This window comes from Sturnira hondurensis, unplaced genomic scaffold (genome assembly GCF_014824575.4).
Source record: "Sturnira hondurensis isolate 20B ecotype Veracruz unplaced genomic scaffold, ASM1482457v3 Scaffold0021354, whole genome shotgun sequence".
NCBI classification, from domain to species: Eukaryota; Metazoa; Chordata; class Mammalia; order Chiroptera; family Phyllostomidae; genus Sturnira; species Sturnira hondurensis.
Genome location: NW_028093985.1, coordinates 25,149,721 through 25,221,809, shown reverse-complemented (window position 1 = coordinate 25,221,809; position 72,089 = coordinate 25,149,721). Strand labels below are relative to the sequence as shown.

At 39.8% G+C, this 72,089-nt stretch overlaps 1 protein-coding gene across 3 annotated transcripts; it reads right to left on the bottom strand.

Moving 5' to 3' along the window:
* Positions 1-34,744: 34,744 nt before the first annotated feature.
* Positions 34,745-50,847, bottom strand: MACIR (macrophage immunometabolism regulator). 3 transcript variants are annotated; one of them, XM_037032136.1, is made up of 3 exons: positions 50,656-50,846; positions 45,287-45,376; positions 34,745-37,612 (listed from the first exon to the last, which is right to left on the bottom strand). In XM_037032136.1, the coding sequence occupies exon 3, from the start codon at positions 37,587-37,589 to the stop codon at positions 36,966-36,968; it is 624 nt and encodes a 207-aa protein (XP_036888031.1). In that variant the 5' UTR covers positions 37,590-37,612; positions 45,287-45,376; positions 50,656-50,846; the 3' UTR covers positions 34,745-36,965. The 3 variants fall into 3 exon arrangements, with proteins under 3 accessions (XP_036888031.1, XP_036888032.1, XP_036888033.1); XM_037032137.1 differs by lacking the exon at positions 50,656-50,846 and adding an exon at positions 49,434-49,850; XM_037032138.1 differs by lacking the exon at positions 45,287-45,376 and having other exon boundaries at positions 50,656-50,847.
* Positions 50,848-72,089: the final 21,242 nt, after the last annotated feature.

Here is a 72,089-nt window from a genome sequence, read left to right as displayed (position 1 = left end):
TATCCAGGTCTTCAGTTATCAACCATAAGCCAAGAACTCCCAAATTTACCTTCTCCAGGCCATTTCTTCATTTTATAAATATACATAGTTTAAAATCCTCACCAGAGGATAAGTTTATTGATTTTAGAGAGAAAGAAAGAGAGAGAAACATCAATGTGAGAGATAAAGGCTTGCTACATGAGTGAATGAATGAATGAGTGAGTGAGAAAACAAAAGAAACATCTATCAGTTGCCTCCCATATGCCCCCTGATCAGGGATTGAACCCACACCCGAGGTATGTGCTCTGACTGGGGATCAAACCTGCAACCTTTTGGTGTATGGGATGATGCTCCAACCAACTGAGCTATCTGGCCAGAGCTCTATAAATATTTACCTAACGCCTACAGTATGCCAACCTCTAAGAAAAAAAAGAGTGAATGAATTGACTTTTCTAAGTTTAAGACCCATATATCCAACTGTCTACTATTTACTCCACCTGAATGTCTCAAAGCCACCTCATTTTAACGTGTCTTAAGCCAAACACATAATCTCCCTTCAAGTCTGACCTTCTTCCCAAGTACCTGACTCAGTGACTGGCACTATCTTCCAACCAGCTGCTCAAGCTAGAAACATAGGAGTCCTCTTCAGTTTTCCTTAATCCTTCACCTCCATATATATATAACCCATCATCAAGCCCACTTCATTGCTGCCTCCTCAATATATATTGATAGTATCCAATGGGCTTTCTGTCTCCACCTTTGTCTCCTTAACCCAATCTACCATCATCACTTTCTTGTATTATTGTGACAGTCTCCCAACTGGTTCCCTGATTCTGCTTCTCCTTTTTCACACTAAAGAAGAGGTGAAATTTTAAAAACACAGATCTTAGATTATGTTTCCTAACTCCTCTTGCCCCACCCCCATACTTGTCTCCCTTTCAGTTAAACATACCATACCTCATCCTAACACAGGGACTCCACAGTGCTGTTTCTCTGCAGAGGAATGCTTTTCCAATCTTCCTCCCCCATGCACCTGGCAAAATCTCCTGCCTACACCTCAAGTTTTAGAACACTTGTCAGTTCTCCAGTGAACTAAACCACACATTATGCTAGGTTCCCTATTATATGCCCTATAGTTGCCTTTCTTCTTATCATTTTTCATAGTTGTAATTTTACATTCGTTTGGTTTTTTTTAAATTAGCATGTGCTCTCTATAATGATGACAAGAGCTACTTTTTTTTTGCTGACCATTGATTGTACAGCTCTGCTATAGTGCCTATCAAGTGTTAGGTTGCTCTATAAAGAATTGCTACATGAATGAATGAATGAATGAATGAATGAATGAATGAGAAAACAAATTACTCAAAATCCTATTGCCCCCAAATGGACAATCATATTTTTATGCATTTTCTTCCAATAATTTTGATGCAATAATTGTCAAACATTTTGACAACTTTTACAATTTGGACACATACTGTATAAAAAATGTAATTATAATCTTTATATCAAACCCTAAGAATTTTCTTAAATTGTTAACTATTCTTTAAAAACTCCATTTTAAATGGCTGCATAATATTTCAACTTATGAGTCTAGTTTAATGTATGAAAGTGATTTTCTATTATTATATACTTAGGAGTTTTTAAATAATTTTACTGTTATAGATAATGTTAACCACAACCACTTTTGCCCATTTTATGCAACTAAATTTGTGACTACTACCATGAGACAAATCATAAACTGGGGTAAATTCCAAGGCTAGGATATATAGATTTTTTTAAAGACTTGGAAATACCTGAACACTAATATAAGAGTGATGAATGAACAGAAGAGCAAAGGATTGACACTGTAGCATTTATGTGCAGCCATGTTGAATCAAATCCTCAGACTTAGAGTGCAGAGCCAGGACAGACTCCTCAGTTTACTGTAAGCATTTACTCAATGCTGAAAACTATACCTTTTCATAGGTTACTTCAGGGCAAGGCTGAGGAAATATTTTGCAGGATGGACTTACTTTTAAACACTCTGCCTTAGTGTCCTGAAAAGAACCCTTTTAAGGAAATGCTTTCATAATCTTGGTCTTTTATTTTTTTTCTCCTACTTTACAAATCTGGTAACACTATTGATAGTTCAACAGGGCTCTTCACAATATGTTCCAGGAGTACGGAGTTATTTGGAGCTTTATAAAATTAACATAATGCGTTCCAAAGATTCTGCCAAATGTATATGCTTAAAAGTTGGTCCAATTTTTTTGATAAGTTAATTGAGGTCCAGTGTCCTGGGATAGCATAAGAAATCAATTAAAGCATTAGGGGCTAGGTCTTCAAGCAGGTGAAATTATCTAGCGTGCAGTGCACTCCCTCCCTGCTTTCACCAATTACAGGGTTTCCCTCTTGGAGGTGGCCACACAAGAGTCTCAATTAGAAGAGTCTAATAACAAAAACAAAGCCTTCTAGACAAGTGTTTTTTTTTTTTTTGCAAGGATATTCCCTTCGAAACAACCACAGCAAGACTTTCAATAAATGTTTATAATATTTCTGACACTTAAAATAAATGTCAGAATCATCCATTTTTCATTCTGAGGATTTAATTCTCAATCTACTATGTAAGCACACATCAAGCCAGGAAAAGAAATCTATGCACAGCATGACCTACTTTTGATGTACTGAATTTTTTCTCAAAAAGAATTAAAAACTATCATTAAAAATCCAGACAGCACAGCATTATTACAGTGAATGTAAAAGCACATTTCAACATAAGTAAGAATGAGTTGTATTTTTCATTAGGTTTTACAACCAATAATCTTAGATATCTTTTGCTATTATATATATTCATATAACCTCTCATTTCTTCAAATATTTAAATTCATACCCATGCCCTCAGTTGCTTGTTTTGGTGCATAATTCTTTTTATAAAGGAAAAACCTTTATTAAGGTAGCTTAAATTTTGATACTACAACTATTTATATTTTTACCATACTATTATGTTTTTTGCTTAGACATGCACAGAGATACCCTTGCTTCTATATTAGAATTTTATTTCTATTACCAAATTCTTCTGATTTTGTTATATAATGCAGTATAAGTTTTTTTTAATTTTCTAACATTCACAAGAACTATATGACACATGCTTATATGCCCATTTTATAGAAGAGAATATTGAGGCTTATAACTATTAAAGAACCTGCCTGAGTTCAGTAAGTGGAAAGGGGTAGAGGCAGGATTTGAACCCAGTGTTTTTCACTCTACACTTTTGCTCTTTCCACTACATCAGGTAACAAACCACATGTGCTACATGTAGTAGTAAGCATCTGAGATTAGATCATTTTTGGCCTACTGTTGGCATTCAGTAAATGACACCAACTCATTGTCATGATCATTTTTTATAGTGTCACTTAGCTATGAGAATTCCTTTGCCAGAGAAACATCCAATAACATCATTTCAACCAAAGCATATGGTTTCCTTGCCTCTACCTCCTATCTCTTACCCTACATAACTCACTGCATGATTGAAATATTCCTCATTTTCTCCTCCACATACACAAGTTCAGGGTAGTAGGTAGTTCAGTAAAAAGGACATTGACTTTTGAGTCAGCTAGATCTGCATTTGACTCCCAATATTACCATTTAACAGCTAAGTAACTGTGGGCAAGTTACTTGACTTCTCTGCAATGAAGATCCTTTCATCTGTAATGGGAATCAGTGATGCCTATTTTACAGGTTTGTAGATTGGAAATAATGCATGCACATAGACGGTGCTCAGTAGACAGTTTCTCTCATTATCATTTTCATCATTGTACCCTATGCTTCAGTTAGATAAAACCACATACCGCCCCCATACTGTCTGTGCTTTGCCACACCATTGTTCTTAATTCTCTCACCATAGCACTGTCATCCGACTCATGTTTCAATCTTGGTTCAGAAGTCACTCCCAACAGGCTTTCCCACGTCCTACTAACAAGAAGAGACCTCTCCATTAGGGGAACTGCTATAGCACTTGGGACTTCATCTTTTAGACCCAGTGTTTCTTGTATCATAATGTGTTGATTTTGCCTATTATTGTTGTGAGACTGTAAGAACCGTAACTGCATAGACAATATCTTAATCTTCTCTGTTTCTCCATAGCACCTAGCTCAGTACCTGGTAGTCCATAAATGGATGAATAAATCAAACACATAGGTAACATTTTTATGAAATCTGTATTCTTTCTCTCACAGTTTCAAATCTCTTAATTTAAAATGGGCAGAAATCCCTGAGTTAATAATTTTAGGAATATTACCCATTTCTAAAGTGGCTAAATCAAAAATTCTACTGCTGACCCTTCCCCAGAAAACCTCCCTGCCAGGGAAGATTTGAATACAGTGGAACTGCCCAGGGGAGCCCTGGGCACCCTAAGGTGCACTGTAAAAATGTAGTCTGAAGCAAAGAGAATGGGAAGAGGGGCAACGTTCTGACCTAAAGAAGAACAAGTTGTGTGGAAAATCAGATGGGAAAAAAAAAGTGCTTCAGATGAGAATGAGTATCTTTTGGTCAATAAAATATCCTGGTGTATTTGTGGGAAATCAAACAACTTTATATCATTACTGTCTATTGTATTAGTCAGGGTTCTCCAGAGAATCAGAACCAAGAGATATGCATGTATGACTTATTGTAAGGAATTGACTCACATGATTACAAAGGCTGAGAAGTTCCACGATTTGTCATCTGCAAGCTGGAGTCCCAGGAAAGCCTATTGGTATAGTTCCCATCCCAGCCTGAATGCTGAGAATCAGCAGATGCTCTGCATGCCAAGCTCCACCAGGAGCACTTGTGATGTAAGTCCCCATCCAAGACCAACAGAACACCGATGTCCTAGTTCGATTACTCGGGGTTGGGGGAGAGAATTCTCCCTTGTACATCGGGGAGGACAATCTGCTTTACTCAGTCTACTGATTCAAGTGCTAATTTCACCCAGAAACAGCCACAGATACACATTGAAATCATATTTAGCCAAAAATCTGGGCACAGCATGATCAAGTTAACACATAAAACTAACCATTGCAACTCTCAAGTTTAAAAGGATACAATTTTGCCAAAAAAAGGAGAAGTCAGCAACCTAAGTCAGAGTAATATCTCACTAGACTGTTGCTGAACACAACCACAGGTCTGCAGATGAATCCCCAAGGCAGGCCCTGGACTGAGGGGAAAGTAAGCACTGAAAACTCACAGGTGCTCTGCCTCTCCCCACCCTCCCCGCCCCACCAGGATCTACCAAGTTGGCCTGGGGCAGCCTCCACCTGAACGAAGGGAGCCTTTTTAAATTTAGCAAAGTACTTGTGGACTACTCAGTTGAAAACTTGGTTGGGAACCAAGAAAACAAGATCCATTTGATGTGAACCCCTAGGAGGAATTTATCTGCTGTGATGCACTCCCCATGGTCAACTGAGGGCCCACATTTTATGACTAATAAGTCTAGTGGCCATTTGTCCAGAGGGCATCCTCACTCGGTATACCAGGAAGAACCTGACATTGAACTCTCACCTTCCCGCACTACGCCCCTGCCTGTTTACACTGTCTGGGTCAACACCTGCAAGGGAAACTCCAGTTTCCTCTTTCTAACACTAGACTAAGACCTGCCCTGTGCAATCAGAACTGCACGATTTAAATGCCTCATTTAAAGAAAAAGAAACTCATTGGGAACCTGGATAGAAACTTGTACTATAAAAAGAAGGCCCCTTTTGTCTTGGTGGGACACAATTTAAGTTGCTACTTTAATCTGTTTCTCTTGGGCTGCTGCTCTTTGTGTTCAAAGAAATGCTTTTTATTCTTTATTACTGTTTAACGTCAAGTTTGGTCTACACGGCTATAAACCTGAAGGGTTGTAACAGGATACATTGAAGTCTGCTCCAAATAGTCTCCTATGGTCAACAGCCTGTCAATAAACCCTTCTGGCAAGGTTGCCTCTCCCTCCTCTCCCTCAGTTTGCATGCATCCCTTTACATGGCCCGCCTGGGGCTGCAAATTCTAAAAGGTTCAAAAATATTCACTGTGGCAAGACCATACCACATATAAATTATTTTAGGACAAGAAAAACACCTTTAAGCACGAAACACGGATAACTCTTTTGATGAATCTTTGAAAGTAGACATACTTTCTATCCTTTTATTTAAGAATAACAGAGCCTTAAGTGGGAATCCCACTATTTATGCAAAAGACATCATAAAGACTTGTCACATGTGCTGCAGAGAGGAAAATGTTCCCACTACTCCTCCCGCTTCTAAAAAAGCACTCTCTCAAGCTTGTGTCTTTAAAGGGTTTAGAAAGGAGGGGGGGGAGAAAGGGTGACATTGTCATTCCATGTGACAGGCACAGCAAGGAAAACTCCTCTACCACTCACCTTAGTGTTTCACATTCCACTGAGACAAACTCTGATTCTCTGCAATCTTGACCTCAAGCCAGCAATAAAACCACAATAATTATAGACTCCCATCCTGGCTTGCTTGTAGTCTCCCTCCCACACAAGCCATAAAAGCAGCAGCAGCAGCAGCAGGACGCCTGTGGGTAGGATCACTTTGTGTGGGACAATGAGAGGACAGAGGCCCAGGGCACTGGATGCGGGGTCTGTGCTCTGAGGCCTTGTGGCACCTGGGGCAGGTGATGGGAGGAGCCTCCCTCCCTCAGAAGCTGGAACAATGTGGAGATAATTATATAAGTAGGAACACAGGACAAAAATAGGCCAGGAGAGATACCACGCAGTTCCCTCTGCCTAGAGTCCCCTTCCCTTCCCCTCCTCTATGGGAATTCTATCCACTGTTAGAGGCCAGTTAAATAACTGCTCCTCCTAATCTTCTTCTTCCTCTCTTTCCCCTCTTTCTCCCTCTCCTCCATTAGTACATGCTCAGAATTCATCTTGACTCCCTCCATAATTTTAACCTATATTGCACTCTTCATAAGTATGTATACTCCTCTTCATCAGTATTTAAGTGTATCCTGTTTATTGTGTCTGGATCTTTCTGTGTTTGTCTCCCACATAAACCATAAACAACTTGAGGGTGGAGACCAAACTTCGTTCATCCCCACATGCCCGCTCACTAAGCGAATCGCCTTGTACGAGCGAGCACATGCTGTTCCATTTGCCCAGAGAATACTTCCCTATTCTCCACCCACCTACTCACCCTCTAATTCAGTTTACTACTACTTGATAAGAAGACAACATTTATGTTCTCACTTTTCAGGCATCTGTTCATGAGGAACTCCCATAGTGACTTTTATGGCTTTTTGTCCCACTCTGACCCACTCCTTCTGCCCTAGGACAAGGAGTGCCATTTCATTGGAGTGTTTTCGGAAAGAGATTGAGTATGACCAGCCTGGCCCTTATCTTACCCCTATTCAGCTTTCATAAGGGTGGATTCTTCCCTGTAATCTTGCCTCGAGTCGTCAAGCATAAATTCAACACAGAGGAGCATTAGCAAGCTCACCGGCCTCCGTAGGCAAGCTACATCCTACATTGTATCAGGAATGAAGTCGGTATTTTTATTGCCATCTCTCAACCCCTTTGTCTTTCTCTCAATTTTTTCCAAACACAGTTGGGAGAGTGGTGTTATGTACTCTTCTCCTGATATCTCAATACCGGTCACACTTCAGATTATAACAAACATACCACTTCCTTGAAACGTCTTCCCCGATCATTGAAACTTGGTTGGGTACTCCTGTAGATGACAGTTGATATATAAATGTAGGTAGATAGGTCATTTTTTCCTTCGTAGCACTTATCCAATAACATATTTGTCGGTAAGATTGCTTTCTTAAACATATACTGAAACAGAGAGCGTGGTATGATAGATCCCCACATGCCCATCAACCAGCGTTATCAATCATCTACCCAGTTTCATTTCATCTGTACTCCCACAATCCCCCACAAACCCAGACCAGTTTGAAGAAAATATCCCAGGCATCTCATTTTATCTGTAGGTATGCCAGCATATATTTCTAATAGATAACCACTAACCTCTGTGTGTTTTTATACTTAACCTATTTGTGGGATTATTTATTTTAATGATTGTTACTACACACACTCACTTCTTCCCTCAGATTACAAGCTCCACATGTCAGAGGCATTGTGTGTTTCATCCCGACTGTATACCTGGTACGTGGCAGGTGCTTGATAAATAAAATGTAAAGGAAGACATTTTAAAAGAGAATACAGAAAACCATTTTCGATGTGGGGCCAGCCAGCATCCATCTTTTGGTAACCGTACCCAACTTTCCCTCACATCTCAGTCCCTGTGATTCAGAAAGGGTTGGTTCCACTCCGCTTGGTTTAGTGATGAGCACAGGACCCAGTTGAAACAACGTGGTGCCAGGAAACTTGGTGTGCAGCTCGGAGAGAGGCAAGCACTGTCTCCTACTGGACGTGAACCTGGAGAACAAGAAGTTAATGTCATTGCAAGGATGGAGTGTATCTGAAAATGGCTCTGACAGACAGGATGTAGAACCAAGATATACAGAGAGAAATCAGGGCCTGGAGAAAGCACTTGAGTGCCTCAATCAAACCTCCAGAGAGTCAAACCTACCTGTGGGTTTTTTAAAGTTACATTACTCAATAAACACCCTGCTGGCTTAAATAAGCTTGGGTTACATTTACCAAGATTTTCACCTGAAATTTCCTGTCTGATTACTTGGGAAGAGGGAACATATAAACAGTCAAAAGAACCCCCAAAGCCACTTGAACGATAAATAAAATGTATTCCTTTTCAACCTGTTTGTTGGTCTTGTACTCATATATTCTGAGTTCTCGTGGCAGGTCGAGCCTCTAGACCTCAGATCCCTCATTTATAAAATAAAGGGAACTGAAAGGTCTGTGAATCACCTTTGACTGAGGAATTCTATGAGTTTGATGGGGAAAGCCTAGGAAAGCACATAAGAGGGATCTGGACTTCCATGCCAGAAATAGCATTGGCTTACTGGAATATCTCCATTTTTGTTTAATTAATTTTACATCATTTTATATCTTCCAGAAAACAATAATACCTTCCAAAATGAGAAAGAACCCTACTTGGCATTTCTCTGTTGAGTAGTAGATATTTCGTAGGAAAAATAAGTCTTTTCTCATGCACTGTGGCCTAAGATTGTCATGTCAACATTAAGGGAACACATTCAGATGTCAGGCATGATCAACAGGAAACCAGAGATAAGCATTTTTTAAATTTTCCCCAGCAGAGACTTTGTTTGCTGCAAAGAATAAGCTCACCTTAGCTTCTATGGAAATCACTTGTCTCCTCTTAAACATATGTGTCTTTATTTCAAGCTCCTCTTGTTGGAACAGCATGAAAATGTTCACCTGCTTGAGAGATGAATCTCAGAATAATAGTTAAGAAAACACCAAAAAATCAGCTATATTTAGGATGCTATAGTTAATGGCTTTAAAGTCTGACATGGTTCTTAAATTCTGTCAGGTGAAAAAATTCTATCAGGTAAAAATCTATTTGTGGAATCGCAGCCAGGAATTTACTTTTATTGAAGAGAATCAGGAAAAAAATGGTGTGGGTGGGGGACGAGCCTCAAGAAGCATAGTCAGAAGGAAAGATACCTAGACAATTAAAGAACCCATGTCCCCCATTATATTCTCCTCCACAAGAAGATTCATGAGTGGGAAAGATTGGTCACTTAAAAGACACCTTCTCCAATCTCACTGAGCATGTGTTTATCCAAATTTCTGGTTGCAGAGATTCATATTCCCTTTTTAAGGGGCAGTTTGACATAGAAATTTTAAAACCTTAAAAGTAGGTTTATCCTTTGCGGAATCCAAGATGGCTCTAAATGATCCTTACCACGCCTTTGTGTAGTCCCTTCCCACAATGAATCACAGATGTGAGGCTGCGTTTGTATCCTATTGCTGCTGTGATAAATCACTACAGATCTAGTGACTTAAAATAACACAGATTTATTATCTTAGAGTTCTGGAGATCAGAGCTTCAAAATGGATCACCTGGGACTAATATCAAGATGTCAGCAGTGAGCTCTAAGGGAGAATCTCTTTTCTCATCCTCTAGACGCTGCCTCCATTGCTTGGCTCGTGGCCTCCTCCACCAATCACTCCAACATCTGCTTCTGTGGACACATCACCTTCTCTGACGCTAATTCTCCTGCCTCCCTGTTTTACTCATGAGGACCCTTGTATTACATTGGATCCAACTGGATAATCCTAAATAATCTACTCATCTCAAATTCCTAATTTAATAATGTCTGCAGTAACATCTCTTTTGCCATAAAAGATAACATATTTACAGGTTTTGTTGTTTTAGGACATCTTTAAGGAATCATTATTCTGCTTACTACAGTGACCAACAGAAAATGGTGGAAATAACAGTATGTGATTTCCTCTGCATGGTCATAAAAGGCATTGCAACTTTTTTCAGGCTTTCTGAATGTTTTATACTGGGGAAGTCAGCTGCCACGTGTGAGGACACTCAAACAGCCTTGTAGAGAGACCCACATGGAGAAGAACAAAGCCTTCCTTCCCCCAAAAGTACCACTTTACCAGCCATGTTCACGAGCTGCCAGGGAGAAGATCTATACCTTTGGTCAAGCCTGTGGATCACAACCTCAGCCCCCAACTGACTACAACCACATGAAAGAGCCTGCCTAGCCACTCCTGAATCCCTGACACAATAACAAAGAATCAGTTTCAGTTTATACCTCTAAATGTTGGGGTGGTATATTATGCAACATTATAACTAATACACCTTTGACCCACTCCTAGAAATGGAGGTCAGTTGTATGTGGAAAGAAATGAGGAAAGAATCAGTCATATTGCTCAAAGGAGTCATACGCACAAAAATTCCTGAATATAGAAGTTCATCAGAGTTGTGTGTTAGTGAAACATCAGAATCAACCTAAGTATCTAGCTATGGAAGACTGGTTAAATAAAGTAAAACACATCCAGGTAATAGATGAGCATGTATCCTGTTGCAGAATGTAAAAAATCATGTTGTAGATTAGTGGTCTTGTAGATTAGTGGTCTTCAAAATTGTTATAGTTGAAACTTTTTAATTAAAAATGTTAAGAAGGGCTTTCAAAATAGAGACAGACACATAGATAGAGAGCAGGATGACAGCCAAGGCGGGGAGGGTGGAGGGATTGAGCAAAAAGGAAAAAGGACTCCTGGACATGGACTATAGTGTGGTGACTGTGGGGGGAAGGTGGTATAAGTGGACTAAATGGTTTTGGGAAAGATACAATTAAAAATAAAGAAGAGCTTGCACAAAAGAAAGCGAGTCTTTCAGGTGGATGTTCAGGTTGAGGTAGGTGCAGCTTCCCAGAGCCAGGCCCTGGCAAAGGTATACTCCAGGGACACCTGAAATTCTGGGAGCACATTTTGAAAGCCACTGTTCTAAGAGAATCTTTAATGACATGTGAATCAATGTGCCAACTGAAATAAGCACGTTCCCGAAAGCACGAGATCCTTTTTTTAATATGCACTTGTCTCCCTCTCTACCTTCACCATAGGTACTGTGCCCTGGTCATCCGTGCTCTGGCCTCTGGTCTTCTCAGCTCTCAGCTCAAATGTTCCCTGCCCAGTGAAAACGTCCTTGCTACTCCTTTCTTTCCCCTCATATTAACCCAGATTGGATAGGGCCCCTTGTTTGGTGACTTCAACCATCTATACATTGTTTCCTGTTATTTATCACCATCATTTCATTATTTTATTAATGCCTTTCTCCCATATTAAACTGCTAAGTTCAAACTTATTTTAAAAAATAAATATCACTTGTGTTTATTTGCTAGGACTACCACAAGAAACTGCCTATCAGCTGAATCTTAGGTAGGACATATTGTAGTACCAGAAAGTAAGGACATGCTGAAAAGCAAACAACAACAACAAAAAAACCCCACAACCATAAAAGGATGGATTTATATCATAGGACACAGAAATAGACCTGAAAGAGCTCCAAACTGCCAAAGGTGGAACATGTTGAGCAACTAAATAAAGCAGTACTGGATTATAAATCAAAGTATAAAATAAATATATATGGATCCATTTTTTATATCAGTAGAGAAGTAAAAAATGATTGAAAGAATAAAGAGAGACTTCCAGTCAAGATGCAGGTGCAGGTAAAAATGCTTTGCCTCCTTGAACAACTACAGAAAAAATTCCAACTAGACCTCAAAACAAGTAGCACGTAGAACTGTCAGAAAATCAAGCTATATAGAAGCCCAGCAACCAAGGATTTAAAGAAGCCACACTCATCCAGATGGGTAGGAGGAACAGAGATGTGGAGATGGGCAGAGAGGCCCGGAGATATGGTGAAACAGGCAGTCTCCACATTTGTGGAAGATAAAATTTAGGAGGGATATCTTGGGAGTGAGGGATTCCAGCCCCAGGCCAGATCACACAGCCCAGGGCTCCAGCACCAGGAAAATAAATCCCCATAACTTCTGGCTGTAAAAGCCAGTGGTGGTTGGGGCAGTGGAAGAAACTGCTAGATTTTCAGGAGACTCTACTTAAAGGGCCTGCATGGACTTGGAAGTTACACAGACCCACCTTCTCTGGGATTCAGCACCAGAGCAACAGCTGGAAGGGCACCATTCACACACGGAGAGTAAGCGAAGTGACTGGAAACAGGGCAAGTGCTAGGTAAACCTGCAGAAGTCAGGCAGCAGCACTGTCCCCTCTCTGAGTCCTCCCCCTCCCTGGAGCCACAAAGCTCTGAAGTGGGTTGCCCCACCCTGGTGATTACCTGAGGCTCTGCCCCACATGATTTATAGATGCCTTTTCTACAATAGGCCATGCTACTAACACAGAGAGTCAAAGCAGCTCTACCTAATACACAGAAACAAACATAGGGAGGCTACCAAATTGAGGAGACAAAGAAATATGATCCAAATGAAAGAACAGAACAAACCTCCAGGAAAAAGAACTAAACAAAACAGAGATAGCCAACCTATTAGATGCAGAGTTCAAAACACTGGTTATCAGGATGCTCAATGGACTTATTGAGTACAGCAACTTTATAAAAAAGATCCAAGAAGAAAGGAAGGCTACATTAAGTGAAATAAAGAAAAATCTACAGGGAACCAACAGCAAAGGGGGATGAAGCCAATATTCAACTCAACAATTTGGAACATAAGAAAGAAATAAGCATTCAACCAGAACAGCAGGAAGAAACAAGAATTCAAAAAAGCAAGGATAGTATGAGTCGTCTCTGGAACATCTCCAAATGTACCAACATCTGAATAATAGGGATGCCAGAAGGAAAAGCGAAAGAGCAAGCAATTGAAAACTTACTTGAAAAAATAATGTAATAAAACTTCCCTAATATGGTGGAGGAAATAGACATACAAGTCCAGGAAGCACAGACCATCCCGAACAAGTTGGACCCAAAGAGGACAACACCAAGTCCCATCATAATTAAAATGCCAAAGGTTAAAGATAAAAAAAGATAAAAAGAGAATCTTAAAAGCAGCAAGAGAAAGGCAGAGAGTTACCTACAAACGAGTTCCCATTAGACTGTCAGCTTATTTCTCAAAAGAAACTTTGAAGGCTAGAAGGGACTGGCAAGAATTATTCAAAGTCATGTAAAGCAAGGACCTACAACCTAGATGACTCTATCCAGCAAAGCTATCATTTAGAATGCAAGGTCAGATGAAGTGCTTCCCAGACAAAGTGAAGCTAAAGAAGTTCATCATCACCAAGCCATTATTATATGAAATGCCAAAGAGACTTATTTAAGAAAAAGAAGGAGATCAAAACTATGAACATTAAAATGGTAATAAATTCACAACTACTAACAACCGAATCTAAGAAATCAAGCAGAACAGAAACAGAATCATAGATATGAAGGTCATTTGGAGGGTTTTCAGGCGGGAGGTGAAAGAGGGAGAAAAGGGCAAAGGTGCGGGGATTAAGAAGCACAATTCGTAGGTACAAATTAGACAGGGGATGTTAGGAACAGTATAGAAAAGGGGGAAGCCAAAGAACTTATATGCATGACCATGGACATGAACTAAAGGGGGGGGGTTGCTGGAAGGAATGGGGATACCAGGCAGAGGGAGGCAGAAGGGAAAAATTGGAATAACTGTAATAGCATAATCAATAAATGTATTTTAAAAAGAGAAATATAAAAAGAAAATAGTAAATTAGGCAAAAGAGACAAATCTTCACAGAAGAGGACATTAATGGAAAAACTGCTGAAATTCTAACACAGTCTGGAGTTTCATTTAAAAAGAAAACTATTTTAAAAGCTCATCGAGAATAGAAACTTTATTCTGATACGTAAGTTAGGAAAGAAAATTTTCTCACAACTCCGTAGAAGTAAGTAATTCATATTCTCAATACACAAATGGGAAAAGGGGACAATAACTTCATCAAACCCACAGAGGAAGTCCCTATTACAATTCAAAGTAACTTGCTGGAAAATTTGACTCTCATTCTATGTACATTAGAATTCTCTTGGTAATCTTGCATAAGATATATTCTTAAAATACTGCATTCCTTTCTATTTTCCCTTACACATGCCACAGCCAGATGCCAATTCAGCTTGAAACTGTTATCTTTAAAAAGTATATTATTTACTTTTTAAAAAAGCTTCAAGTTGAGTTAACTAAGATCTAAAACTATGCACTTAATATACCCAACGCTAATGCAGCTTTAATCCTTTTAAGGGAGAGTGCCAAGAGAAACAAAACTTCCAAAAAATATATAGAAAGAAAGAAAAAGGAGTAAATGGTTTAACAAAAAGAAAAAAGTCATGTACAATCCTGTACACTCATACCAGGAGAAGCCTTCTTGTAAATTTAAATTAATAAGCAGCATAACATTCTTCCATTTCAATGGTACTACAAAAAAGCCATCAAAATTAGAAACTTTTCAAAAAGAAAAAAGAAAAGAAATGTGAGTGCATTGTCTTTGCTCAAATAATTCTTTATACTATCCAAGCTGCTGCCGCCCTCCTTTTCTGGCCCTTTCCTTTCCTAATTTCTTAAAACCATCTTTCTTCTCCATCTAAAATCAAAGAGCACAATTAGAGGGCAGGCAGCTCCACCTTTTATGGAAATAGCTACACCCCTTATTTGCATGTGTTTGGACCCATTACCAGCTGTCCTAAAAGCAGGAGCAAAGGCACACACAGAATGGTGACCAGTACTTCTTGTTATCCAGGCAGATTTTGTTCAAAACCAAAGATTAGAACAGTCTAAATGGTAGAAAATGGCTTTTTTCCCCTTAAAAATGTGAGAGCAGTTTAACGTGAATAGAAATTAGTGGATCAGTGAACTGGAAGAACACGTTATTGCCTCTGAAATAGCTTCGCTCCCACTCAACTTTGCATAACAATATTCAGTTTGCTACTACGGAGCAGGACTTCCAGTCTGCTTCCCAGCCCAAATCTGGAAGGTTCCCCTCTCCACCATTAGACTGGTGGGAACAAAATGCACAGTGCAACCACGCATGCTTAAACCTTTTAGAGAGAACTTTTTTAAAAAATCTAAGCAATTATTGCTGCCATTAACAGGCGTAAAATATCTCCTAACAAGAAAGTGCAAAACAGCAAATGCGCTTTTGAAATATGCAGCACAAGCTGCATATAAATAAGACATTCTAGAAGCCTATCTGCTTCAGTTTTGTAAAGCAGATGTCTGCGGTCCTAAGCAAATAGTTCAAGTTGTTTCCAAAATACGGAAGCAAAAAGCAATAGAGCCACCATTTACACACTCATTAGTAAGAGAGGAAACGCATCTGTTTTGGAAAATTGCCGCTCACTAAAAAGCAAGTTTCCCTAGCAACAGCTACATCACACAACTCAGACCATTTCTAAGCTATGAGAGTAATTATAGAAAAATATATAAAAAGATTTTTATCAAATATTTTTTATCTTTGCCATGGGAACAGTTTCCCTAAACTTAGATATGCCTAAAGCCATTCTATATGATCAGATGTGTGTGTGTGTGCGTGTGTGTGTGTGAGAGAGAGAGAGAGGAGAAAGGAGAGAGAGAGAATGATGGAAAAACAGGGAAATGCATGGGGAGGCGATTTCCCACCTGGGGCACCATTTCAGCGTGGAGTATGGTTGGTTTGGTGACCCCTGCCTCCATTCTTTTCATTGTGGCTTTTCTTATTTCCTTCCTTAGCCAAAGAAGCGTTACAAATCAAAGAATTTTTAACTGGATGATAACAGAGTCAAAAGGTAGAGGCTCTAAATCCCCTAATTCTGTTTACAGCCAATCTCACCCCGGACCTGCAACTGCCAGAGTTCACATCAAGGAGGGGGCGGGCCTTTCTTTGGTCATTGCGCTGCCTATACGCTTTCTTTCCTCAAAACGGCACTTAGAATTCTCTCAAAGCTCATCCAAATCCAATAGGAAATACTTAAATTGCCCAGGAAAAAACTATAAAATATGGATTTTTGGTGTGAGTAGGAAAATATATTTAAAAATAACGTGGAACATCTGAATTTGCCAGCATTTCTGGATTGTTCTGATACGTATCTATTGTTTAAACAGAACACTGCCCGGGACTACCGCGTATTTTCTGGCAGTGACTTGTTACCGTGTAATACCATATTTGAATGTATTCAATTACTGATACGTGTTTTAATGCCATCAATAATCGCTCACTTGAAATGTCTTTTAATTGTAGCGTGTAGGATTTTATACAGCTTATCTCTTCCAGAAGGGTCGTTTTCGGTCCTGGAGATGAGGAAGCCAGCATGGGGAGCAGTCTTCCACCCACAACTTTCATGGTACTCCGAGATGAAAAAAAAATAAAGCAGCCAGTATATGGGTTTAAATTCAACTGCACCATCCTGCAAAAACCAAGACAAGATCAACAAAGGGGAAAGGAGCTGAGCTGAGACGGTGGCGCTGGCGCTGGCGCTGGGTCAGGCCTGGTGCCTCCGTCCTCCCTTTGATCCTGCCCCTGGAGGTATTCAGGGCATTTTCAGATGAGGGGTTTGAAACTCAGAGGGGAAATAATTGGGGCAGCGTCACACAGAAACAGTGGTGGGATTAAGCTGCCAACCCAAGTCTGTCTAAAACCAAAGACTGTGCTCCTCCCGTGAATCAGCTGTTCATTTTTGCACCTGGACTTCTCCTTGGCAGGGGTCACAAGCTGTTGAGCCTTTATTCCTTTTAGACAAAACAGCTTCATTTACAAATGTGAACTGATTGCCCAATTGGAAGCCAGAAGATTTCACATAAAATACTGATTTGGGTTTCCCCTGTAAAACGGAGCCTAAAACGATGCGACGGCACCAGGAATCCCTCATGGCAACGGACAACTGCAGCTGAGGACAGCTGTGCTTCCTCCAAGGTGGAGGGTCTCCAGGCCACCCCAGCCTGTCACACACAGGCTGCAGCCTGTCCAGTTAGCAACCTGGATCCGCGGCATCTAGGTTTGCCACCCCTGGATGAGTGGCACCAGGTCAAGTCTCCTAATAGTCACTGAGCGTTGTCCACAAGCAGCGACGGTGCGTTACAAGTTAGGAGCGGGTGCAGTGGGTACAGCTGGGAGCTGTGAAACCCAGTGAAGGAAATGGGACTGAACAGCAAACTTGAACCTGTGAATCCACTTAGACCTGCTCATTCTCTAACCAGATGTCTGAAAATTTGTCATAACAAATGTTTAAACCTGCCTCTAGCTGAATAATGACCTGTCATGAATTTCAACTGAGAAAATAAAAAGAACCCTGGCTGGTGTAGCTCAGTGGATGGAGCATGGGCTGCGAACCAAAGGGTTCAATTCCCAGTCAGGGCACATGCCTGGGTTCAAGCCAGGTCCCCAGCAGGGGCCATGTGAAAGGCAACCACACATTGATGTGTCTCTCCCTGTCTTTCTCCCTCCCATCCCCTCTCTATAAAAATAAATAAATAAAAACTTAAAACAAAAAGAAAGAAAAGAAAAAGAGTAGGGGTCCAAGAACCAGAGTTTCCATGCTCACTCAGTTACTCACTCACCTTTCGGCAGGCAGCACTAAGCCTTGGTTGGATTCAGGTGCCCTATCTGTAAATGGAAAGACCCGGACCATTGATGGACAGCAACCATGCAGGTAGTGTAAACACAGAGCAACAGTAGTGGGAGCTGGGTCCACACAGAGGACACTAAAGAGAGGGGCAGCTGCTGCTTCCCTCCAGACCAGTCACCCTGGGGGACCAGGGCTGAGGGTCACCAGATTGTCCCCCTTTGCCAGGGGAGCCAGAAATATCTATGAGCCTGTGTGTGCATTTTCATTTGAAAGGTCTGCCTCTTCAAAATATTAACAGCTAATTCAAAAATCTTAAATCTCCACAAAAGCCTACTCTGGGCAGTGAAAGAAAATGTCTCTGGGATGGACTGGCCCTCAGGCCCTCAGTGTTCTGCCTTTGGGCTAAACTCTATCTAGCATTAGGATTCTGTGATTTTAAGTACGGAGCAGACATAATTATCCTGGGGAAAAAGAGATGGATGTAGGTGGGTATGTTTTCAGTGGAAAGGCTCAAAGAGTTGGAATGTGGGGCGTTCTCAAAGTGGCCCATTTTGCCCTCCTCCTCTGAATCTTGCACTTTGTGAGCACAAAGCAAGAGACCTGGGCACATGTGCTGTGTGAGCATCACTCTCGGAGACTGAGTGTGGACACGCTGCTGGGAGGAAGAGAGAAGGTGGAAACTACGCTCCAGGGAAGTGGGAGAATCGCACCCATTCCCTGGAAACAGAAGAAGGAAGGAGGTAAAAACACTTTTAAAACAGGTACTGTGTGCTAGGTGCTTTATATATCTAGGTCCCTAAATCTTTAAGGTAGATGATGGCATTGCCCATCATTAATTATAGTAGCGACAATGTACTGTGCATATTTTATGTACCAGGCACAGTGCAAAGTGATTTAACTATGCCTTACCTTACCAACACCATGAGAGAGATTCCAATATACAGGTGAGAAAATTAAAACTTCAAAATTCAGTAATTTGGCCCAAAATGTACAGCTAATTCATTATCAGTGGGATTCAAATTCTGTCTGCACATTGCTCATTCTGAATTCTTTTTAGCTTCTCTGGAAATTCGGGGGACCCATTCAAGATCCCATCCCCAGGAAGGAGTAGAGTGGACATTCCATTGCAATTTTGAGTCTGAGAGCCTCTGGTTGGTTTTCCTACTAACTGTCTTCAGGTAGGACCATTCCAGACACAAGTCCCCAGGATATAATGCACTTAAAAACTATCCCCTTAAATTCTTCTTGAATTCACAAACTTCTATCCTTGAGTTTTCCTTTCTGGAACACAGTATCCACAGTGCACATAGCCACTGGCTCCCCTAGACAGTGAAAGCAACACTGAGCTAAGATAATGAGACATTTAATAATCACTGTTGCTCTTCCTCCAATAAAGCATAAATATTAGCACGTGTGAATGACACAGTACGTAAAAAACCAAACAAATACAGAGCATCTGAAAAAGAGTGCTAATACATACTGAATACATTTCTCTTCAGTATGCCACTTGCTTCCCATGTGAGGAAAATATTGTAGGTGTTATCTCCAAATACAAACAAAATACAAAAACAAGCTAAGTATAGAAACTGTTTTGAGCTAAGTAGAGCCCGCACCAATGCTGACACCAACGAGCACACCCTATGTGCTGGGTACTATCCTAAACACTTCACATGTATTATCTCAATTCATCTCACCTCAGCCCATCATTTCAGGCGCAGACACTGAGATGCAAAATGGCTAAGGAATGTGCCCAAGGTAGCACAGTTAGTAAGTGACAGACCCAGCTTTCAAGCCCAGACATGTGTTCCCAACACTGTAACACCCTTTCAAATTGTCAAGTGACAGGAAAGCATGGTCTAATTTGGCAAGTATATTATATTTAGAGAACTTGAAGATTTCTCTTTTCTTTGGTTCTTTCCCATTCTCTAAAAGCACATTATTTCACTTAGAGTGATTGAAATGGAGACATTCAGTATTTAAGCTATACCTGCAGAAATCTTTTTAATGCGTATTAAGTCTCACAGATTGGTAGGGCCCTGCTAACACAGATAATAAAAACTGCAGACTCCTTGAACATGAGGGAGCTTGGAATTCCACCCTTAATAAGGTGTTAACCAAATGGATATACTCACAAAACAAAATAGGTACTTACATGAGGCACAGTCCCCCAGTGTCCGCTTACTATATATCTGATGGCTGGATGAATGAATGAATGACTACTGTGTCTCTGAAAATTCACTTACTTATTTATTCAACAAATAATTGGTACCAACTATGCACCAGGCACTGTTCTAGGCAATGGGGATACAATCCCATACAAAACAGACAAAATCCCTGCCCTCATGGAGTTTACATTTTGATAGAAAGAGAAAATTAACAAATAAGTGAGATACTTAATATGTAAGAAAGTCATAAAACTATGAAAAAATAAAGTAAAGAAAGTGTACTGGGAGAACTGGATATAGTTTTGCAGTTTTAGATAGAGTGACAAAAAAAGTCAATGCTTTTAAAATACTGACCATGGCAAAAACTTTTCACTCGCTATTGAACATTCAAAATTATACCCCTATATGTGCAGTACATTTAGCCAAATATATTTAATTAATACTAGTGGGTGTATTTTATATTTGGTATCGGTGAAATGTGATTTTTCTAGACTGTTCCAAGATGAACTTTTAAAAAATCACAAAGCATGATAGAAAAATAGTATACATCTTACAAATCACTACAAACAGGACTAAATAATTTTTGTTTTGCTAATTTATACTAATGTGTAATACATCAAAACTGGATGTACCTCAAATGAAATCTAAATAAGTAAGTAAAATCCATCTGGACCTTTCTGGAAAATAATCTCGTTTCACAGATGCCTGCTGTTGTGTGCGACCCCGGCGCCCGAGCAGCACCTGGGGGCAGGTGTGTTGACGTGGTCTGTCACCTGCTCACAACCCTCCCACGTGCGTGCCAGCAAAGGAAATCAGGATGCAGCGCATTTAGGGCCACCAAGCAGATGAAGCAGGTTTGGTTGTTTTTTCCTCTCTGAGTTGTGAACACACACTAATGAAAACCCATTCAGTACTAAAGCACAATAATTCCACAATATCAAGGCCTTAGAAATGAAGACTATGGAATTGGGGTTAACATTCAGATTATCACTCAAGACACAACCATCTATAGCTAATTCTAAATGAATGATGATAAAAAGCCCTGCTCATCTTCTCGGGGTTCTAGGTAGACCAGCCTTAGCAGTGCAGGCACACCTTGGAGGGACTGTGGATTCGTTTCCAGACCACTGCAATAAAGCAAGTAACCCAAAGAAGCAAGTCACATTTTCTTGTTGGTGGAAGGTATGACCTTTAATTGCCCAAGAATGTAACATCTGAGAAATGCAAGAAATAAAGCACAGTAAAGCAAGATGTACCTGTACTTAGTGTGAACTGCACTTTGGGCTCAACAAAAACGTTTAAAGCATTTCACTTTCTTTAATTTTTACCATCATTTTATTTGCCTAAAAAAAAACCCTTTATCAAGCTTTCATTCCTTGAACTTGTCTTCATTTGTTCATTGCTTCTTACAATGTGTCCATTTTGAAAATAAATATATATGATAAATTATTTTTTATACTAGGAATTAGTATTTCCCCCCGTTGTCATATAATTAGTTGCTTTTCTTACTTTAAATTCACTTTTACACACAATCTATGACTACATCCTGATAACACAAAATGTACTACTTAGACATTTCAAAGTACGTCCCAAACTTGCCTATCTGACCATGAAGCCTTCTAAATTCATATGAAAAACACTGTATCTTTACTACTTAGGAGCTCTATAAAGTTCTTAGTTACAATCAGGCACACAGAGAACTACCCAAATAATGAGAAGGGAGACCACCACTCAAGCACTTTGCCTCCACCGCTTTGGCTCTTTTCAGATGCTGCACGGAGCCTAACAGCTAAATGTCACAGTTCTGTGCCCAAGGCATCAAGGACTTTCCTGGCACCAACCTGCCTACTTCAGAATAAGCAATATTTCAGAGTCATCTGAATTAACCAACCACTAAATTCAATTTCATAAGGCTGCATCATCCTGTGTCTCACCTTCATGCACAATTTATTATGACTTCATATGAAAAGCTAAAACCTCAGAACACACATATGCTATCAGATTCCTGAACAGAAAGCCCTTTTCTTGAGCAGTTTTAGACCACGGATAGCAGCTCAGACTATAATTGGGTGTTTTCTCGGAGCATCTGACAGGGATCATACTGAAAAAGAGATTAAAGACAAAGTGTCAGGATTCACCAATTGTGAGAAATCCCTGCATTCTCCTTCAGCCCTTCAGCACTGACAAGATGAGAAGCTTCAAACAAGAACTCCCAGGGCCTTTCTGAAAGCCGACACAGTCCCTGGCTCTCCTGAAGCTCCCGGCACAGAGAGCAAGCAGGGAGACAGGAACTGCCTTAGGTGCTTTCCAAGTAGGGCTGGAAATGCACCTAATCTGCAGTTATGTCTCTTCTTAACTTATTTTTTATTACTTTCTTCTGTTTCACACAAAAGGAAAACAACAGGCACTGCAGTGCAGATAAAAATTGAGAAGGGAAATGAAGAAACTTTAAGTAGGGACTGTCAGGTAAAATCTAATATTAGAAACATTAAGGGGGATGTAGCACTATTTTCTTGGTGGCTAGATGAAATGGTGCAACTCTGAATTCAGGAGAAACTTTATTTTGACACTTCATAGGAAGGTCCTAGTTGATGTAGGTGATACAGATAACAAAACTCTCACCGTGAAAAAAAACAAGAATTTTAAAGATAGGGAAGGGGAACTGAATCCTCTCCATGAACTGACCTCATTCTTTAGGATGGTCACTTGTTACCAACTAAGCATGCTGGCTGCACGCTCATCTTATGATAGGGCTATGTTTTCCACAGGAAGAGCAGAAACCAACCACATGAGGGTTATTTTCTCAACAGTATACATAGGTTTCTGCACTGGGCAAAGGCAGCAGGCCCCCACCAAGCCAGAGGCTTTCAGCAGTGCTGACACCCAGTTGTGGTACTCTCCCCAGCCTTACACACTGAACAATAGCTCAGATCCATCACAAGGCCACTTGTCAGTCCTCCTCGGTTAAATGGGTCTTTATCTTTAGAGAACAATGAGAATTATAGGAAACTGGTGGCCTCACATCACAGAACTATAAATGGTTGCGGTTAAACGCAGCCCTAAGTTTTTGTTTCTCAATTTTAAAATGAAGTTCATATTTGAGAGAGGGTAGTCATCTGCCGGTCAGTTTGTGATGCCCAGTGCTGGCATCTTATCTAAGTGTTTAGGGACCTATTTAGTTTCCAATCAGACGAATCACCAGCTCTCACCAGGAATTTTAATCAGAAGGATTGCTTGCTGTGCTGAGATTGTCCCCAGCGAACAGAACAGAACGTTATTGACCTTTCCTCCACAGGAAATTTAAATTTGTATCATTTGGCTGGTTAGGATTTCTGCCATTTCCCTGTGGATCAGATTAGAGATGAACTTTCAAGTTCAGTCATATGTTAAAAACACAAACACATAAACTGTGAAAAGCCAGAAGCAGAATGATGTCTTCCCCCTGATGCAAAGGTCACTGCTGGTTTTTCTCATGCATCCCAGCTGGCCACGGCCCCCAGGCTTACTGCCCCGATTTAGGGAACTCTGATTAGAAAGCAGCCATACTCATAGGTCCTTGCTTGACATGCTCTCTGCAGGACGGTTAACTATTATATTTAATTTTTCTCTCTCATTTGTTTGAGAAAGGAAAAATTAGTTGCCTTGTCACAGGCTAGAGCAGGACAAAATGTGTAAATGAGATTATATTTATCAGAATTTTTCTGGTTTGGTCTAGAAAGTTCCTAACTTGTACCACTAAAGGAAAAAGGAAAAAGTGCAAGGAAATGTTCCTTAGTGGAACTTGCTGCTTTCAAAATAAGCGATCGCGGGGTACAGTCTCATAAAACTGCTGTATCATCACATATTAAGTAGATCAGGAAGGCACGTAGAAAACAGATCCCCTACCCCAATACGACCAATTACAAATAACCTAAGAAAGCTACTTACCACGATCTCAGTATTACATTAGCAATTGGTTTTATATTTCTAAAAATGATGTCGTAACTTGGCACAACTATGAAACACGGCAATCTTTAGGATCCCACACAACGCTCATTTAATGACTGAGGACTGAGAGAGGTCGGAGGCCTTAGCCCTAGAGTCATACCACATGCGAAACAGATTTAATAACCAAAAAGAGACTCCGGACTGAAGCTTTATTATACCTTATTTAAAAGATCATGTATCCAAAACCAGGTTTAGCCTACATTTCCACCTCAATACTTAGCTTCTAAATTAATTTTCAATGTAATTTGTTTCATCTGATTCGAAGAAGATATAACTTCACTATCACTACATATCAGAAAATATTTAGGAAGTTTAACCTTTTGTAACGAACTTAAACATATAGGCTTAGAAGCAATTTAGAATTGTTTTAATGTTTATAAACTACTCCATTAATTTTGCAATCTGTATATTGCATGCTTTATAGCTTAGTCATGGATGGGCAGAGTTTTTTGTTGTTCTTTGTTTTTAAATGAACAAATATTTAAATCAGTGGCTTAGAGACTGCTTTATCTTGATAGGTAGGTTCACTGTTTTTCTGAGCTGTCTTCATCACTAAAGTGAGTTACAGTATTTTGCCATGTGTGATGAGCAGTTTTTGCCCAAATTTTTGAGGGGAAAATAAGAATGTGCATTACACATAGGTAGGACTTGAAATACCTTGTATCTGATCTTGTGTTTTGTAATTATTTGTTACATAATATTTCTTGTACCATAGTATGTTCAAAAATAAATGTTAAAATTCCTTTATAATACAAAAAAACAAGAATCTAAATATAAATAAACAAATAATTGACTTAAAATTAAAATGAAATATTTTTCCCTGAAAATGTGGGCCAAAAACGTGGGTGTGCATTATACACACCAAACTGCAGTGTACATGTATAACAGGAAAATCACTTCAGAATTCAGTTAGAAGCCAATACACAACTGCTTGACACTCCTGTTGGAACCTCAGGTCAGACTTGACGTCAGCCATTGCACAAAACCAAATATAAAAGATACCTTGAGAGATTAACTTGTTCTTCATAGCAAAAGAAAATGCCCAACATTGTTTTAAAACTGAGTTTTCGTGGTGTGTGATATTATTTTAATGATACAAAAGTGAAAAGTGAATAAAAATGAAGTATGCAAACATCCTTCATTATATAACAAAGGTAAATAATGTGTCTCTTTATCATAAGTAATCTGAAAAAAATCAGTAACCATTGCACCGGACACTGTGCTAAGCTCCAGAATTCAATTCTTTGCATCGCATATTCTGCTGCTCGGTTTCAGGCTGACCTGGCTCCTTCCAGTCCTGCATCCTGCAATTCAATGAGCAACCTTAGCAGTGCTCAAGAGCTAAATTGCATGCAGAATAAAGATAACTGCTTCCCTAAGTTCACCTTGCTCTTTCCCTGGAGGTTTCCTTCACCGCCCTACCCTGGGAATTCTGGGTAGGACACTTGGTCCCTCTCTAAACGATTACAAGAAGTGCCCGAGCTAAACAGCGTCTGCAAAGAGGTTTTAAAATCATTCTAGCAGAATTATCCTAAATCAACAAAAACCAACTACAGCTCAATCTAAACTTTTGAGCGAAAAAGGCTGTGTGGGAGTTAAATGAATTAAAGCATGAGGTCAGGCTTTTTATAAGGTGTTCCAGATTCTATCACCTTGCTCTAATTCTTGCATATTTCGGCAGTCATGTTTTTTTGTGTGACTTCACAGAAATAACAAGTCACTTAAAAAGTCCCAAGATGGTTACAAAAGTACCGTTCACACACACTGTGCATCTACATAAAGCCCATGGCACTGAGAACACTGGGGTAAAGTTGGAGGGCTGCAACTGGAAAGTTGTTTTTATGGTGATAGCCAGAAGGAAAGGGGTGGGGGCTGGGTGGAGGAGGGCGAAGCAGAGGAAAGAGGGACATCTGTAATCCTGCAAATAATAAAAATACAGTTAAAATAAATAAATAAATAGGCAAGTTATTTTTAAATCTGAACCAGGTGATTTAAAAAGCAAAAATGGAGGTGAGTGTTACTGAACCAACTTGGATTTTCTTTCTCAGTGTCCACCATGATTGCATTGCTCCTGTCAGTTCACTAAGGGCTCTAACAGATCTAGAGTAACTATACCCAAAACCTCATAATAGACTGACTTTAGCATACTGAGGCCTTTTATCCACGTATTTCTCCAACTATTAAGTAAAACTGTTTATTTGTAAAGATACTTCATCTTTTTTAAAAAAATGTTTTATTTATTTATTTTTAGAGAGAGGGGAAGGGAAGGAAAAAGAGTGGGAGAGAAACATCAATGTGCGGTTGCCTCTCATGTGTCCCCCACCGGGGACCTGGCCTGCAACCTGGGCATGTGCCCTGACTGGGAACCGAACCGGTGATCCCTTGCTTCACAGGTCCGTGCTCCATCCACTGAGCTACACCAGCCAGGGCAATACTTCATCTTTTTCAAATGGTAATTTCAAGGTTTCCTGAGTAGTACTTCAGTGTAGCACATAACAATTACCAAGTTGTCTGATAGTAAAGCTGTCTTGATGACCCATCTCCATGATGCCGTTGCTGATACGTGCCCAAAATAAAGAGAAAGCATTATTTAACTTAAGGAAAGCTCATAGGCTTCCTGAACCCTAACTATCATCTGTAAGAACTAGCTACTAAGCTTGGTTTATTTTTTATCACATCTATTGGGGTGGCATTGGTAATAGGATCATATATGTTGGTTGAGAATCAAAGCATTGCATGCACACACAGTAGGTCCTCAATAACAGAGTCAGAATAAACCTAAGCCCTTTTATTTTAGGAAATGGTCAGAGGAAAATACACATATACGCCCTAATGGTGACTGCTTTCAATGCAAGACACGGAATGAGTGTGAGGCCTGGGCCATACAAGGCGGGCCTTGAGAGACGCCACGAGACGTCCCAGGTGTGCTGAACGCAGGCTGCGGATGGGGAGCTTCTCATTAAACAGCCCACATACAGAGGCTTGTTAGTACAAAATTTTAATGGAGCAACGCCACACACAGAGGGTTGTTATAAAATCTGATTATGTATCTAAATTCGTATGAATGGAACACTGCTCTGAAAAGCCTTTAGGAATAAAATGTCTTGAGAATGTCTTTAATTTCAAAAAATCCAATCACACACTCACAGGGCCCATTTCCACCTCAATTTTCCATTGCTTCAATTGTTTTTATTAAAACTAGCAGCTACAGAGGTATACTGAATTTAGATTTCAGCCAGACAGACCATTTTACCGTTTCCACTTATTACCAGATAAGCATTGATTTTTCTAAAATTTTTGCTAAGTTGTCTATCTCTTAGATATATCACAAAGCCTTAAAGGAAAAAAATTAATATCATTTTGTGACTATGTCATAGAATGAAGAATTCTGCAGTTATACATAAAAAAGACATTTTTTTTTACTTTAGAAGCTATGAAAAACTAAGCTATAACAGTCATAAAACATTACTGGGAAAAATACCGCAAGATGCCTGATAATTTCTTTGTGAAAAACAAAGACAAGTTGAATTCCCAATAGTCCTTGTCAAAGTCAGTTTGCACAGTGGCTCAATGACAAACAAGAGTATTGTTAGCAACTCCAGAAAACTTCACCAGAAATAATTGAAAATTTCCCCTCTGGGCTCTCAACTTACCCTCTGCAAATCACAAACAACCCTGCAAACAAAAATACACACTAGAAACCAGACCAGGCATTGAGATGACAGCAAAACAAGTCTACGGGAGGGGTGTAAATAATTGCAGGTGTTGGTACAGGTATGTGTTTTCTTCTCCATAAGGACAGTACAAAAATGATGAACATGAATGCAGGCTGTGAATGAGGATTTCATATTCAGTAAAAATAATATGTGTGCTTTACAGGATGTTAGCTGTAGCTAACTGTGGCAAAGTTAACAATGACAAATAATTGTTGAGGGCCGCACTATGCCGTATAGTTTGATGAGAGCCAGCTGGTCCTGAAGATGGAGAGAGCAATGTGTGGGTTTATCTGAAGGAAGCTCCTTGGAGGCCACCTAGTCCTGTGCCTACAGAACACGGGGTCGGGTCTGGCTCTTAGAAGTTGCGTCAGCATCAGGGAAGAAGGAAAGGAGAGAGAGCGAAAAGAAGGAAGAAGCCACTAGACGCTTTCAGGAGTTGGTATTTATCTTTTTGTTGCCAAAGTTTTGGGAAACAAAGTGGATGAGAACATATACTTTTAAAGATAAAAAAAAAGTCAAAAAGGTCCTCAAATGATTAGAGATGGCTGCCTGCAATAACTATAGGAAAAGCAGCAGAAAGTTCTACAGCGTAAAACAGTATCATGTTCTTAAAACACAGGACACTAATAACCAGGCCACGCACTACACAAATAATGGATTCTGAAAGTGGGATAGCCAGCAAATGTTTCATCACAGGGCTCAGGAGCCCCTACCCGAAAACAGGGTGCGTGCACAAGAAAAGGTCCACATGACAAGCTTCAGAAACCTACGGAAACAGATGAGGTCTGTTCTGGCGTCTTTTATTTCCCAGATTTACTAAGTCCTCACATTACGAACTAGAAGGCAAATCCAAGAAATTTTAAAACCACTGCACTGGCTAGAAATTACTAACAAAGAGATGCAGAATAAGAATCAAAGTAAGGTGTCCCATATATATCTAAAAATGCTCTTTATTTTTAATCTTGCTAAATCCGAAGCCCATGTTAAAACATTTAATAAGATAAAATTTCAAGAAAGTAAATTAGACTCAAAGAGAAAAGTTTTCATGTTATAATAGATGTAGCCTATTATAGGCTACATCGGTGACTTCCAAGCTCTCTGGCCACGATGCCATTTTTTTTAAATTCAGAAAACTGAGTTCATATCTCCAATATACATATATTTCTTTATATGTTTTATGCATTCGCCACATTTGTCATGATGTACATAACAAATAAAAAATTGAAAGAAAAAATTAACAAATGCTTTTATTTATTTATTTTTAAAATTTTATTTATTTATCTTTAGAGGGGAAGGGATAGACAGAAGGAGAGAAATATCAATGTATGGTTGCCCCTCGTGCATCCCCTACTGGGAACTGGCCTGCAACCCAGGCATGGGCCCTGACTGGGAATCGAACCGCGATTGTGTGGTTCGCAGGCCTGTGCTCAATCCACTGAGCTACACCAGCCAGGAACAAATGTTTTTAAAGTGGGTCTAATACTTCCTTCCCAACTCAGGTGGGTCCCGTTCTCACCACTCGCAGTGGCAACAGCCCACTTCGGAAAACAGGAGTTTGTCGGCTCACTCACCGGATGAAGGGACAAGGTATATTCATTCGCTCATAACTCCCTCTCTCACACATACACATTTTGAGATTTCACCATATTATATCCCACATACTTAAATTTTCAATATTAAAAATAAAAGCACTATTTCTATTGATTATTTAGAACCTTTTTAAAGTAATTGTGGGGTGAATAAAGACATGGCAAACCAGGGTTTCAAAGGTTGTTTTTATTACTGCCAATGGCCGCACTTTATTCACTATGTGACAGGCATTTTATAATACCTTCATTATGATACATTATGTCTAGTGCTCACAAGAATTATAAAGTAGGAATTAGGTTTCCCATTTCATGAAGAAGTAAAAGTAAGGCACATGATCGACCGTACCCTGCAAATAAGCAGTGAAGCTGGGGTAAGACTTTAAATCACACAAAATCGGGATTGTCACAATTATAGAACATCGTGTGAAGAGTCAAGCCTTTCGGGTTTTTCAATATCTGTTTCTTCATTTATAGCTGGCTCCTTAGAGCAGAAGGAGGGGAACGGAGAAATAAGCCATTGACAATTAAAAATTCTTTATATTAAAAAAATAGTAGCAGCCCCCAGACATCTCCACCTGCTTCTCGTCCCCTTCTGCCCCAGGGGTTTTTAAATCCTAGACAAGGGCTGCAGGAGAGAACTCTGGGCGTGGTTACAGTGGTCACACAAACTCCGCCCAGGGTAAGTGTATACTGATGGCGCTCCCTGAAACCTCAGAGCCCCATGTGCACTGTGTTTTCAAAAACAACATCCCCTCCTCTTAGAACAGGTCTTGTGAAGGGTAGGATTTGGAGCGTGCAGAGCAGGGCATTCCCTCCAGCCTGGGGAAGACCAAGGGCGGTGGAGAGAAAGCAAGCTGGATTCCTTCCCCACCCGTCTATGGGCTGCATGCCCAGCAGGGCATCTTGGACCTCCCAACAGCCAGAGTTTTCAGCTCGTTTGCACGGGGCCTGAAACTGGATACTTGGTATCCAAAAGCTCATTCCTCTTCCAGCTGTGTATGCAATAATATCTGTGAGAACTGTGGACTGCCAGAGACCCTCAAAAACAGAGTCCTTGAGGCTGGAGAAGTTACTTTACGGTTAAAAGGGTTATTGAATTAGGAGAAATGCTGACTGTAAAATATTTGTCAGTTTAACTATCATGATTTGAAATTTTTACTGCTAAATTCTTCTCTAGAAAACATGGGTCAAACCCAATAATTTCCTTTCCTAGAGACTTTTATTTTTAGAAAGATATGACATACATCTGTCCAGGTTGGTTTGGATAGCAGGAAAAGTAGAATGGATGAAACTTGAGGCCTGTTCCAGTTTTACATTCCCAGAGAGCATTCTCTTTGGCTGCAGAGGCCCTCACCTTTCTACCCATCCCATCTGGCCCCTCCTCACCCTCCCAGCCCAAGCATAACTTCTCTGGTGAAGCCTGCCCTCCATGTAGGCGGAATTAAAAAATCTTAAATCAAGGTTTGTCAGCAGTACTCATTTAAAAATGCAACTATTTGTTCTTGACTCTAAGTCAAGAACTTCTAGTCAGTCGACGACTTATCACTGTGCTGGCACATTATATAATCACAATAAATAGTTGGTGGTGGATGAATAAATAAAGGTTGCATTATTAATTTGAAGGAGCATCCATTTCTACAAATACAGGAGCTTGGTTCAGTAGATGGTGCTATATCAATGAAAACGTGTTTTTATATACTTTTTCTAAAATCCATCGCAGCTCTCTGAGCATTGTTTGGAGCCTCCTAAGACCATTCCTCTGGCTGTCGGTCCACAAAGGCACCCTCTCCCATCACTGGTCAGACTAGGGTCACAGATGAGGTGGCTCTCACAGCTTTTCTATTTCACCGATTAGGAATCATTATCATTCGCAGCGACCTGGCCCAGTAAGAAAGTCATGCTTCCTACTGTTTCTTCTCTGGTGTCTCTATTCTAGTCAAAAGGGTCCTCTAAAAAAGCCATGAACAATTTAAAGAAAATATGAGGAAAAAAACACAATCCCTATCTATTTCACTGAGGGCTTGATCCAGCAAGCATTTAAGAAATAAATTTCTGGGGGGAATTTTATACCCAATATAATATTATATTCCCTTTTCTTCTAAAAAAGTCACTTTATCATATGTAATGAATTTCTTTTGAATTATGAATGGATTACTTTATGTGGCTTCACATAAAACAGTATTGAAACCTATAAAGACACGTAAACATTTTCCCCCTGTAACCACATCAATTTCTTATTAGATGAGCATGACACTAAAAACACAAGAAACATTAATCAAAAATAACAAAACTCAAACTTTATTATAAAGTAAAATACAGAAATCTACCAACTAGTAACAGGGTTATAACTGGTCATTTCAAAAGATCTGTATTGGGAAACTTCTTGAGCAAAACACTTTTCATATAGTTTAATTTCTTATACCTATTATGTCAAGAATATACATTTTAAAATGTACTTCAGACCCTTAAGTAATGAAAGCAAAACTCTGCCATTTCCACTGTACCCTCAGGATGAAGGGCAGTGCAGGAGAAATAAATCAACTAAAATATCCATTTATTTACTCCCTCATAGCTCTCACCCGGCCTCACCACCAACTCCAGTATTTCAGTGCTACATCTCCTCTTCTAGGGGTCCTTAACTCCTCCAGAAAGCGCGTCAGTCCAACTTCACTGGCCGCCAAGGAGAACATAAAAGTAACCACTGAATGCTGTCGCCATGCCTTGCTCCTACTCAGACTCAATTGTTCGTTAAGATTTTGCCTTCTGGTATTTTTTCATCTCCTAGACTTTCCTATGAAGGGACTTTTCTCTCTTTCTACACAGATCAGCAATGTTAGTGAGCACATCCAATAAGCTGGCCAAGGTACCGAAAGAAAAATGAACAAGATATGCCACCCTGCCCTCCCTCTCCCAGTGCTTCTTCAAAAAGCACATCCTGGAAAGTGAAGTAGATCTTAAGTCCTTTTGTCCGCAGAGTGCCTACATGTGTTCAGCAGGCACGCTGTGGGTGATGGTACTGGAGCCCACCCTGCCCTGCTCTCTAGTTAGAAGAGAGGGCCCAGAATGGCCTCTTACTCAGGAACGTTTAGACCATTTTTCACTTCACGCTATAATCTATTGCAGGGGGGTGTGGTGGGCAAACAGGTTTTATCATCAGTTCAATGCTGATCAGTTCAGCAGCAGCTGCTCTAAAGGGCTGGTTTAAGGAAGATAATGAGGCCACATCTGGACTCAGAGTCTGGGCACGGATGGACCAGAGCTGTCTGCTACATGCCTCGGTGAGGCGAGTGGTGGCATACACGCTCGGCGTTTGCCATCGGCGCTCTAACCACCACGCCAAGTTCCGAATTTCAGTAGCTCCTTTCCCTCGTTGAAGCATTAGGCCAAAAACAGACAATTCAAAGTGTTCCAAATACATGCCCATGTGTAACCCATAAAAGTTTGGTGAAGAACCTTCCTCCTTTGGTGAACCAGACTCTCCGGTCAACATCCTGGGCCCAGTGGTCCCTCCTCTTGCCATGGACACACAGGAAGAGCATTCTCGAGAGCGTTCAGCAGGAACTTTGAAAGTGCTGCTAGCTTTTCTACAAAGGCAAGAGCATCAAAGCTCTCAACTCCAAAAGCCAGCCCAGCCGGGTCACTTAAGGACCCTACTGACTGTGTAGCTACTCTGTTTCATTCCAGGAGATGCCGCTGCATTCTTCTGTTTAAAGAGCCCCCCTTTCTCATCCTGCACTCTCCCAAAAATCTGTACATCAGACACAACCCCAGGATCAGGGGTGACAACATTTAGGAGACATGGTTTCACACTTTTTCTCTTGCAAGGAGTCACTTCATAATGGCGAGAATACAAATTCAGCATCTCCACTACACTAGAGAAACAAACGGTCCTGGGGGCTCAGAAAACTCAAAATGACAAATCAAACCCATTCTTTTGATTTGTTTCTAGTACTGTTCTCCTCGGCCAGAAAATCCCTCATTTTCTTCTAATGTAAAATATCAAAGAGTGCACTCCCTAATTCTTATTTAAAAAAGCACATTTCACAGTGACGTGCACCATCATTAAGGGCCGACGACCGCCATTTCTAGCTTTCTAATGGCATTTATTATATTTCCAAAGCAATCGTCATCCATTTTCATTTCTCTAATCAAATGATGTTGTTGAAAAGCCAATTTCACTTAGTACTTGCTGCCTCCTCTACAGCACAGTATGGCGCATCCTCGCTCGCTCTCTACCTCAACTCTTCCAGAGCGGCGGTCCCAACATTTTTGGCACCAGGGACCAGGTTCATGGAAGACAATTTTCCTAGGGATTGGTGTTTCAGGGGGCAGGGAGGGGGGCGGACAGGAGGCAGGGCTGGTGCCAGCAGGGCCCACTGACGAGGAGGAGGAGGAGGACTGGGGACCCCTGTAGAGCATTTATGCCATTAGTAAACTGCTTGACAGTCTCTCCTACTTTCTATGAGAACAAACACTTAGGCCAGGGTCATTTATAAGTTCCCTTAAAAATGTCAATGGTTACAATGGAATGAAAGCCTTTCTGAGATAAAAGTATGTTAGGATGAGAAAATAAGTAAAAATAGGTTGCTTTTCTCAAGATCTCAAGAAATAGTTCTTCTTTAGTGAAAGGCCAATATTCCTGTAAAAGTTAATACAGGATCTTCTAAAACCATCCCCAAGCCCCAACTACTAAAATCATTTAAGTAAACATCTCAAAGAAGGGAAAAAGACAGTGACCCACATATGAGCATTATAGGGCATTAAGGGGCAATGGACGGGACTCAGTAAGGCTGGACTCGGTAGCCCAGTGGAGCCTGGGTCCAGAAGATCTGGGGGTTGTCGGTGAGTTTAAGTTTTCACCCCTCCCCATGGTAGTTTCGTCCCTGACGCAGACGACAGGAGCCCAGGAACCAGAGGTACAAGTGCAGCCAAGGGGACTCAGAGGAGCCAGAGCAGCTCACCACAAATTGAGGCAAACGCTGAAATTCTATTGCTACTTTATGCATCAGCTGAGCCTCTAAAACACGCTATTTTGGGGAGAAAAACAAAGTTATGTGGTACTGCAACGTATTGAAGGGCAAGCACTGTGAAGTAACTTCATCAGGTGTATATGGCCAAAAGCGTGCCCTGTTCAGTCTGGAATATTAAATTGAATAAAAATGAGGGGGGAAAGTTCAAAAATAGAACACATTAAAAGGGTAAAGGAAACAGGAATTTTTCAATTCAAAGAGATCCAGCCTAACCCTTTTTTCTCAACAGGGCAGTATCTGTAGGAGCATCAGCCTGTGGAGCACGGAGAAGGCAAGAACAAAGTAATGAAGGGCTCCACAAACACAGAAAAACTACTGACCTTGATTTCAGGAACTCTCTAGCACACCCAATTTAAAATGACATATCTTTACTAATCAGACATCGCAACTGTGCATCATAGCTCCAACTTTTAACCCCTCATCTCCACCACAGAATTGTTTGTTTGTTACCTGTCTTTAAAAGCAAAACAAAACTAAAAGCTTCGTAGTTTTATTTAGCTCTGGAAAGGATTCAGGTGCACAGGCAGCCGACAGACCTCACAGGTGCACAGCTGTGTTTCCTAACCACCGAATACAATCATTGCCGTGAACACAGCCTTTACCTTGAAATGTGAATGAGCACCAAAAGTAATTTTCTTAAACAAAAATGGGGCCTAAAAATACATGCTTCAGTGGAATTCTTGAACAGCGACCCGCCTGTTGGTGGTGGACTTCGTTTAAAGCATCACCCAACAATGTGTGTTTACATCACCCTTTTATTTCATAGTTAGAAATAATACAGTTCCACAGGGTAAATCATCAATAAATAACGATGTTTAATCATTAAACGTAAAAATCCCAACTCTTTGGCATCTGACAGGATTCTATTTCTTGTCAAACTAATGACTGTATAGATATAGTTAATCTTAGTGATCATTCGTCAATACAATATGTTACAAAGGTGCAATTTACGGTAAAGTATCAAGAGCTGAAAATTTGCAGCCCGCCAAGAAATTTGAGTAACTCAGGAAGATATGGGCCAGCTTCACCAAGGTTCAATCACACAGTTTGCCTCAGTGAAAGCATAATAAATGTTGATTAGGAGTTCCTAGGGTTTTCTAATACTTATTCTGCTCTAAATAGTTTGCCATTCATTCTGGCTAAGAAAAGTCCCAACTGCACCAGGAATGGCCCACTGATTAATTAACAGGTGTTCTTATTTTATAAGCAAGATTGCTAACACCTAAGAAACTCACAGCCCCCAAAATAAAATTTAAAATAAGCAGTCTGCGCTGCCAGAAATGCCAATTCAGTTATAAATTGCACCTTCAAGAGTCAAAAAAGAAGAAAAGAAATAGAAACTTTTACAAAAGGTAAGTTACATACATTTTTTTTCAAAATATATTCAAGAATAGTTGAGCTGTATTTGTTACTAAAGCCAGGGCAATCTCTCTTTAGCAACAAATTAAACCAGTGCAATTGACATAAATTGTTAAGTAATCCAGGATTAACCCATTAAAACTGTAGAAGCCCCTTAGGCTCCTACACTAATCCTAGAAACTGGAATTTCAATGAATGCTTGTGCTGCAAAAACCAAAACCTGGAATGACCCGATGCCGTGCTGAATGGTATCACTTCATACTCAGATTAAGCATTCGACAGTAGAAATCATGAGTTCCTCTATTAAAGTTCCATTCACTTACAGAACATTCAGATGCAGACTGTATTATGCCTATAATCCACAACCAAAAGAATCTTTCCACTTTAAAGTTCCAGATGAATTTTAAATTAGAAAATAAGCTCAAAGGAAACTTTCTGAACTTATGAAAACTTCAGATTGGAAACTTTCTGAAAAAGCTTCCCCCCCCACCTATTGTAAAATAAATACTTTGTATCCCAAATTTAATTTTATTAAGACACACGTTAATAACGCTATAAAGAAATATTTTACAGCCATAGAGATCAATACCTTTCCATGCGGAAATAAAAAATTCATTGCTCAATATTAGTATTGAGGCAAGTGAAGAAAGACTATTCTCTTGTCGATCTGAAATGTTATTTTTTTTCAGTGCAAAACCAGTTATAAAATATTTAAACGTAATATTTAAAAATAAAAAGTGGTCCAATTCAGCAATGTTCAAGTTCTAAATTTCATAAAACAAATCATTACATACATTTTATAGTAAAATACAGAGATTAAAGAAGTACTTAAGTACTTAAGATATAAATTTCTAATGAATCATACCAAGTCAGCAACAACCAAGCAGAATAGCATTCCTGACTCCAGCGTGAGAATCGTAAAGATCTTACCGTACCAAAGCCTTTTTTCCTAGCTAAAAAGCTATACAAACTAATGGTCAACATTCTGTTTTCTTTGTAGTTGCGTGCTCTAGAGTGATTTCTCCCCAAGTACCTGTGATTTTACTTCTGTATTCAAAATTTGACCCAAACAATGTTTATGTTCCTGGAACACTTAGCTGATATAACCATCTATAACGTGAAGAGTCCTGTACAGAGTACAACTGTGGGTTTTTCTAGCCAAGCACAGGCTGCCCTAAACTGGTTTACACACTCGGCAGGTCACTCATGTATTATTCCTAGCAAACACACGGTCCCCTCGGAGGGTTAGGTGTTGAAGCTGGTACTGTAGCACTTCTGTGTCAGCTGGCTCCTTGATGTTCATTTTATCTAGGTTGAGGTAGTCCAGAGATTTGGAGTGAGCCCTCTTACCTTTAAGAAGACAAAGAGGCAGAGGCCCATGGAGGGCCTTATAAGGTTCATAAGGTAAAGATTTAGTGCACTTGTCTCCTGAGCTGGGCATCCGCCTTCGCCTCCTGCCGTTGACAGCTGGAATCTCGTATGGCTGGTAGTACCTACTTCTGGTTTTATACAAACGAGAGGAACGTGCGAGTCCTGCATCCAGCTGTTTGGAGCGCAAGGAAGGCACGGCTTCTCCCTTACCCTCTTCGCCTCCTGTGCACTTCTGGGCCAACTTCAGGAGTTCCTCGCCAGTTGTGAAGCCAACCAAATAGTTAGAGTCCATGTGGAGGATCTGGTAGCCTGACACAGTCCGGCGCATCGGCGAGCACGGGGTGCTGGAGCAGCGGGGCTTCTCTGCCTCTGCCTTTCCAGGGGAGCTGGCCTCGGCCACGGGCAAGGGCAGGGTGCTCAGGGTACTTCTGGACTCTCCATTAACATCTACTTCCATTTTAGCCACCAGTCTGCACACTCCTAAAAGTAGACAGACAGATTAGAAGGCTGCAGAGCGCAGAACAACGGGCCAAGCTGGATAATTTTAGAAGGTTCAGGGATCATGAAATAACACTGGCCTGAAAAGCAGCCCATGCACTGTTTATCTGCCTTTGAAAGTCCTAGGGCAGGCATAAAGTGACGACCACTCCTTCGCCGTCTGCCTGAAGTACCACTAAACGGTTCGGGTGGAGGAGCCTACGGAACGCAGTACTTCTCTCAACACAGTGCTCCATGCAGTCATGCAAAGTTTACTCCTTGATAAGATATTAAGCAGATCAAATCCACACCTCAACATTAGGCAAATAAAAATAATCAACACAGTGTCACGAGAATGCACACAATCTTTCCAACACGAAAATTAGAATCTTTACACTTCCCATCATTTGACTTAAAGTAAGTGCTCAGCTCTTCCACCTGCAATTCTTTTCAACTGTGTTTAGGGACAAATAATAAAAAAGATAAAAGCTGATCCATTTCTGCAAAGATTTCAATTTAGGCCAAAGTCATTTTTCTTACAGTATGGGAAAGTCTTAAGGAAAGGGGCCTCCAAATCTTGAAAACATTCCTCCTTCCATATTCCAATAAATCCAATAAATCATTTGTAACATTAAATACATATAAAATACCAGATTTTATTTTATTTGAACACTTTATCATCAAATAAACCATGTAAAACACTGCACTTTTGAATCGTGTCGTAAATGGCAGGGGAATTAACAATACATACTAACATGATCCATTACAATGACCACGTTGCAGGGTGGGGGAAACTCCAATGACAGGAAGTGCCACAAAGAACTGCCAGGTTCTTAGGAAGTTGTAGATACATCAAATTTTGGAAAATAAAATATTACAGGAATCTGAATAGCAATACCATTTCCGAAAACATCATTTTATGTATCTCAGATTGCTAACCAAAATGTCAAGTAATAACTGATTTTAAGATTAAGTATTTCTTGAAAAAGGCTACGATATTAAATAATGCTTATGAATCCTTTTGTAAAAAAAAAAAAAACTTTTTCTCATTGAGGCATTTCCTAAATTTGGGTATTCACTTAAAATCCAAGCAATTAGAAAGCTGAAGAAAAGCCATGCATAACCTTTTTCCTTCATTTGCATGCTATACTTCCATCATTAAAAAATAAATAACCCAGACTGAAGTTACCAGATGCCATCCTGTCCTAACTAGGGTCCACATTTATAGCATATCTGGAATTAACACTAATAATAATCCCTGAGATAAAACAGCTGCTAAAGAGATCAACATAGTTTTATTCACTTTGTACTCTAAATCTTAGACTGTTTTAACTGTAATTCAACCAAAATATCTTCACCCCTCAACCCCTGTAGACTTAAAGTAATTGGCTTTATTTTATTTTATTAATGAAAAAATAAATTTGTACTTGCTTTTATAATCTATTTCTCTATGGAGAGTATGGAAGCAGGTGGCCACCAGCTGTCTTGATGTGTTTACCAAAACCTGAAGATTTCTCATCTAATAAACTTTAGAAGGCCATACAAAGCTTCATCAAATTTTATGGTAAAGAAACAAATGTTTACTCTAAGCCAAATGACAAACTAATCCTTCCTTTCTCACTAATTCTGTTTTCCAGAAAGAGCCCAAGAAAAGAGCTTATCCAAAGCCTACAAACCACGTAAGGGCAGGAAGTGATTCTCATCGTTTATTCTCAAAAGACGCAAGGACACACAGAGGAGGGTCAGTGAGGCCCGAATAACCAGGGCTGTGGAGGAAATGGAGCACACCTAGTTTGGGGGGCCCCACCCAGTAGAGTCACCCAGGTGGTGAGACTCAAGCAATCAGTCACAGTAAGTGACCCAGTCCAGGTCTTTCCAAACCTGGCAGTCCACGACAGTCCAAGGACTTCTACCAGTCACCTTACAGAACCCTCATTAGATATTCTATGCACTTCCTAAAATCCATGACTCACACCCTACTTTCCTGAACTGGGTAATAATTCAAACAGAAGCTAGGTTGAAAGTCATCTTTCTTTGCCTATGAGAGATAAAAATTACTAAGCAAGTTAACAGTGTAAAAAGTCACAGCACAGAAGTGTGGGCACAGGCTTCTGTGGTTAATAGTGTAAGTCATCACATATTTGTTCCCACACTAAGTCAATCCTGCTGCATCAAGGCAGACCATCGGGAATTCCTACCATCTCTAGGGGTTAAGGATAAAGGATAGTAGGATGCCAAGATTTGAGAGAAAGGGAAAATACTATACATTAGCTAGAAAATTATTAAAGTGGCGTGGGGCAATGTGTAAGGTCAAAACTTGATGCAACGTGAACTAGACACCACTGTTAGATGAGTAACCATCAATGGTTAAGTTTCCAGCAGCCACTGTATCATAAAACAGTATCACCTGGCGTCAGTCAAGTTAACCAACAGGATCTTCAGGCATCTTCCTGATAGACAAGGATTTAACCTACATACTTGTCTAGATGTGGTTGAAGAGCTCTAGAAATCTCACCAAGCTGCCTGGTGTAAGACACCTATACACAGTGGGATGACATGAACCACATACTCCTGGAAGAAAACGCTACTTACCCAGAAAGTTAAAGAAACAAGCACTTCTCATACCCTCTAACAGTTATTTAAGTGACCACGGTCAATACTCTGTGTAAAATTTCTGAATCAGCCTTGCTGCACTAGAACACAAAAATGCTCATTTTAGATATGTTACATGTACAGCTATTACCTGCTGAGTAATTCTAAGGGCTGAAAAATTGTTTACATTTTCAACACTTCTGCTCCAAACAATAGCACAGTCTCAAAACAAACAGATCTTTTTGGTGGCTTCATCAGATTCTGCAGTGTCTTGTTCATATGTACAAGAACATCTTCCAATCTTGACACTGAAGTAGGAAAGTGAATGGTGCAACCAGAACGCCTACCAATTGCTTTGGGTTTTTTACAGATTGCCTTTCTAAAGAATATCTACTGTGAGGCACTAAGAAAGCTTGGTGGAGGCTGGACTTCAGACAAGGGAAGCAATGACTGGCAAATATTTCATTTTTAGCTGAATGGAATGCTGACTAAGCAACATACCTTCCATTCTTCAATGTGACTGAAAACAAAACTTTTCATGCTGTTAAATTCCTGAGAATTTCCAAATTGAATTTAAATATTGGAGCAAGATCCTGAGAGCAGTTACTGAAACAATTTCCTCAGGTTACCTTTCTCATGGGCCAGGGTGGTACAGGTCCTGTCCTATCGGAAGACAGAAGTATGGGTACTTTCCACTTTTGGAAATCTACCAAAAAAGGGGGGGGGTGATACTTGAGACAATAAAGACTGAATGGTCCCAAAGTCAACATATCTTGATATATGGATGTCCAATATTTTACGCTGCAAAATTTCTTATTAAACATCACTCGTCAGGAATGAATGACTACAACTGGGGGTGGCCTGTGTTAAGCAGTAAATGCTTCATATTTACCCTGAAAAATCTGCTTGTGAGTTTGTTATTTTAACAAACTTGTTCAAGAGTAAGCATTTTGTTTCAGATTCTGAAATAACTTTGTGTCAAAAAAGCATACTTCCAGGACAAATGATTGCAAAGCACTCTGGCGTGGAATGCAGGTCTGTGCAGCGGGCACGGCTCCCACTGTATCCACAGGAACAAACGTGAACTGAGCAATCAGGTCCCGTGCTAACTTCTGCACTGCAGAGCACTAAAAATCAGAAACCAGCAACCCTTATTGTTTCCATGAATGCCTTTCATATCCAGTTTAAAGCAAAAATAAGGATTGGAATCAGAAAATAGAAAAACAAGCAGCAAAATTGCAGTGGACAGGTGAGTCTAAAACAGAAAATGCTAAGAGTAGAAAAGTCAACTTGTTGAACAATGCTTGTAAAACTGAGTTTCTTAAACAAGTACCAGGAACAAGTGACACCTAAGGGTCTTCACCATCAAACTTGCTCACAGTCCACTCAGTAATAATGGCACTGACGTGTGTTTATAAAACAGGAAAAACCTGGCCATGTTCACACGTACCACTACGTTTCTTTGCAATATAAGGGTTCAAACCAGACAACATGAAATGAGCAACACCAACATTTACCAGTAAAAAATGTACACGGTACACATTTAAAAACAGTGAGTGAAGAATGCACTTGTGAATTTTGACTGAAACTAAAGCAAACAGATCTAAACCTCAATGCACGTGCACAGGGAACCTGATACACCAGGATGAGCACATTCAAAACACTGTGACCTGGAGAGAAAGTGATCAGCTGTGAATACTCTCCAAGAGGCCAAACTTCCTACACATTTGGCAAAAGGAGCAGCATTTTGAAAATATAACCTAAACGCCTTAGTTCCTTAGACCAGCTCTGAAAATAGCTATTAAGTTGCACAACTGCTAGACAAAGAATTCTTTTTTGAGAAGTACTGTTTTTTTTTAATCAGGCTTATCAAAAAAAGTCACCCTCAGTAGTCAAAAAACTGCTCCATATGCTTGCACTGTTTTTAGAAACATACAGCAATATCACTTAAGAGAAAACTGTCTAAATATACAGAACAAAAATGCCATCATGTGAACAGAATTCTTTTCAAAGAGGTATCTGAAACAAACCACTCAGAATAGGGCCATTCCTTGGGAAAAGGCTTCTCCTGAGCATGGCTATTATCAGTTTAACAATATCAAGAACCATCAAATTTTAGTGCCAAATCATTTTGGAGTTCACCTACCTGGAACCTCCAGTTACAGGTAAGGTGACCCTGAGGCCACGAAGGCAGGGGCTTTCCCAGAACCAGAGCCAGGCAGGCAGCTCCGGGTCTCCTGGCTCCAAGTTCAGGGCTCCTTTGCTTCTACCATGTGGTTCCAAACCTGTCTACACATTGACAACATCTAAGGAGCTTCCCAAAATACTGATGTCAGTGCTGTACTCCAGATTTGTGATTTAATTCATGTGACGTGTAGCCAGGGCTCCGAAATGTTTGAAAGATCCCCAGGTGATTCTAAGATGCAGACATGGCTGGGAACTTGTCAGACAGAACTTATCTGACAGAAGAGTTTCACCCTGTAAGTTCCCGCCCTCTTTCTTTCTTTCTTTTTACATCAGCAATTATAGCCAAATCAGTGACCATCACTATTGGCTGCTTGCAATTGCTAACAACCTATCATCCCTAAAGCCTTCAATTTTAACTGTTCTTAACACATTGTGAGCTTTTTAAAAAGTTTTTAAAACTAGATATAAAATAAAAATAAATGTGTGCTGAATGAGAATCAGGTTCCTTCGCCTATATGCACTTTGGGATAGTTATTTTAGTTATTTAGAAGCCTCTGTCAGGTACCGCCACCACTTTGGAAAACAGTTTGAGAATTTCTCAAAAATTTAAAGAAATGCTTATTTAACCACCCACACACCTTACTTGTAGATATTAACCTAGCAAACATGAAAATATACATTCATACAAAGACAAGAATGTGCATGTTTATAACAGCTTCATTCATAACCACCCAAAACTGCAAACAATGCAAATGTCCACCAACAGGGAAAAGGATCAACTGTGCTCTGTCCATACAAGAAAATGCCACTTGGCAATGAAAAGGAGCAAACTAGGATTATGGTGAGTGATGGAAGCAGAGAGAAAATGCTACATACTGTGTGATTCTTACATGACACTCTGGAAAAGGCAAAACTACTGGGAAAGAAATCAATCAGTGACTGCCAAGCCTAGGGTTGGGGGAAGGGGACAGACTGACTGCAAAGGGGTACAAAAGGGTTTTGGGGGATAATGAAAATATTCTATATATTGGCTACAGTGATCATTATACAACTGTATATATTTGTCAAAACTCATCAAACTCTATACCTTCTAAGGGTGAATTTACTGTATGTAAATTACACTTTAATAAATCTGACTTTAAAAATTAAAGAAGCTGTCACACATTTCCAAGTTTTTGATCGTCCTCTGAATTTTCTATTCCTGTAGCTACAGGAATGTATATATATATCTGTATCTCTCCATATGCATATGTATACAGATGTATGATCCATAGTTATAGCTATAGTTATGTAAGTAAATAGAAGGACTGTCTAGCAGAGCTGCAAAAGGGGAAATGAACAAACTTAAGAAGTAGTAAGGCCCTGATCAATATGGCTGAGTTGGTTGGGTGTCATCCTGCAAAGTGAAAGGTCACTGGTTCAATTCCCAGTCAGGGCACATGCCTGGGTTGTGGGTTTGGTCCTCAATCAGGGTACAGAGGTAACCAACCAATATTTCTTTCCCTCTCTTTTTCCCTTCCCTTCTCTCTAAAAATAAATAAATAAAATATTTTGTAAAAAGCAGAAGTTACCTGTCAATATAGCCTACACAACCATTAAAAAATACCTTCTGATTCTGAGAATATACAATTTGAAGAATTTTAAAAATTAGAGGACCAAATTTTATGCTTTATCTCAGCTGTATGAGTTAGTGACCCAGCTACATTCTTATTCTAAATCCTCTGAAAGTACTTTGTATTTATGATTTTCAAAGTTCTTGCTTTCTCTTTCAAACAAAATTTTAGTAATATTTCCACTTTTTTGATGTTTTAAAATACATTTTCATAAATTTGATAGGTTACAAATGCTTCACAAACAAAACTGTTTGTTTCCTCATCATCCCTTTGAATCATTCTACTATGGACTGATTAATTTGAAAATTGCTTATTACGAAACTATTTTTGTCAAGGATTATGACCCTTCTAAATAGTGCAAAAAAGGACCTACAAAGATGTTTGGCCAAATACAACGTTACACCAAAGCATGAACTCACACTAATGTAATTTTTAAAACTCTAAAGAGTTACAAGATCATTACTAGTTTTTCTCCCCTTTGAAGACTTGGAGCCGCATGGACAACTGTGGCAGCACAGACACACAGAGGACAGACTGAAAAAGACAACCAGAGGAGAACACCAGCACTGCACATGCTTAACAGTTTAAACTCCCAGTGTGATGGGAGGAATGTCACGCTTGCAGCAAACTGCTATTCAACTAGGTGAAAATGACTTTCCTTTCTGTCACCTGTTCGCCATTCTTTACGTATGATAATATACAACTAGAACTTTTTACAGATTACTTTGCCAATCTCTGGACAGCAATGTTTTTACCAAAATTTTCCTGAAATGAGAGTAACTATCTTTTCACACTACTGTATTTTCTGATATTCCGTTAGACCTCCTTTATCTTACAGAAATAAAAAGAGAAAAATCTACTCACTCAAAAAGTTAAAATTTTCAAATATAATATTAGCATCTTGCAACAATGTCAGCCCTTGCCATTAAAAATGTCACCCTGGCTGGTGTGGCTCAGTGGATTGAGTGCCAGCCTTCGAAACCAAAGGATGGCCAGGTTCTATTCCCAGTCAGGGCACATGCCTGAGTTGTGAGCAAGGCCCCAACAGGGGGCTCATGAGAAGCAACCACACACTGATGTTTCCCTCCCTCTCTTTCTCCTACCCTTCCCATCTCTCTAAAAATAAATAAAATCTTTTAAAAATTAAAATGTCGTAACTGTAGTATACATATCTGAAATAACATACTGAGACTTTACATTTATCTGTTCATGTAGTCCTTACACACATTATAATATTATGTTCATACAACTGGTTAACAAGCAGAAGAAGCAAAATACAACTCACCAGACTAAATCCCAGAAGATGTCACTGTACAATTTCCAATGAGTCACAAGGGAACACAGGCATAATAATTTTTCTGCTCTACTCCAGATACTAAACATGAGATATAAAAATAAACCTTTAATTTAAAAAGTAACAACACTTATAAAGCAATTATATCAATTCTAACAGCAAAACAAGATGAAACTAGCAGGAGGTACTAATACCAGGTATAGGTTATATAGGATACCATATTAATTAATGTAATTAATTTTGAATTTGTTCAGTTAAATTAAACTGCAAATATTTTATCAAGCTTGTTCCCCTGTGTTCTGTTGCTGAAGCAGGTAGCTTGGAGACCAGGAGTAGCTAACTGGGCTAAATCTTAGGGGGTTAAATGTAGGTTCCACCACCCTAGTCCTACTCCCGGTTCAATAGACTCATAGTACCCTATAAAAAAGTAACCATGAGGCTGTCAAAAGAACAGGACCTCCCCATCCCGAGCTTTGCTAAGAACTTTGCCTCCTGACCTTGCAAAACAGCATCTTTAAATTGAGGACAACAGCATCCCTCCTCCCTCATATAGCTGTGTGAACCAAAGGACACGTGGTAGGTGAACAAATGTGCTCTGCATGCTGCAAAGCCTTTTACGATGTGTGATGTTATTATGCAATTAATTCTTTGGTGTCTACTCATTTCAGCCATGAAATAGCAATAATAAACATCCTTCATAAGACTGCTCTGAAGCAAATGATTGGAAGACTCTTGGAAAAGCACGTTTTTTAAAAAAAGAACAACTTGAAAAACACTCCTTTAGCATTACTTGAACCCCAATCTGTCTGACTACAAAGCCTACTGACACACTGCTTTATATATGAAACTTCATTCCAGATTTGAAAGCAGAGAAGCCTTGAAGTAATTATCTAACTCTTGAACTGGAGCTGATGTGGAAGTTTAGGAAGTGGTTGGTAATTTAATAGTAAACAAAATGTAGTAACTGATTATCCCTATTAGGCCAGTGCCAAGCCAAAAACAGACTATAAACAGAGTCCTGGGGAGCCACGCCGGGCAAAATCAAGGTACAGGAGCTCTGTTCGATTTCTCATTTTTTACTCATTTCTGATTCTTACTATTTTCGTGTGTAACTGCCTGCTATCTATGCACAGGTGCTAAAAAAAATGATGAAGATGGGGTAAAAGGAAAAAAATTTAAACGGAAAGAACAAGGCTGGAAGCTAATGAAAGAATATTACTTCTTAAGAGCTTGCCTATAAAGGAATCCAGTCGAAAAACTATAGTGACCTTATCTATCTCCCACTAGAAACAAAACACTGTAATATGAAAGTTATAAAAATATATTTTTATAATAACATTTTTAGAATACTTTCAAAATCTATAAATCTCTTAACACTTGCAATTGATTCTGGCCAATGTTTTGAACACAAAAGCTTGGCAAGATATCAATGGATCTCCTCTCAAAAACAATCAGCAAGAAAGAAAAGAACTCCCATGAAATTCTTAGGAGATGGACTAAATGCTTGGAAAAACAAATTCATATAAACAGAGCAAAGGCAATAGTACATAATGCTTCCAGCTATAAGCAGTTGAAACAAACAGAAAACCCCATGATATTATCCTATAAGCCATGAAAACAGGAAAAACTAAGCATGGTGAAGAGCTGTCCACAGGCCTCTGGATAAGGAAACCATGAGTGACTAAGCAAAAGACACCCAACATTTGACTGCAAATAGGCTTCTACAAATAGAAAAGTTTGCAAACATTAACTAGCAAATGTGTCAAATTTCTCAGTCAAGATGACAGATATCATCAGAAGTAAACAAAAAGAATGTCCTTCAAAAGCAGAGTGCCCACACATCTCCAGTCATAGCCACCAATGCCCTGGCATAATTAATTACAGATCCCCCTTTATGTCTCAAAAGTGTCCCAGTTTGGCAATTACATTGTGATCCTATTCACAAATATACATAACAACAATGGAAAGGCAATGAATTACGGAATGGAGGACCTTCTGCTTGCATGGTGGCTTCCCATATAGGTCTGAGGAGTATCTGGGTGAATCCACACAACCACTTAATTATTCACTTACTCATGCAGTCATTCAACAATATTTCGAGCCTTATGCTGCAGCCCTGTACACTGAGTGGGGCAAATACAAAAACTGAAGGCTGAGACCAGGTGATAGGGACAGACAGACATGGAAATACATAAATCTAATAGGCATAACAGTAAACCTGAATAGCACTGGGAACCTAAAGAAGGGAGTGATTTTCCCCCAAAACATAGAAAGTTCCACATGAAAATGGTTAAGCCTACACAAAATCATTACATAAAAATGCCATAAAACTCAGGCTTCAGCTTAGATCTACTAACAAAACAGCAGTAAGAAAAGCTCTAAAGAAATTTATCAGTTCCAAATCAGGTCATGAGTATGACAGCCTGCACATAGTCCTTGTGAATTTTGGTAAACAAATCCCACTAATCATTAAAGATTATACTATGAAAAGCAAGATAAATTTTAGGCAAAGAAAACTGACAGAGTAGAAGTTACAGGTTCTAATGCTACCTCTCAAAACACAAAGAAAAACATGGAAACAGGTAGGACTTCTCAGAGTGGCTCTTCAAGGAGAGACCAATAATGGAAAACCACTTGGAAAAAAGGTAATTTTTAAAAGTTCCACTGAGACTAATGAAAATATTTTGCAACCACTAGTCTAAAAAATTACTCTAAAAACACTCCAAAAGTGCCAAAACATCTCTCAACTAACAGAACACTGAACAGAAATAATAATATTTAACAACACACACAAAGAAAACAAAATGCTTAGCCGTGCATACATGCTCATCTTGGGGTTTACTTTAAAATATTCTTGCTTTTTCTTTACAACTCATAAAAACTAAATCGTCAATAATTCTAAAGAAGAGTTTAAGTAGGGTGTGATTTTTCGGAATCCATCCTTGACCTTAAAAACAAATCATTAACCTCACCACACTCTTCAATGTGGTAAGACAGCCATAATGGGTTCAATAAAACAAAAATGTGTTTCTCTAATCCGTTCTTTTAATAGCAATTCCCTTAAAGCGCAGCATTCGTTTTCTATTTCTGCTAGTAGAGATTAAAGCTAGATTATCAATGTCTTATCATTAGGTAAAATCATCCTTCTATTCATTTTAGAAAAAAATTCAGTTTCACCACAAATATGACTGAGGGCAACCACAACTGAAGGTCTACAGGCAGCAGTCTTTACAAGAAATTTGCTTCTTGGGAAGCATAACCGAAATGGGACAGGTGTGCACAGTGGAACTAGCTAGACTTCCAGATGTAAGATTAAAACTAGGAACTTATTTTGGTAGACCAGTGACAAAATCAGAATTCTCTCTGGAAGAGAATAGCTGATTCCCACATCTCACCGCCAGAGTATAAAAATCAGCACAGTAATTTAAATCCTGAATATAAAGTGTTTTTACTCCCACCACTCTACATACTTAAGGGCTAATATGTACAGTACCTCTCCAAAGCATACAAAATTACACAGAGAAAGTAAACATGTTCACTAACTATATGTGAAGTCAGTAAATACCCTATATCTTATATCCTAGAATAGATACTACTAAACAATCTCATTTTCAATTAAATAAACTGTCGACAGAAGCATATTCTATACATCAGTTTTTATTAAATCAAAGAGGTCTCTGGGCTCATTAATCCTTTTATACTTCATTTTGGTCATTTTATTAAGTTTATAATGCACACACAGGTACACAATAAAACACTGAGAAATCTGTGAAACATTCATTAAACATAACTGTGGGAGCATAAATCACAGTCTTGAATTAAATACCAAAAGCGCCTGCAATAATAACCAGTACTGTATTTTTTCTTTAAATAAACGGGGAAATAAACTTTGGGAAGAGGTCATTTCTATCTCTCTAGTGTCTAGTCTGCTCTACAGGGTTAAAATCAAACCACCGAACAACTCTAAATTTTAGGATGGCTCATCTGAGAAAAAGAATGTAAAATGAAGAGTCGAGTAACAGAAACGTTGTGCAAGAATTGTTCTTTCGGCTAGGAGTGGCTGGCACACTATAAAATGTTTCTGCCTCCATTCTTCCAATTCCTCAAATGATTAAAAAGTTCTCAGACCCGGTTTTACCTGTGCATCACAGCCATCCACATGTACACTCAGCGTGTTGGATCCATACAAGTGACTAGCCCACTGGGTACAAACTGGCGTGGGTAAGAAGTAGGGAGACTCTCAAGATGTGGAACACTTGACTTGCAAGGGGAAAAGGACGGGGGTCATCATTCCTTTCGTGTTCTCATCTCCTTTCTGGCAGAGATTTGCAGATTCCACCACTAGAGAGACTTTGGCAGCTTCACAATGCGGCCGCCTGCTCAAGGTCCGAGTGCCACCCGCCTGGAAATCCCTTTCCTCGGCTTTCCACCTGCCCCAAGGTCCACCCGCGACAGGTGGGGCGAGGGCGGCCATACCCATCTGGGCTTTCGCTTCAGGCCAGCACCCGGCGCCAATCGACGCGCGCACCCCTGTACAAGGCCCGCCCGCACCGCACTGGCAGACCCGCAACCCTGGGCTGCGGGCAGCCTCGCCCCCCGCCCACAGATTGCGGAGCGGGCGACCAGGGTTGAAGAGATAAGGCCGCCCTGGCTCGCCCCGGGGTACTATCTGGACCGGGCAGTCGCACCCGGCGTGCGGTCGGGCATGCCGCCACAGGCACAGCAGGCCCAGGAAGGAGCTACTTTTCAATGGGGCCTCCAGGCCCGCTGCCCCGCGCAGCGGGCACAGCGGCAGAGCCGCGAGCCTGCGCGTCAACGCTCCCCGACTTCCGCGCCGCCGCACCCTGGGAGAGGCGCTGCGGGTCTCCGAGTGCCCGCAGCTTCTCGACGAGCGCACGCCGCGCGCACACGGGGCGCATGCCCCCGCACACTCGCTCACACGCGCCGCACACTCAAGGCGTCTCCAGCCCCACCCCTGTGCCAAGGAACGCCAGGCTCACCGCACCCGGCAAGGGCCGCACCCAGTTCACTACGTCCCAGCCCCCTGCTCCAGTGTCCAGGGACCGGCTGCCCAAAGCCAGGGGTCACTGAGGCCGCCCATCCCAGCGGCTCTCCCGCTGGGGTTCACCAGCACCGCGAGGGCTCCGCGCGCCCGGCCCCGACACGAGGCAGGGAGGAAGGGGCGGCGCCGCCACTGGGGCTGGCACTGGGAATCGGTTACTGGGGCACCCCCCCCCCCCCCCCCCCCCCCCCCCCCCCCCCCCGANGGGCCCCCCCCCCCCCCCCCGCCACCCACCCGTCACCACCTTCTCTGCAGCACAAAAGGTTGCAGTCGAAACCGCCGACCCCTTGCGACCTACCGGTGGCTCACAGCTCGCCGCCTCCGCCGTGCTTGGGGCCGAGAAGCCCGAGACTAGGGCGGGAAAGGCGCAGGATTGCGGCACCGAGATCCGGGCAGAGGCCGCCAGCGGAGCCAGCCGGGTACCCGCTCGTCTCCCACCGCGCTCAGCGCCAGCTACCGCCGGGCGTAGTCCCCGCCTCCACCTCCTCCGCCCGCCTTCCCGCCCTCCTCCTCCTGCTGCAGAGGCGCAGCCCGTCAGCGCTGAGCCCGCCTCCTGCGCCCTGCCCAGACACCGGGGGAAGGGCGGGCCGCCGACGGAAAGGAGCTGAGGCGGCCTGCTGGAGTTGGCCGGCGGGGCGGATTCTCCGACTGAGGAGAGGAGGGAGGAGCGTGGGTAACACCCCCGCCGCAGCCCAGACTCCGCACTCTGGCCGAAGAGCCTGAAGAGCATCCTCTCCCAGACCTGGCTGGCAACACTCAGGTTTCCGCCGTTAAGTGGTGTGGTGATGTTTGTCATTTATCAGTCTCTGCTTAAAGGATTCAGAAGTCCATGAAATTGCAGATTATAAGATCAATCTTAGAAAAGTGCTAAATATCTAGTGAAAGGGGTGGGGGTAAAATTCAAATCGATAGCAGTTGGATTATTTTTGAATCTTCGAACTTGATCTTTCCCATTCGTGTAAGAAATTTTTTTCTTTAATCAAGATTCTCTATTCTCAATCCTTGCACCTCTCCTCTGCCAAACCCGTTAATAAACGGCAATAAGTATATTTACTGTTGTTTATTTAGTGGTCAGTATGTGCCAGAACTTTTACGTGTATTTTCAAATTTACAATTTTGAACAATTCTGTAAGTTAGTCACCACTTATGACCTGTAGTTTAAAGATGCTGGAAAGTTTAATTAAATTCCTCAAGGTCACGCACCTAGTAAGTAGCTGAGCTAGATTTGAACTCTAGGTAGTGGAACCTTAGAATTGTTTATAAATGTTGCTAATTTCTGTTCCAGTCTCAATCCAAGCAAATTTGTTGTTATTTTTAACAAAGTGCTTTATCTGAACATAAAAGTCATAAACTTGCTGTAAATTAATACAAATTTAGACAAATCTCACTTCGAACTTGTTCCAGAATCTGTATATGCCCCTGATAATACAAAGGCAAATAAATAAATCTGAACACCTATACTTTGGAACAGCATGATGCCTGGAGGCTGCTCATCTAGAAGACATTTTATATGAGTCTGTGTGCCCTAATATAAGTAAGGAAAGATAAAGAAGGATTTTTTTAATTTCTTTTTTTATTTTTAGAGAGAGGGGAAGAGAGGGAGAAAAGGGGGGGAGAGAAATATCAATGTGTGGTTGCTTCTTCCATTCCCCCAACCAGAGACCTGGCCCACAACCTAGGCATGTGCCTGACTGGGAATCAAAACATCAACCCTTTGGTTCACAGGCGGGCACTCAATCCACTGAGCCACACCAGCCCCAGCAGGAAATGTTGACTTAATTTCTAAAGAACAATTTTAGAAAACACAATTCACTTTTCCAACATGATATGTGTGTAACTTCTCAAATATAGAACCTGATACAACATATGTATTGAATACATGAATGGAGTTTGGTTTTGCATTGGTAACTTAAGATAACACACTGAAAGTTATTTTAGATTATAATCCATTTGACAAAGAGGTTTCTTGTTCTTTTGATCATTCTCATAAACCACCTCCAAAACATTGGATACTTTATATTCAGAAATTCACTTTTATTCTGTACTGACTGGTTGTGTGTGTATGTGATCTTTTCAGAAGAATGCCTTGTACTTGCGCTTTGCTCTGAAAGTTTTGGAATGTTCTTTGGCCAAAAGTAATAAAGTTCTGCTTTGCCTTTAAGTTTATTAGGCTCAGGGCTAGCCTTTTGAGAGGGCACTGTCTCCAAATTGCCTGTCTTCCTGGTGGTTCTCCATGCTCCCATTCTAGCCCTGACTCCTCACCCAATCAAAACTTCAGTCATTTCTTGAGTGTCACAAAGAACACCCAATAAACCAGTTCACCAGGAGGTTAATGGCTGATAACAGCTTTATGTGTGGGCCCTCAGTGACATGTCTATGCCACTAAAGACTATGAATGGGCACTCTTAATTCAGATCAGTTTTGGCTTGCAAAAGGCTGTGTCTGAGGGGTGTATGGGTGGTGGGATTAATGCAAAAGCTCTGCCTATGGCTTTTCCATGTTTAATGAAGATCTAGTCAATCTATTTTTAATGCCATGCTCATAAAGAATTAGGAACAAGTATCAAATAATTCTTGTGACCTAAAATGCCTTCCGAATCTGGGGAGTCAGACATCCCAGCTCATACGCCCCTTGTGTAAGTTACATCTTTGCCTCCAGGCACCTTCCCACAAAATCACTTTAAAATAATGGTTTTCTGTGAAGGATTATACTTTTTAAAAGCTTTTTCCATCCTTCACCCCTTCTTCTTTGGCAACTATCAGCTGGTTCTCTATATGTATGGGTCTGTTTCTGTTTTGTTTTTTATTGCTGCATAATATTTCATTGTATATATACCACATCTTCATTCATCTGTGGATGGACACCTAGATTGCTTCCATATCTTGGCTATTACTGGTAGCCCTGCAATAAACATAAGGGTGCATATATCTTTTCAAATCAGTGTTTTTCATTTTCTTCAGATAAATATCCAGAAGTGGAATTTCTGAATCATATGGCAACTCTATTTTAATTTTTTGAGGAATCTCCATCCTGTTTTCCATAGTGGCCACACTAATTTATAATCCCACTGACAGTATACAAGGGTTATGTTTTCTCCACATCTTTGCCAGCACTTGTTATTTGTTGATTTATTGATGATAGCCATTCTGACAAGTGTGAAGTGATACCTCATTGTGGTTTCAATTTGCATTTCTCTGATGATTATTGGTATTGAGCACTTTTCATATATCTTCAGGCCATCTCTCTGTCCTCTTGGGAGAACTGTCTGTCTAATCAGGTCCTCTGCCTTTTGACATAAATAGGTCACCTAGCAAACAGCCAGCTAGAGGGAACAAGGTAGGTATACTTGGTAACATAGTGAATGTGAAACAGGAACTACAAAGCCAGTTGTGCAAGAAATACCACATCTCTACCTTTTCTCTAAATGTACTTATTTTAAGCTGAGGCTAACCAGGAAAAGATACTATTCTAAATACTTACATAGAAAATTGGATGTAAGGAATTGCTAACAGAGGCAATGGAAGAATTCAGAAGGTAAACAGCGGTTGGTGAAGTAATCCAGAAATTAGCAAGTGCAGCCCATAGCTGGAGAAATAAAGGGAGGAAGCAGGATTACAGAAACCCAGGGACAGGCAGTATGGCCAACCTGGTGAGAGCTGCTGCACAGAGGAGAGACAGCCACTGCCGAGGAAGTTGTCTGTGGCAGAGAAAAGGAGAATCTATGGTAGATTCTCTTCTCCTCCTGCCCTCCAGGCTCCTGCCAGTGCCTTCCAGTTAGCCAGACCTAGACACTAGCTGCCATAGAGCCAGGCAAACAGCCTGCTAGCCTGTGACATGGAGGTGAGTAGAGGAAGAGCACAGAATGTGAATCTGAGGGCCCATTTGCACATCAGCACAGCACAGCATTTTCTTTCACTTTCAAAGCGTCAGTCTTTCATAAAATTTTCCCCACTCCCTTGGGTAGGGTCAAAATTCCAAGAGCATATGTCATGCCAGGCCATGAGTAGGTGGTGATGATAGACAATAGGAGGAGGTCTTTTTGTTTATATTTATCTGTCCACAGAGGTTTCTATTGTCCTTCCCCAGAGCTGCCACCTACGGCTACATGGTGCAGTGCATAACATGTCCATAGATGGGATGGTTCTGACCTACGCTCTTGGTTGCTCCCTTCAGCTCTCTCCTGCTCCATCATCGCACTTGGACCCAGAGAATATTTCTAAGGTCTGGGACCATCTTGTCAAGCCTCATTAGTCATTTATATTTAGAGTCCTAAATCAAATGTAATGGTATAGGTAGATTTAAAGTATAAGGATGAAAAAATATATAATGTGCAAACACTATTGTAAACAAAGCCAGAATAATGACATTAATATTAAATAAGGTAGACTTCAGAGCAAAGAAAATTACTAGAAATAGAAAAGGGTGTTATGTAATAATAAAATGGCCAGTATACCCAAAAGACAAATGTGTATGTACCAAAAAGCAGAGCTATAAAATATGTAAAACACAGGCTGATAGAACTGAACAGAGAAATAGGCAAATATGCAATTATAGTTGCACCCCTCTAGTAACAACTGACAGAATACCTAGACACTAATCAGCAAGGATCTACAACACCATCAGCCAAGAGGATATATGTGTATTTGACATCAATGGAGCACTCCTCCCAAGAACAGAAGAATGGACCATATTTCAAATGCCCACAGGATATACACCAAGATCCACCACATTCTAGTTCATAAAACAAATCTCGACGAATTTGAAGGCGTTGAAATTATTCCAACTATAATGGAATCAAACTAGAAAAGAATAACAGAAAGATAACAGGAAAATGCCCAACACTTAGAACAAAATGACAAACTTCTAAGTAATCCATGAGTCAAGGAGGAAGTTTCAAGGAAAATCAAAAAGTTTACTTAGCTGAGTAAAAATGAAAATACAACATGTCAAAATGTGTGGGGCACAGATAAAGCAATGCTGACGAGGACTACTAAAGGTGTACATTAGAAAAGAGGGAGACCTCACATCAATAACCTAAGCTCCTATCTCAAGAACCTAAAACAAGAGGAGCAAAATAAACCCCAAGCAAGCAGAAGGAAAAAAATAATAAAAATAAAAGCAAAAATCAATGAAATTGAAATAGGAAAGCTGTAGGCAAAATAAAAAAACAGAGCTGTTTCTTAGAAAGGATCAATAAAATTGACAAACCCCTAGCAAAACTGACTAATCGCAAAAGGGAGAAGACCTAAATGACCAATATCAGGAATGAAACAGAAGATGTCACAGGAGACCCTAAAGACATTTTTAAAAGGGACAATAAGGAACTATTGTGAACAATGTACACTCATAAATGTTATAACTTACATAAACTTTTTTAATTCCTTGGAAAATACAAACTACCATATATTATCCCATATAATATAAATAATATGGACAGCCATGTACCTATTAAGAGAATTTAATTCATAACTATAAAACATCCAAACAATAAAGAGGCAATAGCTGGGCCTAAACAACTCTTGAAGAGTTCTACCATACATTTAAATAAGAATTAACACCACCTCTGCACAATCTAGTACAGAAGACAGAAGACGAGTGAATACTCCCCAATTCATTTTATGAAGCTAATGTTACTCTGACACAAACTAGAAAAAGACGCCATTAAAAAACAAATCTACAGACAAATATCCCTTGTAAATATAGATGTAAAAACTTCTCAACAAAATATTAGCAAATACATTTCAGCAATATATAAAAAGAAGTATACAGTGTGAGTGTTTTTATTCCAGGGATGTAAGGCTGGTTTTATATTAAAAAATGAAACAGATTCCAGTCAAGACAGAGGCGTAGGTAAACACGGCTCACCTCCTCACACAACCACTGCAAAAACTACAACTAAATTTTAAAACAACTACCACCCAGAATTGTCAGAAAATTGAGCTGTAAGGAAGTCCAACAACCAAAGAATTAAAGAAGTCACATTCATCTAGATGGGTAAAAGGGGCAAAGACCTGGAAATACAGAATGGGTGGTTCTGCATACACATGTGGCAGATAAAAATCAGAAGAGATGCCTCAGAAACAAGGGATCCCAGCCCCATACCCGGCCACCCAGCCGGGGATCCAGGACCAGGATATAAGTCCCCATAACTTCTGGCTGCAAAAACCATCAGGGATTGAGTCAGTTCAAGAAACTTCTGGAGTCCCGGGCAGTTCCTCTTAAAGACCTCATGCATCGACTTACACAGATACTCCCTCTGAACTCCAGCACTGGGGGAGTAGCTTGAAAGACACCAGTGGCACACAGGGAGAAACCGAAGTGTCTGCATGCAGGCAAGCAGAAGCCATTGTCCTGTTTCTAAACTGTCCCTCCACAGAGGCTGTGAGGTAGAGATTACCTAAGGCTCCACCACATACAATTTACAGGTGCCTTTTACAAGGAGTCAGAGCAACTGTACCTAATATACAGAAACAAACAGAGGGAAGTTGCCAAAATGAGGAGACAAAAAACATGGCCCAAATGAAAGATAGAACAAAACTTCAGAAGAAGAACTGAACAAAATGGAGACAAGCAATCTATCAGAGGCAGGGTTCAAACCACTGGTTATTAGGAGTCTCAAGGAACTTATTGGGTACTTCAACAGCATAAAAAAGATCGAGGCAGGAATGAAGGTTACACAGAGTAAAAAAAAAAAACATTATAGGTAATCAACTGTGGAGCGGATTAAGCCAAGAATAAAATCAATGATTTGGTACATAAGGAACAAAAAACTTCATTCAGAACAACAAGAAAAAGAAAGAACAAAAAATAAAAAACAAGGATAGGGTAAGGAGCCTCTGGGACAACTTCAGACATACCAATATTTGAGTCAGAGGGTTGCCAAAGGAAAAGAGAAAGAGCAAAATAATGAAAAACTTATTTGAAAAAACAATGAAAGAAAACTTCCCTAATTTGATGAAGAAAATAGACATAAAAGTTATGGAAGCACAAACACTCCAAAACAAGATGGATGCAAAAAAGACTACACCAAGACACATTGTAATTAAAATACCAAAGGTTAAAGATAAAAAGAGAATCTTAAAAGCAGCAAGAGAAAAGCAAAGTTACCTACAAAGGAGTTCTCTTAAGACTGTCAGCTGCTTTCTCAAAAACAATTTTGCAGGCTACAGGAGCTGGCAAGAAGTATTCAAAGTCATGAAAAACAAGGACTTACAACTTAGATCACTCTATCCAGCAAAGCTGTCATTTAGAATCAATGGGCAGATAAAGTGCTTCCCAGACAAGGGTAAAGCTAAAGGAGTGCCAAGCCCTTATTATATGAAATGTTCAATGGACTTATTTAAGGAAAAGAAGATCAAAACTATGAACATTAAAATGGCAATAAATTCACAACTATCAACAACTGAATCTACAAAAATAACATGCGAACAAGCAGAACGGAAACAGAAATAAATATGTAGATCATATGGTGGGTTACCAATTAGGTGAAGGGAGAGAATGAGGGAAAAGATGAAGGAATTAAGAAGTGCAAATTGGTGGGTACAGAATAGACAGGAGTATGTTAACAACAGTACAGAAAATGAAGTAGCCAAAGAACTTACATGCAAGACCCATGAACAATAGAAAAAAGGCTTTGACAAAATTTAACATCCATTCATGATTTAAAAAAACTCATAAGAAAATGGAAATAATGACAAACTTTCTTAACTTAATAAAAAGCATCTATATAAAAGCCACAGAAACATTATACTTTGTGATGAAAGACTAAGTTCTTTCCACTTAAGATTAGGGAAAAGGCAAAATTGTTTTTTCTTACCACTTGTATTCAAATTGTGGTGGAATTTCGACAGATCCAAGATTTCAGAAAAGTAAGTGGAAGCTACACTAACCTCTTCCCAGGATCAATCTGAAATTACAACTAAATTGTAGAGAAATCATCTGGAACAAACAACTGAACAATAGCAGGAAAAAAAACCCCTTATAACCACAGTCAGAAGAAACAGCTTTCACCACAACATAACTGGTACGAAATGCTTAGGAGACAGGAGAGGTCTGTCTAGGCTCCCATGGGTGGCAACTGAAGTGCCAGAATATTTCAGCATCCCTGAGAAGTGTGGGGTATAAACACCAAGTTGAGTTTCCCCACCTATAGTACCAGAGCCCGAAAAGAACCCAGATAACACCCAGCTGTGAAAAGTGGCAGGGTTTTTCTCTGCCAAGGACAGACTGCTAGAGTCACAGAGAGCCTTTTAAAGGGCCAGTGCATAAAGTTTCATTTGCAGCCATTTACCCTGGACTCTGACGAAGGCAGGGGGTTGGGGGAAAGAGTGGACTTGGGATGGTTAAGGAATGACTGGGAGTGGTGGCCTGGGGAGAGAACTGAGGGAGCAGCTGCCAGGATCCTGGTGTTAAGTCTCTCCTGCAGATGACACTGCAGGAGTCATCTCGCTCAGGCAGACTACTTCCCTCCAAGTGGCATCCGCCTGAAAGGAAGCAATAGCCCCATCTGCAGGAATTACTCTGCCCCACCCCGTGGTGCTTAAGCCTAACTCCTGATTACAGAGTGACTAGATTAACAACTGAAGGACTACACCATAAACTGTAGATCCCTGGTAGTCTCAAACAGGCTATTTAAAGCCAGACTGGGACACTCTCTGACACATCTTAGAGGAAGATCCAGAAAGAAAAAAACAGTACATCTGCACAACAGCATATAAGATGTGGTGGGTAGAATGACTCTCAGTCAGCCAGCTGGATGAAAGGACACACCAAAGATAGCCCAGCAACAATAAAAACCCAATTAAAACAAAAGAGCTGACATAAGTGGCATAAAGGGCATCCCAAGACCATCAATTCAGGGCACCAAAGAGACAGTACCACTGAATACCACAGGTCTCCTGCCATAAAAGGTCACACCACAAATACAGGGAGTCAAAGTAGATCAATCTAAGAAGCAGAAACAAACAAGAAGTGTACCTAAAATGGAGAGACAAAAAATCAATCCCCGATAGAAAGGAAAAGAGGTATCTCCCAGAAAGAGTGCTAAGTGAGATAAAGTCAAGTAAACTATATGACACTAAGTTCAAAATAATGGTTATAAAGAAGCTCAGTGAGCTCAGCGAGAGCTACAAAGAACTACATGGGCCTTGGCTGGTGAAGCTCAGTGGATTGAGCGCGGCCTGCGAACCAAAGGATCAAGGTTCGATTCCCAGTCAGAGAACGTGCCTGGGTTGTAAGCCAGTTCCCAGCAGGGGACACACAAGAGGCAACCATACATTGATATTTCTCTCCCTCTCTCCTTCCCTTCCCCTGTAAAGATAAATAAATAAAATCTTAAAAAAAAAAAGAACTACTGGGAAGCTATAAGGAACTTACTGGGAACTACATCAGCATGAAAAAGGACATAGAAACTATCAATAAGAGCCAGGAGGAAATGAAGAATACGACTTCTGAATTGAAGAACACAGTATAAGGAATTAAAAACAGGCTAGGTGAGTCAGAGGATCAAATCGTCAAGCTGGAGGACAGGGTAGAAAAAGCTCCCAAACAGAGCAATGGAATGAAAGAGATTCAAAAAGAATGAAGAGGGTTTAAGGGAGCTGCAGGACAACATGAAACATAATAATACCCACATCATAAGAATACCAGAAGGAGAAGAAGAACAAGGTGTAGAAAATCTGTTTGAAAAAGTAATGGCAGAAAACTTCCCTCACTTGATGAGAGAAAAAGTCAAGCAAGTCCAGGAAGCACAGAAGATCCCAATCAAGATGAATCCAAAGAGGCCCACTCCAAGACACATCAGAATAAAAATGGCAAAATTTAAAGATAAAGAGAGAATCTTAAAGTCAGCAAGGAGAACCAGCTAGTAACATACAAGGGAGCGCCAATAAGGCTATCAGCTGATTACTCAACAGAAACACTAGAAGCCAGAAGGGCATGTCAACAAATATTCCAAGTAATGAAAAGCATAGGCCTGCAACCAAGACTACTCTACCTAGCAAGGCTCTCATTCAAATGGAAGGCAAATAAGAAGCTTCCAGACCAAAAAAAAAAAAAAAAGACTAAAAGAATCCATCTCCACCAAACCAGCATTGCAAGAGATACTAAAGGGACTGCTTTAAGAAAAAGATGAAGAGAGAGAGAAAGGAACACAAATACAAAGGGAAAATAGTAATCAATAAGTACTTATCAATAAAAACCTTAAAAGTAAATGGATTAAATGCTCCATTCAAAAGACATAGAGTAGCTGAATGGATAAGAAAATATGGCTCACATATATGCTGTCTATAAGAGACCCACTACAGAACAAGAGGTCTATACAGACTTAAAGCAAAAAGATTAAAAAAATATTCCATGCAAACAGATATAAAAAAACTGGGGTAGCAATACTTATACCAGACAAAATAAATTTTAAAACAAAGGCTATAATAGAGTCAAAGGAGAACACTATATAATACTTAGAGGAACAATCTATCAAGAAGATATTACAGGCCCTGACAGGTATGGATTGGGCTCAGTGGATTGGGCATCAACTTGTGAACCAAAAGGTTTCCAGTTTGATTCCTCATCAGGGAACATGCCTGGGCTGTGGGTCAGGTCCCCAGTTGGGGATGTGCAAGAGGCGATAGACAATTGATGTTTCTCTCCCTCTCTCTCTCCTCCTTCCCACCTCTCTAAAAATAAATAAATAAAATATTTTTAAAAGAATGTAACAAAACATTTTTAAAAGAAGATATAACCCCACTAAACATGTATGCACGCAACATAGGAGCACAAAAATATATAAGGAAAATCTTGGAGGACTTCACGAAAGATATCAACAGCAACACAGTCACAGTAGGGGATTTTAAAACCCCATTGAAAACAATGGATATATTTTCCAAGTAAGTAATCAATAAGGATAGTATGGCATTGAACAACACTTTAGATCAAATGGACTTAATTGATACATACAGAACCTTTCACCCAAAAGGAGCAAAATATACATTCTTTTTAAATGCACATGGAACATTTTCAAAGATAGACCATATGGTATATCACAAAACAAGCCTTAGCAAACAATAAAATTGAAATTATATCAAGCATTTCCTCAGATCACAATGGTTATAACTAGAAATGAACCTCAAGGAAGAAACTCAAAAACATTCAAATTCATGGAGACTGAATGACATACTATTAAATAATGATTGGTTTAACAATGAGATCAAGGAAGAAATTAAAAAGTTTCTGGAAACAAATGAAAATAAACACACAGTAGCCAAAAACCTATAGGACACAGTGAAGGCAGTCCAGAGGGCAGTTCATAATAGTACAGGACTATCTAAAGAAAATATAAAAATTTCAATAAACACTCTAACCCTGCATCTATAAGAACTAGGAGAACAACAAGGTCCAAAGTGAGTAGAAAAAAGGAAATAATCAAGATCAGAGCAGAATTAAATAACATAGAGACTAAAAGGACAATTCAAAGGGTCAATAAATCCAAGAGCTAGTTCTTTTTTAAAATATTTTTATTTATTTATCTTTAGAGGGGAAGGGAAGGAGAGAGGGAGAGAAATATCAATGTATGGTTGCCTCTGGTGTGTCCCCTGCCGAGAACTGGCCTGCAACCCAGGCATGTGCCCTGACTGGGAATCGAACCGTGATCGTGTGGTTCACAGGCCTGCGCTCAATCCACTGAGCTATACCAGCCAGGGCCAAGAGCTAGTTCTTTGAAAAAATAAACAAAATTGACAAGCCTTTAATCAGACTCACCAAGAAAAACAGAGAGAGGATCCAAATAAATAAAATCAGAAACAAAAGAGGAGAAATTACAGCCAATACCACAGAAACACAAAGGACTGTAGGAAATTACTATGAACAACTATATGCCAAGATATTTGACAACCTGGGAAGAAATGGACAAATTTTAGAAACATATAATCTTCCAAAACTGAATGAAAAAGCAGGAAGGCTGAATAGACCAACAATATTTAATGAAATTGAAACAGTAATCAAAAATTTTTGCCACACAAAAGCCCTGGACCACACAGCTTCACAGGCAAATTTTACCAAATATTTAGGGAAGCCCTAACTCCTATCCTTCTCAAACTATTCAAAAAATTTAAGAAGAGTGAAGACTCCAAAATACTTTTATAAGGCCAGTATTATCCTAATTCCAAAACTAGGTAAAAACACAACAAAGAAAGAAGACCACAGGCCAATATTGCTGATGAACATAGATGCTAAAATCTTCACAAAAATATTGGCGATCTGGATCCAGCAATACATTAAAAAGGTCATGTACCATGATCAAATGGGATTCATCCAGGGATGCAAGGATGATACAATATTCATACATAAATAAATGTAATACACCACATAAACAAAATGAAATACAAAAATCACATGATTATATCAATAGATACTGAAAAAGCGCTGGATAAATTACAGCACCCATTTATGTCTAAAAACATTGAGCAAAGTGGGAATAGAGGGAGCATACCTCAACTTAATAAAGGCCACATATGACAAACTTATAGCCAACATCATACTCAATGGGAAAAAGCTAAGAGCTTTCCCACTTAAATAAAAAACAAGGATGTCTGCTTTCATCATTTTTATTCAACATAGTGTTGGAAGTTCTAGCCACAGTGATCAGATAAGAAACGGAAATAAAAGGCATCCATATTGGACAGGAGGAAGTAAAACTAGCAATGTTGGCAGATGACATGAGAGTATACATAGAAAACTCTATAGTCTCCACCAATAAACTCTACCTAATAAGTGAATTTAGCATAACAGTGGGATACAAAGTCAATATTCAGAAATCAAAGATATTTTTGTATACCAACAATGAAGTATCAGAAAGAGAAACTTGGAAAAAATCCCATTTACTATAACAACTGTAAAAATAAAGTGCCTAGGAATAAACTTAACCAGGGATGTAAAAGTCTTCTACTTGGAAAACTACAGAAAAGTGAAGAAAGAAATTAGGGAAGATACAAATAAATGGAAACATACACTGTTTTCATTGGAAGAATTAACATCATTAAAATGTCTACTTCCCAAAGCAATCTATAGATTCAATGCAATTCCTGTTGAAATACCAATGGCATATTTCAAAGAAATAGAACAAATATTTGAAAAATTTATATGGAGCAAAAAATAACCCCAAATAGCCTCAGCAATCTTGAGAAAAAAGAACAAAGTAGGAGAAATCACAGTACCTATATCAAACTATATTACCAGGGCATGGTAATTGAAACACTCTGTTACTGGCAGAAGAGACACATAGATCAAGGGAACAGAGTAGAGAGCCCAGAAATACACTGATGTCTCTGTGGTTAATTAATATTCGACAAGGGGAGCAGGAGTATAAAATGGAATAAAAATGGCCTCTTTAATAAATAGTGTTGAGAGATCTGGACAGGCACAAGCAGAAAAATGAAACTAGACCACCAACTTACACCATACACCAGAATAAACTCAAGATGGATAAAAGATTTAAATATAAATTGTGACACCATCAAAGTTCTAGAGCAAAGCATGGGCAGTAAAATTTCAGATATCTCATGCAACAATAGTTCCACTGATACATCCTCAGGACGAATAAAGGAAAAAAATAAACAAATGGGACTACATCAAAGTAAAAAGCTTCTGCACAGCTAAAGGAAACATCATCAAAATGAAAAGACATCCATCCGTATGGGGAAACAAATTTGTCAATGATACCTCAGACAAGGGTTTGATTTCAAAAATATAAAAAGCACTCATACGACTCAACACCAGGAAGACAAACAATTCAATTAAAAAATGGGGAAAGGACCTGACAAAACTTCTCCAAGAAGCATATACAGAGGGCCCAGAGACATATCAAAGGTTGCTCAGCATCACTAGCCATCACAGAGAGATGCAAATTAAAACCGTAAGGGGATACCACTTCACACCTGTCTGAATGGCCATCATTAACAAATCAACAAACAGCAAATGCTGGAGAGGATTCAAAGAAAAGGGAACCCTTGTGAACTCTTTGTAGGAATACAGACTGGTGCAAACACTGTGGAAAAGAGTATGAAATTTCCTTAAAAATCTAAAAATGGAACTGACTTTTGATCCAAAGATTCTACTGCTGGGGTTATACCCTAGGAATCCTGAAACACCATTTCAAAAAGAACCTATGCATCTCAATCTTCATAGCAGCATTATTTATGATAGCCAAGTACTGGAAGCAACCTAAGTGCCCATCAGCAGATTAGTGGATGAAAAGCTGTGGTACATTTACATAATGGCATACTACACAGCAGAAAGAAAAAAGAAACTCTGGCTTTTCATGACAGCATGGATGGAACTGGAGAGCATTACACTATGTGAAATAAGCCAGATGGTGAAAGACAAATACCACATGATCTCACCTAAAAGAGGTGTTTTGTTCACCTGATGAACAAAACAAACAAATGAGCAAATAAGAACCAGAGGTATGGAAACAAGGAACAAACTTACAGAGACCAGAAGGGAGGGGGGTGGGGAATAAGGGAGGAAAGGATGGGAAGGTTCTAGTTAACGAACAAGTGCAAATGACCCATGGACATGGTGGGAATGTCCTGTGGTGGGGTTGGGCAGCGGGGAGCCATGGGGAATGTTGAGACAACTGTAGTAGAACAACAATAAAACATAATAATAAAATAAAATCTTTTAATGCTAAAAAAAAATTGTGCTGTAATTTCTAGCCAGTACAATAAGGCAGAAAGGCAGACAGATTGGAATGGACAAAGTAAAACTGCCCCTACTTGCAGATAGCCTGAGTGTCTATATAGAAAATCTCAAGAGATCTACCATAACAAAAACAAAAACCAACAACAACAAAAAGGACACTCCTGGAACTATGGTGTTCATCAAGGCCTCAAGATACAAAATAAACATACAAAATCTAGTGTGTTTCTATGTACCATATCAGTAATCAATATGTGGAAACCAAAATTAAAAAGACAATATCATTCATATTCATTTTAAAAAAGAAATACATAGGTATAGATCTAACCAAAGAAGTATAGGTCTTATATGATGTAAATTACAAAATACTGATGAATGAAGTCAAAGGAGATCTAAATAAATGGAGAAACATACAGTGCTCATGGATTGGACTCAAACTAATAAAGATGTCAGTTCTCTCCAAATTAACCTGCAGGTGTAATGCAATCCCTATCAAAATCTCAGCAAGGTTTTTGTAGATGCAAACAAGCTTATTCTATAATTTATCTGGAAAGACACAGTCCCTAGAATAGCTAAGATGATCTTAACAAAACAGAAAAAAGGTGGGAAGAACCATTGCATTTTGTAAGTAAAACAAATAGAACAGTTTAAGAGAACCCAGAAATAGATTCACAAATACACCAAACTGATTTTTGACATAGAAACAAAAGCAATTCGTTACAGGATAGACAGTCTTTACAAGTGCACTGGAGCAATTGAACTTCTGTGGGCAAAAAAATAAAAATTCTTCTTTAAACTTCTGCCTTAGTCTCACATTTCATACAAAAATTCACTCAAAATGAATCATGGACCTAAATTTAAAACAAAAAACTAGAAAACTTTTAGACAAAGGTAAACTTCTTGTATACAACATGACAACCATGGTTCATACAAGGAAAAATTAATAAATTGGATTGTCTTGAAATTAAAAACACTTGCTGTACTAAAAACTCTGTTAAGAAAATAAAAGACAAGCTGAAGACTGGGAGAAAATATTTACAGATCAAATAGATAACAAAGAACTAGTATCTAGAACATATAATACATGTCTTAAAATTCAACAGTAAAAATAATGAAATCATCTAATTAGAAAATGGGCAAAAGATAGAAAGAGAAATTTCTCTAAAGGGGATGTATGGATGGCAAATTAGCACATGTTCAAGATCATTAGCCTAAGAAAGATGCAAAGAAAACCATAATGAAATATCAGTGAGCAAATAAAAAATAATGACAATACCAAATGCTGGTGAGGATGTGGAGAAATTGAATCCCTCATACATTGCCAGTAAGAATGTAAAATAGCACTATCAAATATTCTGGATAAACACTCTGGAAAAAATTAAATATGTAGCTACATAGAACCCGACAATTATACTCCTGAACACTTTTTCAGGGAAACAAAAATGTTTTCATTCAGCCATCTGTACATGAATAATCAGAACTTTCATAATAATTATGGTCAGCTTTGTTCACCGTAGTCAAAAACAACACAGGTGTCCTTCAGCAGGCAAACGGTTAAAATGTGGTGCACCCATACCATGGGATACTGCTCAGCAGTGTAAAGGGACAAATTATTGACATACACAGCAGCCTGGGTGAGTCTCCAGAGAATGACGCTGAGAGAAAAAAGCCAGTATCAAAAGGCTACAACCTGTATGATTCTGTTGGTAGGATATTCTTGAAAGGAGGAAATTATAGAAATAGAGAACGGATTAGTGGTTGCCAGGATTAAGAGAGAGGAAGGGAATGGGGTGGAAAGGAAGAGGATATGGACAGCCTGAGGGATCCTTGTGGTTATGTGAGTGTGATATTGCCGTAGCATAGCACTACAGAATGCTATGCTGTACGTTACCAATGGAGACAACTGGGAAAAGGGGGCATGGGATCTTTCCATTATTTCCTAGAACCACATGTGAACATACAATTATCTCAAAAAAAGTTAAGGTTTTCTTTTGAAAATTGAAGGCATTTAAAAGCAACATGTGCATATTTAGAACATATCTCTAGAAAGAAGTGGAAAATACTAGTTGCCACTAGGGAGGAAAAACTGATGGATGGGAATAGAAATGGGAGGTAAACATTTTACCATATTTTTTATGTATTTTGAGTTTTGAGCTATGCAAAATTAATGCCTATTTAAGAAATAAAATTTTAATTATCAATTTTAAATTTTCTCAACCAATCATAGCTTGATGCTTTCCAATTGTTAACAGTGGATTACTCTGTTAACTTTTATTCAGAATTTTCTGAAGTGGCTTTTTCATCTTTCTAATCGTGAACTCACTGCAATATTGTAACTTCTTGTTTTTCCCAAACAACCAAAATCCTTATCTTGTTTTTAGTTATTAAGATTCACTTCTATATACTTACTTTTCCAGAATAAAAAGCAGTTTATGGGAGAAAACTTTGTTCTTATTTGTAACTATTCATGTGAACTATTTGCACACTTATGGGGCAGTTGGAGCAGCCTTGACATCCTCCCTTCTCGCAGAATTCCTATTCAAGACGTTTTGATCAGATAGAGACAGCGCAGACTTGGAAATCATACAGCCCAGGATGTCTAGTTGTGTGATCTGGTTCAGATTATTTAACCTACATAACTCTATGCATTGCCTCATTTATATAACAAACATATTCATATCCATTTTCCCAGACTATTTGAGTATTAACATAGCCTATGTACAGTACCTGAGACATGGTAGTGGCTTTAGAGCTAAAATTAGTGAAAGAAAAGTTTCGTTGCTAAGAGCATAAGTCCACCGAATTAACTAAAAGTGGGAATATTTTATGGACACATACCTCAGAAAACAAGGGCAGGAAATGAAGGAGCACTGACTTTTGGCAACCTGAAAGTTAGCAGGATCTTAGATGTCTTTTCTCCAATAGAGGCCTCATGATCAGTGCCTCATGATCTGTGCCTCTGTTGCATTAAACTTTCCCTCCGAGAACAATATTGGGGTATAGGGCCTCCTGTAACAGGGCACTATGGGAGTCTGTCAGAGGGGCGACCTAATCTCACCTTGAGGAAGCCACTTTTGATGTAACACTACGATGATACTCTTCTTGGGGAAGAGTATCATCTCAAAGGGAACCTCTTTGAGAAATGAGATAAGGTCACCTTTTCTGTTGTAATATGGCAGATGTGCCTTGTTTTATGTAGGTCCTCACGCTTCTGTTTATAATCACTGCTGGTTCTTCTTTCATAGAAATTTTTTCACATGTATAAATGTATCATTTTTCATCAGCACAGCATTTAAAACTGCACTTCTCTGCCACCCCCAGCAACATTATATCCCCTTTCTTGTTTGTTTGTCTTGCAAGTGTTTATGGTATTCAACCCATTTAATCAATCTTCTAAAATATCTGTTTCCACTGCTAAAATGTAAGCTCCGTGAAGGCATAGATTTTTATTCCATTTATTCACTGCTATAGTTCCTAGTACCTTAAATGTTCCCAGCAAATATTCAGGTCTTGATAAATATTTGTTGATTAGATTAAAAAAATTCTTGGACCTTACCTTCATTTTCTTATTCATCATAAATAGAAACCTCTTTGTCTGTTGTTCAGATATATCTCAGTCCTTAAGAAATCACGTGGTGTAATGTATTCCATTAATTCTATAGATTATTACTACTCAATTTTTTTAGAGTTGTCCTGTGATCTTCAACGTTTTCTTTATTTAACTTATTTATTAACTCACATTGTCTGATGAAAAATCACTTCCACATCTCTGGACTACAACTCACACTTTTTTTTCAATTTAATGACAGTTGTTAGGCCTTTGAGTCTCAACTCCAAACACCATTCACTCTAAGGAGCTGGGACACTGCAGACATTTCTGCGTGTCCTGTTGAGCTCTGCCACTAGGAGGCACTAGAAGGAGCCTGGAAAACTGGAGGAAGAAGGGACTCCCTGCTTCCTGCTTTGCCTTTGTGCCTGTCAGTAGTATCTCTGTAGCAGGAGCTCCTCTCCCCATTCATAGCAGTGAATTGCTCCAGTTTCCAATCCTCCCCACCCTTCTCACCGCCAGCACCTCCAACCTCTGAGGTGTGAGTCCAGCCCTATAGGGCCCCGTTTATGAATTCTCAGGTTCCAAGAACCCCAGCCACCCTCCTCCCTTGGTCACCTCAGTCTCTGGGGTGACAACTGCTTCCTATAGTTACCTACTCTGTGTTGACTTCCTAGTGCAGAGAAGTTGACCTAGTTAACCAATTCTCCCTTTTTAAATAATCTCTGTTGAAATAACTGGTATGAATTTTCCTAATTGAACTCTGGCTGATAGATACAATAATCATAAATTTAGCATTTTGAATTATTATGTCCTCTGGCCAGTTTGAGACATATTTTGAATAGATCACTGTACTTGTGTTTGTCAAAATAGTTTGAGCTACAGTGTAACAACTGTGTGATTATGAGACCAAAACTTTCTCTCTCCAACTTCGGCCAGAAGGTGAAATAACCACAGGTTTAAAAAACAAAGAAAAAATAGAATTATAATGTCAAAGCTGTGCACAGAACCTTGTGTCTCAAAGAAGTGGGCCTTGAAGGGTCAGGAGGCTTTGTAACATACCTGTTGAGGTGAGCTAGAGGGAGCTAACATGGCAACATAACTGTGTGAAGTGTATTCCATCATCCCATTTCATATCATAATCAGGGAAATGTTTCTAATTCTTCATAAGAATTCTAATGCTTTTGCTCTGACATTTGCTGTTCATCCTTTGTGCATGTATGCTTGTGTGTGTGTTTTGTCTATCAGCTACCCCTAGGAAGGATGAAAAGGCATCGCTTTACCTTAAACCGTAAGGATACTCTACCTTTAAAGTGCCAAATCCCGCCTGGGTTTTCTGCTGAAGTCCCCTTGATACTCCTGATTGAATATCTCATTGAAAATATGTGGTTGATAATAATTTCATTTCCTGGATTGAACTCCTTGGAGGAGGGGCATGGAAACTAGGGTAAGACAAGTCTCTGTAGGGACCAGCAAGAGATAGCGTTTTACTAAAAGCGGGAGGGGTGAACATTGGAGGCAAGGAAAAAGAAGGCAAGAGAACAAGACAGAAACGGTGTATGGCCTTAAATGACCCCTTCTGAGGTGGTTAACTTGTCTTTTTTTTCTTCTCTTGGACTAGGGAAACAGATATATTTGGGGTATAATATTAAAGGTTTTTTCTCTGTTGAAATGAACTTTCTTAAGCTACTCATAGTTCAGAGGAAACTCTTTCACTGACACAACCTTGGCTGCTGGTGCTCTGGGAGACTTAGACCCCAGAGTGGTTAGAGAAAGTGTGGTATTTCCACACCACAGCAACATGCAGTCCAGCCCAGTCCCCTCACGTGGAGGACAGTGCGAAATTCTAGAAGGACATAGCCTCTGGTGGTGCTGGGAGCAGTGGGTAAGATGCACTGTGGAGAAGCAGTTTCCACACTGACGCTTTAGGAGTAGATGTGAAGTGAATCTTCTCTTTTGCAAACCTCAGAGAGAGAGAGAGAAAGAGTCCAGTCAGTGAAGTGGAGGGGGCTGCCACGTAGAGTACACCCAGTAGCGACAAAGTGCCCTTACTCACAACGTGACAACCAGCCTTAAGAAAAGCAACCACGGTCCCCACTTTGGCCTCTCCCCATCTTATTTCGGGTGCTTTCTTGCACCACCAGCAAAATTCCAGTGTCAAGAATTGTTAGCTGCGTGGGCACCAACCAAACAAGACAACAAATCAATCCGAGCCCGTTAACAGCTGAGTTCCCATTAAATCAGCAAGTTAACACCAGTAATGTACTCAAAAGGTGTTATATCTACAAGTGCGTTCATCTTAATGGAGATGGCACCAACAGAGCCACGGTTCCACAGCACGAAACTGGCGTTTGTCAGGTCAGGCTTATGCATATACTCAGACAAATGACATTTCCTTGATGTTTTCCTATTTCCCTATTACTTCAATAGCCACACGTGTTAGATGTATTTCTGAAGTGTGGTGGGTAAAGAATAAGTTTTTAAGATACATCTTTTATTGTAACTTTGCAGCTTCCATATTGGAGTCCCCACAATAATGTATAGTAACTGTCACTTTCACTTCCCAAAGCATCGGTCAATGCACAATTTGCATGTACTAAGTTCTTAGTTCAAGCTATAATTTAGTTAAAAGAATTTAGCCAAATCACAGAACTTCCACGAACTCATTTGAGTAATAGTACACATACTATTATTACTTAATGTATACCACATGGTAATGTTCATTTCTTAGCTTCTTTTTAACCCTAAGAGATTTTTATGTTGAAGTGAACATCCGACCTAAGCATTCCACGGAATTCATGAGAAGACTCATGGAGACAGAACAGTATGGATCCCAGTGTTCACTCATCTCAGTCTCACTACATTCATTCACAGAAAAAAAAATAGTCTTATTACATGATTTCCTTCTCTTGTATAAGAAAAGATTTGAAATGTTGTTGAGAATTATGTAGTTATGAGGATAAATTGGTATTCAAAAAGTATTATGCAGTTCCTTTTCTCTCATCCTGTGCTGTAGTTTGTTTCATGGTTTTCCAACTGTAAAGATCAACTTATGAATTCCCTGGAAAAATCCGCTGCCCAAAGTCACACAAGTTTGGAGTAGAAAGTCCATGTAGTTCCTTCTCAAGGGAAATGTTGCTTCCTGGTAGAGAAACAAATTTGACATGAAAAGTCTACTAATTTAGAATTTATGTAGGAATCACACATATACCATGGAAGGTTTGAGCTCCTTCTCCAGGTGCCATACCCGCCTTTTGCACCTCTCTCCTGGGTAACCCTGAAGACAAGAGCCCCAGATTGTCCCCAAGCCTAGATTATCACTCCGCCAAGGTTCCCTTTCTGTTCTTTGACTGTGATTTTGCACTATCACTTTACTGATTATTTTTGAAACTCAAGTCCATCCATTCCTAATGCCTCATCAGCCAGAAATTATAACTATGCCCTTTGGTTCCTGTGCTTCTCAGTGACACAGCCGTCTCAGAGCCATGACCTTC

Coding starts and splice junctions, on each gene's coding strand:
- MACIR (XM_037032138.1), bottom strand. CDS start 37,589: ATGGAAGTAGATGTTAATGGAGAGTCCAGAAGTACCCTGAGCACCCTG.